Genomic DNA, 60,948 nt, shown 5'->3' with positions numbered 1-60,948 from the left:
TACTTAAATTCCTTTTTGTTTTTGTTTTTCGGTCGCCTTACCTACATGTGTAAGTAACAAAATTTCAAGTGGCACACACCTTTTAATCGATTAAAAAATGGGAGCTTTACTAGGCAGACCTATCTGTGGCAATTTTTTATGTTAACAAAACCCTTATTAGAGCGCCACTATTGGACCCCAGCTTTACTTTTTACACCTCAATCTATTAAGTGATTTATCACATCCCTATTAAAGATTAAAACACACCATTTGAAATTTAAGAGCTATTATTGACAGGTTAGGATCCCTTGACTCCTAAATCTAACAAAAGTTTGATTCATGTTGTTACCTCAACATTTCAAAGCATTATAACACATAAATAACACATTCAAACAACTTCAACAGTTGTTTACAAATAGGATTAGACTCATATAAGATTTTATAAAATCTTAAATCTAACAAATAGAAATGAGAGAGAGAGATTCTATTAGCACCCCAACTTTTACTTATTGTCAATCATTGATTTATTTGAGGGTGTATCTTTAGTTCGTGCTCTGAATATGATGAAATTTTGAGTTCGATATATTGTTCATTTTAATTTCCAAAATATGCATTCGACATTTTTATAACTTACGAACTCGTGAGTTTGTCACTTTTAATATCTACGAATTCGTAGATATACTAGTGAATTTGTGGATATACCAGTGATTTCATTGATTATAAAAGTGACAATTTCACTAGAAGTGCATGCTTTGAGAATTAAAATGAATGGTGTGCTGAAACTGGAATTTAGACATAGGTTGCGCATGTTTTGGAAAAAATCTCTTTATTTTATTTTAATTGGAGTGTGACAAGTAACATTTGAGGTGCTCATAACAACTCTCTTATTATAATACCATAGTTGTATAAAACAATGAGTAATCTTGCTTTACTCATTTTGTAAGATTTAAAATCCCACTAAAGGTCCTCGAGCTTACTCTATGGCATCCAAAAACACGATCTAATGTCATCCATTAAGGAAAAAAAAAATGTTATTTTTCTCTGTTAAATTATAATTTTAAATTTCGAAGTTCGGTGGGAGTTCAATTGGGAGAGAATAATACATTCTTTTTCGGGAGTGATTCGTCTTTCCCAAACGCAGCATACAACTCTCTATTGTATTGCGTTTTCCAAGTGTGCTTGTTCCCCCCTTCTTCCTTACCATGGCAAGTCTTTGTGCCATCCATTTTCAGAACATTGATTTAAATATAAAATTATCTTTAGATTTCACGATAAAATTCCAATTAAAAATACAAAATATATTTAATTAATATTTTAAATCACAAAAACACCATTATCAGATATTAAATGGTAAAATATGATATAAATTAAATTATTTATTTAAAATTTTAAAATATCTATAATTTTGTTTTTCTATTGTGTTATGTACAAATTACTTTAGTTAATATTTTAAATTACAGAAAGATCCTTAGAATATACTGAATCTTAAATATGCTAAAAATAAATTATTTATTTAAAATTTTAAAATATATACATCATGCATAAATCCTACTTTTTGAATGCATGTGCCTCTGTACATGTACACGTGCATTTGATACCCCCATCACATGTTCTTTTCACTTAGGATTTGAACATGACATTAGTGTCTTACTGCAACATGCATCCGACTTAGTTATAGTTGTGAGATAATGAACAACGTCTTCAATAAAAGGGTAAATTCCCATATAATTATCGAAGTTTTCAAAATTATCTAAAGTGTTACATGTGTTGACACAATTACCACGTAATATTGACAATTTGATAAATTCCTATATAATTATCGAAGTTTTCAAAATTATCTAAAGTGTTACATGTGTTGACACAATTATCACGTAATGTTGACAAAGTGTTACATGTGTTGACACAATTACCACATAATGTTGACAAAATATTATCAAATTGTCAACATTATGAGATAATTTTGTCAACATTAATAATATTTTAGAAATACCGAAAACTTTTGTAATTGTTTGAAAAATTACCCTAAATTAAAATCAATAGAAATTAATTAATTATATCAATAAAACACAATCACAACTGGGCACGTACCTTGCACGTGGTATCTAAACTAGTAAATAATATAAATATCCTTTTTATTTTTTCAATGTACGTGTGTTTGCATGTTGCACATGCCACCACCTACCGGCATTCATGAATAAAGAGGACTGTCATTGACACACCAATTGCACACAGTTGGTGTGGTGTTAGTAAAAAATGACGTGTCAATATCAACTCTTTAAATAGTTTAGACCGATTTAAAGTGAACGATTTGAATCGTCAACGTGTCGTACGAGAAAGTTTCCGTGTTTTAAAACCATAATCGATTCAACCAGGGTTAGGGTTAAAAGAGAGGCGTCAGTCTACACGAGAGAGCAAACTACAGAAGCGCCTCGTCTCGTGTATGTATCCATCGTTTCTCATTCAGTAACCCTAAACCTATCAATCTCTGCATATTAAACGGTAACTCCTTCTCTTCTCTACTCGTTGCATCTGTTACTGTTTCGTTGGCCTCTTTACCTAAATCGTCGTGAATTTCGGTTTTTTTTTAATTCTGAAATCAAACGAGATTATTTTGGATGAATTTTAATTCTATACGTTCCACTGTTTGATTTCTTAGGTTTCTGATTTTACCTGTTTTACGAACAATGGATGACAAGTCCAATTCCTCAGCTCTTAATGACGAAACAGTAAAAAAGTAAGTTTGAATTTTACTGAGACCATAATTTGCCGTTTATTTACTTTTCAACCTCGTATAATTGTTCTTTGATATTTAATTCGTGGAAGAACAAGCACAATTTGATAGAATCACCAGATTATGAATTTGTTTATAATCTATTTATTCAGAGAAACACCTCAATTAGTTGCATTATTGAAAGAAATGAAGGAAGGATTGGATGCAGTGAGGAGTAAAGTGCAAGCTTTAACTGTTAGGGTATGGATGACTTCATGAATCCCACTACTTTTTAAATAAAATAAAATTAATAGACGTGTCTTTGTCTTGGTTTCTTTAACAATCACTATATTTTTATTGGGTTTCATGAATTAGGTGAAAGAAAACCATTTTCCAACTGCGGACGGTATTACTTATCTCGAGGCTAAGCATCTGTTGCTTCTAAACTATTGCCAGTCCATTGTTTACTATTTGTTACGTAAGGCAAAAGGGTTATCCATTGAGGGGCACCCCGTTGTTCGAAGCCTTGTGGAGATAAGATTATTTCTAGAGAAAGTATGTATATATTTAATTCATGTCTCTATATTCTTGATTCAGTTATGTGTTTCCTATGCCATTTCTTACCCCCCATAATTCCAACAGGTTCGTCCGATCGATAAAAAACTTGAATACCAAATTCAGAAACTCACAAGAAACGATGGGATCGTAGAGGAGAAAATTGGTCACGACGAAAAAAGGCAATCAAGTACCTCTTTGAATGCGGAGGACGAATACAAGTGTAAGCCGAACAGAGATTTGATTAGTAGCAAAGCGAGTATGGATTCCCAGGTGGGTTGAGCTAGTATGAATTTTCACATGGTCAGTTTGTAGCAACAATTGAAGTTATTTAATAGTTTTTTGTTTGAGTTGTAGGACGGTGATGGTATCTACCGACCTCCCAAGTTTGCTCCTGTTAGTATGGAAGAGGATAAGATGTCAAAACAGGAAAGATTGGCCCTGAGAAGGGATAAGGAAACTATGCGGAGAGCTAAGCAAAGTACTTACGTTAGAGAGATGCTGGATGACTTTGAAGGGAGACCCGAAGAGGTCAGTTGTGAATTGGGTTTGTTGTGCAGCTTAAGGGGTAAATGCATTTGTGGGTTTTCTTGTTTATATATTGTTTTTTTTTTTTTTAATGGTCCAATGCAGGTGAGAGAGGTTGTTGGAACTGAAAGTAGAGAGCTTATTAGATATAGAGCAAAGATGGAAGAGCGTGCTCGACAAGAAGAGGAGCTTTTCACTCGTGCACCCCTTACAAAGATGGAGAAAAAGAAAGAAAAACACTTGAAGAAGTCAAGAAATGGGTATGGATGTGCATGAATTAATACTAGAAGTAGTAATAGAGTTATTGTCATAGAAAATAATGACATTTTAATGGATCTTGGTCTTGTGTGGTGCAATTTTTTTTTGTCTGATCTGACGTCCTATATTCTATATTCGTCTGTACCAGATTGCTTGGCTTAACAGATGATTTCTTCGATGAGGTTAAAACTTTGGCTTTTGAGGATGATGGTGGTGAGCATATAAGGGGATCCAATAATGCTAGTGCTGGAGGGAAAAAATTCAACAAGCGCAAGGTATACCAAAATTTAGGGTATAAATATTCCATATCTAATTTTATTTTTCAAATTTGTTGTGTTGAATAATCAAGCTATTCAAGACTACTTCTTTAATTTTTTTTTTCTTGCAATTTTTTACCATGGATTATACTTGGTCATATTTCATCACTTGTTTACAACTTCATTTTTTTTTTGGATAAATATAAATTTTAATAATAAAGAAAAGGAGAAGAGGAAGCTGATATAGCCCCCAAACCACATAACAAGAAAAAACAATAAGGAAAAAAAGAAATAAAGGAAAAAAAAATACATGCCCGGTGGGGGGTTACGAGTCATAAAAGATTTTCCAATTAAAAACAAAATCTTAGAAGCACACTCCCGCAAAGTCGTTACTCATCTTTAACCAAAAGTAAAGAAACCCCAAAATCTCTAAAATCACTGTGTGAGACGAGCTCTTATTGCTATGGAACACCTTATTGTTGCGTTCTCTCCAGAGACACCAAGCAATGGTGGAAGAAAGGATAACCCAAAGATACCTCTTTCTAGTAGAGAAGATATTGAAACTCCAGCCCTTTAAAAGCGTAAAGAAAGATAAAGGAAGAACCAAATTCAACTGGAAACGAGATAAGAAAAACATCCAAATAACACGGGAGAATGAACAATGAATTAGAATGTGGTTGACGGACTCCCCATCCCTTGAACAAAGATGACAAATTTGGGGTAATTTACCCCCGATAGATCAAATTATCCAAGGTGAGGATTTTACCCAAAGAGGCAAGCCATAAAAAGAAAGAAACCTTAAAGGAACAAGAGTGGACCAAATGAGAGATGGAGAGAAAGATACTTTACACGACGGAAGTAAGCAATAATAGAAAGACTTAACAGAGAACTTCTTATCCTTAGCCATGAACAATTCCCTTCTGTCATGTTCGTTCTCTCTAAATTGGATCGAATTAAAGATATTAAGAAGAGATGTAACCTTCGTCAATTTCCAATCATTGAAATTCCTCATGAATCCTAGATCCTAAGAATCCGTGTTGCCATCCTAAATCAGACACTATCTTACTGAGTTGCTTTTTTTTTTTTTTTTACAAAGATCAAGCATACGAGGATGTAAATTGAGTAGACAGATATGAAGTTCTGCACCAAAAATCCTCTCAAAATCTAACCTTGTCCCCCAACCCAACTTTGAATCTAATTTCCCTATTAAACTTATCAACATCCTTCAGTATACCTCTCCACACACTACACCTGTAAGTTCCTCTAGCCTCATCACTATACCAACCAAACCTCTTCTCTTCATATTTAGCCTGAACCACCCTGCTCCACAAGTTGTCTCTTTCTTCCCTGAATCTCCAGAGCTACTTGCATAGGAGAGTTTTATTTGTTAAGTTTAGCCCTATAATCCCTAGGTCTCCATTTTACTTTAGAGTGCAAACTATCTTCCAATTCACCAAATGATACTTTTTACCCCCATTATTATCATTCCACAAAATTTTTCATGAGTTTAAATCTTAACTTCCATCGATTTAGGCAACGAGAACAGGGATAGGAAGTAAATCAGAATACTCGTTAAAATATTTTTAATCAACATAACCTTATCTCCTTTGGAGAGATATTTTGCCTTCCAAGTACTCAATTTCTTTTCCATCTTCTCGATAACTCCCTCCCAGATGTTTTTACTACAACATGGAGCCCCTAAAGGTAAACCTAAATAGGAAGAAGGGAGCGTATCACTACTGCACCTCAAAGTAGTTAAAACTGGAAGGTTTGACACTTCACCAACCCCAAACAACTTGCTTTTCTGCAGATTGACATGTAAGCTTGAAATAGCTTCAAAGCAGCATAATTAAACCTGAAGAGTTTTCACTTGTTCTCTAGAACGATCTAAGAACACTACGGAGTCATCTGCGAATTGAAGTTGCGAAATCAAGGGGCCCTCAATGTTCACTCTAAAATCGGATAACCTCTCTATTTCAATGCCCCTCTTGAATAGTTTCCCCAAGTCCTCTGTCACTATAAGAAATAAAAATGGGGATAAACGATCACCCTGTCTTAATCCCCTAGAGTTCCTAAAATATCCTTCTGGACTACCATTGACTAAGATAGAAAAATAAATCGAAGCTACATACTTCATAACCCACCCAATCCACTTAGAACCAAACCCCATCCTACCCAACATATACTTCAAAAAATCCCAACTCACATGATCATAAGCCTTTTTCGCATATTGATTTTTCTATTAGCCCCACCTTCTTATCTTTAATCCTAGAATCTAGACATTCATTAGCCATTAAAACACCATCCAGAATTTGTCTTCCCCTAAGGAATGCACCTTGTTCAAGACCAATTAATTTCTTCAAAACTTCTTTCAATCTGTTTGCTAGCACTTTGGAGATTATCTTGTACACTGATCCCACTAAACTAATAGGCTTGAAATCACTCAAGTTACCGTCTCCACTCTTTTGGGAATCAAAGCTACAAAGGTACTATTAAGGGCATAATCGAAGCACTCTTTTTCTTTTAACTCCTAAACCATCTTCATGAAATCTTCGGCTACAATTTTCCAACAATGTTTGAAGAATTCTATTGTAAAATCATCTGGCCCTAGTGCTTTGTTCCTACCTATGTACGCAACAACTAATCTCACTTCATCCTTCCCGATCTGTCTTCCCAACCATACCCTTTCTTCATGAGTTAACGTGTTGAAGTCAAGATTGTCGGGGGAGAGGTCTCCTATCATTTCTTTCCCTATAAAGCTCTTTGTAGTAGCCCACTACACCTTCTTATACCTTCCCCTTCCATCATAATCCCATTGATCGTCAAATTGGCAATTTGGTCATTTTTTCTATGATAGTTAGCTAACTTATGGAAAAACTTAGTGTTATTATCACCCTCTTTAAACCATTTGATCCTAGATTTTTGTCGTCAACTTATCTCCTCCATCAAAGTCACTCTTTGGAATTTTAACTTGAACTCAGTTCTTTTCACTCTTTCATCTATCTCTAGCTCCCCCACTTCCTCCTTGGAATTTAGGACATCAATTTCCTTGAGGAGCTCCCCCTTTTTCAACTCTACCCTCCCCACTTCTTACTTGTTCCACCTTTTCAATTTCTCTTTCAGATATTTGAGCTTGTTCTTGAAAACAACACCTGGGTACCCCACCATTGGACACTCCCTCCACCAATCTTCGACAAGATCTGCAAAATTTCGGTGAATAAGCCGCATGGTCTTAAAATGGAAAGGAATCAAACTAGTCGAGATTGCCCTGCCTCAATAACAATAGGAGTGTGATCCAATACGAGACTTGGGGCTGTTGTGTGCACCACATTACGAAACTTCTCCCAATCCCCACTCACCAAAAAACTATCTAATCTAGACATCCTAGGGTTAGCTTGATTATTGGACCAAGTAAACCTTTTACCGAGCGAGGGTAAATCCATTAAGGCAAATCTATTTACAAAAGCATTGAAGTCCCTCATCCCTTTTGTGATTCTCTACCCCCCATTCTTTTTATTAGTGAATCTGATGACATTGAAGTCCTCACCCAGAACCCAAGGCTTATCCCAATAACCTGCGAGATCCTCCAATTCTTCCCAAAGTTGTTGTCTCTCCCCGCTAATTGTGGGGCCATAAACCCCTGAGAAAATCCATTGAAAATCCTTATTCACGCACTTACAGAGGATAGAAATGGAGAAAGCCCCAACGAAGCTGTCAATTACTTGAATCAAGTCCTTATTTCACATCAAAATAATGCCACTTGCACTCCCAAGAGTTGGAAGAGCAACCCAACCAATACCCCCCACCAAAGATCCTTTATCCCCTTATCCTCACAAACCGAAAGCTTCGACTTTTGAAGAGTGACCAAGATAGGCCTTTTTTATTTGATAAAAGCTTTCACTGCCGCCCTCTTCATTCTATCCCCCAAACCTCTTACATTCCAAGACAAAATCTTTGTCGATATAGAAAACTTAAACAAGAACCCTAACCTAAACCACAAACCACCTCTTCAATTATTCCACCTCATTGGCTAATTTTAGCCTAGAAATCCTCTTCACTGATTCCATAGGAGCCACCACAACAACCTCATTCGATTGATCTTCCCTGAAGGTTTGAATTTCCTAGCTATCTGAAGCAACAAGGCCAAATTCATCAACACCCACTTCACTTTCCTTGCTTAACTCCTGCAACTCTGCCTCAAGAAGGGTCTTATCCTTCAAATCTCCTATAACTACTCTTAAGATAAGAGAACAATCCTTATCATCTGTCTCGGGTATTATTCCAAATTCCTCCGCCATACTCAAGGCTTGGCTCACTAACCATTCGACTGTTTCCATCTCTGTTTGGACTAACAATTCCTCCACTTGAACCGAGTTTGGATCTTCTAAACCTCTGTCAGCCCAATGTCCATTGAAATACCCTTTTGTTTGATTCAAACCAGTCACCTGATCAGGAATCTGAGTCAAGGGAACTGCAGACAAAGAAAATTGAAGGACATCTTTACTAATCTCCATCAAATTATCCTCATCTTGAGCGAGCTCACTGTTCTGGGGAGTATCGATCAAGGCCAAAGGAGTTTGAGGCCTGTTAACAGAACACCAGGGGAACATAGAAAAACAACAGGAAGCCCAAGCATAACCCATACAAAAAACTTGCAATGAATTGTTCAAAGAAGGGAGGAGAACGAAAGCAAAAGGAAACGATGAAGAGTTTGAGATTCCTTCTTTGGAAAATTCTCCCCGGCTATGCTTCCATAAACTCAAAATGCTCGAGCTCCCTGGATCACGCGACAACCCATGATGATTCCAAAGATTGTTACGTAGTCTGTCCCAAATTTGAGAGACTGGGATAAGAGAGCCATCTGAATGTCTTTCCTTCTTAATCAGCTCCAAGTCATTGCCTCCTTCCTTAAGCATCTTCTCTGGACCACCTTTCGAATCTGATAGAGTACTCGAAATCTTCAAACACTCACCTGAACTATCTCCCTGTGACTGCCCTCTTTCTTCTATTGTCTTGCCAAAGGATAGAGATTTGGGCAGCAACTTGCTAATAGCTACGGAATCTTCAATCACAACCTCTCTTGGAACGATGGACTTTCGTGTCTTAGACCCACTTTCTAAGCACTCTCGACCCTTAAACCTATGTAGTAACGCAACAGACTTCTTCATTGGATAAGAGTTATCCAGACTTGTAGCCCATTTCTCCTTGTGCGAAGGTACCCGATAAGGATTAGATCATTTAGATGCTCTCGAGTAACCATTACTTTATCTGTTTGGGCCTCAATTTCCCCTTTATTGCTATTAGTGTCAATAGCCTAGCCTGTCAAACAAGCTTGCTCACCCAAAGAAAGCAAAGAGGCTTTACCTAGGTCCATCAAGGATCCCCCCCGCATATCATATTCATAATGGGTAGATTGATCCATGGGCTCTATATGACCATAGGGATTTAAATCCAAATCTGCTGAAGATGCTTCAACCCAAACCACTTTTCTGGGCTCCACTATTAAATCATTAAAATTCAGACAGCTATCTACCTCTGTATTCTCACCCTCTGTCCCAATTGCCATATTTCCTGCAATAGCATGCTTCTCGTTTAACGCATCTGACAGAACTTATAATCTCATGCAATCTGTCTGATCAAATTCAGCACCTCGAATAGACTTCCAAAAGCATTCTCCCACATTAGAGAGCTCAACCGTCCGGTCCACTGCAATTCCTAGGGATCCACACTTGTTCTCATCGTGCGGTAAAGTTGTTTGGCTCAAATTTATATTTTCAAAAATCTCTCCCGGGACTACTTTAACCAGGCCTAAAATGTTATCAACAGGTCTGTCTTCCCTAACATTATGAACTTCACGATTTACATTCAGTTCCACTGGAGCATCAATCAGGGGGCACCCCGACTGATCCTCTCCAACATCTTCTTCAATTGCAATCGGCGAAACCTCTTCACACTTTAACAATTTCTCTGAAGTTCTACTTCTGATGTCCTTCTCCCCATCTCCCAATAAGACCCCCATCTCTGTCTCTCGAGCATTTGCTACACTGACTTTTGTATCGTTTACCACTGTGCTAATCCCAATTGCATAATTGAAATCTGTTAAACAGACCTTTAGCCCTCTAGGGATTCTCCATTTTTGCCACCCCACCCTAATCCTCGCCGCATTCAGATTATTAAAAGTCTTAGTTTCCTTTGAAACTTTTAATAATTTGCTCATTTGATCTGTATCTTCTTAAACACTATTTTCTCCCACAGATAAAATGGAAGACCTGAGATTTCCACCCAACAACCCTTATTGGGCCACTCATTATCCAGTTTGTTTATTTTCGAAAACCATTGATTAATTCCAATAATACGTCCATCTACAACCACTGATCTAAGGACACAAAGCCTCTTACTTTCACTCTTAGATCCCAAACATAAAACTTTCTTGTTGTTATTCCAAGCAAGAAACGGGCTCCCCAAGGGTATTCTCAAAGCATCTTTCACTTTATTCCAATCCACTGAAATGTTATTTGTTTCACAAATGATTGCCCATCACCAATCGCCATAAGCCGAAGCATCAAACCCTTTTTTCCCTCCCCTAGTCGAAGATTCAGCTGCATACTTGACTTTCTCTGATCCAGACTTTAATCCTTCATCAATGGGTTTCTTCCTTAGATCATTGAACCATTGATTATTAACCTTATTAGCCAATATATTCTTACCTTTTTCCACAAGATGGGTACCATACTGATTCTGTTTTCCTCCATCCTTATGAGCATTGACCACTGGTACCATCTTCTCCTTTGGATCTAGGATATTCTTAACATGAAAGCGAAGGACTTGCCATCCTTTTCCTTCAACCCCTTCCGGAATCATCAAAGGTTTCACAAACCCTTTCGATGCAAACACCTGAAGACAAAGGAACCTTCCATAGGTGTTCTCAAACCCCGTTGCTAGCAACACTCTGTTATCTAATGAGCATTTAGCCCACAACGACTTCCTCCTTGTAGTGGCCTCTTCGAGAGCCTTACAGAACCATATGGTCTCACCACGAGATAATTTAATGGATGCAATACCTCTAGAACCTGATTCCTTAATCTCAAACCTCTATTACCTATGATCTGAATAACCTAAACTTCGAAGTTCTTCTCGATCTTGATCGCCACCATTGTACGCTCGCTTACACTTCATTTTTTTCCGCATAATTGTGCAAGTATTATTTTAGACAATTTTTTTATGATAAAATGATAAAATGATGATTTCAAGTATTATTGATAAAATGATAATTTTCTTGATTTGGTTATGTATTTGTCGCCTTGTTGATGTTGGCAGAGGCAAAGCATATTTTATTAATAAAAAGGTGGCCACTCACCTTGCAAACATATACAAATGCAAAAAAAAAAACCAAAATTAAGAACATCAACAATGAAAAACAACTAAAGGATCATGAGTCACATAATGTATCCCATTTATACATTGACATAATGTCCATGTATACTTTATGTAGGGCCCCACTTAAAACAATATTATGAAGGTGTTCGTCTTTCACATGCCATATGCTTTAGTTGCTTGAAAAAATAGGAGGTAGCCCCTACGATGCTTCTTGTTGCGGGAACCCACCATTTGTGTGATAACCTTTTTCCCCAATTTTATATTTAGTATTTAGTGAGGCAAACTATTCGTCCATGATCATATAGCAACGTGGGATTGTGTAGTTGTTTAATAGAAGTATAGAACAAAGATGGGGGCAGACTTAAGATGAAGACCATGTAGTTTAGTTTTGCATTAGAGAGTTGACGACATTATCGTCAAACTTTGAACTATAAAACATGGTAAGTTTCTTTCAATCCTGTCATCAAATTTTAATCAGATTTTGATGCTAAAAGCATAGAAAATTGGAAACTATGTAAAGCAGCCCTGGGTCCTATAGGGTCAAAGTGTACTTTGGCATCAACCTCATGTTTCAAATGAACTCCTTAGATGCAAAAGTTAACCTCTCGAAAGGTGGTGTAAGATAGTCCCAAATATGTGACTTCCTACACTGACTTTATGACGATTTAATCGTGATTTTTTAATGTCAACTTTTACAAACTTTGCGATGAAATCATGAACTTTGACTGCTGTGCTCTAGAGTGACTTATTTATTCTTATCTTTTAATGAATTTTAAGGGCCAAGATTCTTTGTTTTATTGATGGGCAATATTGTCATTGAACAACGGAGAAGTTATTGGAAATGCACTGTCCCTCAACCACACAACACCCCCTCCCCCGTCCTTTTTTGTCCCTTTCAATTTCCTTAACTATTTAATTGGTTCAGCTGTAAAACTAGCGATGGGGTTTGCTCCCTCTCGATGTGTGTTCGAATCTTGTTGTCCTCCTGAATTACTCTGTTGCATGTTGGGAAATTTCCATAGGGTTGGAGCACGCGGCCGTAGGCACTAGTCTCATCCCAAAGGGTGTTAGGGTACCCTGCAATTTTTAACAAAAGAGTTTAAAAAGTAGTGTGGTACTTAATAAAGGCTTTGGTGCCTAGAATATCTGATACAGGCAATTTGAACATAATGGTTAAGAGTTCTGTGGGTTATTATTTGCGAAGGTTGGGCTTTTGGATTGGCTACAATTTGAAGCTGCTCCCATGGCTACAAGAAATGGTATGCAGGAGTGGAACTGGTGCACAGGAATTAGTCAAGTATCCAGTATTTTGCATAATTGCATACCTCAGTTGAATTGATTAGAAGTGACTCTTATTGTTCCTCCTGACACGATAGCACACCCAATTTGCCCGAGACATTTTTTTATGTTTTTTTGATAGGAAGTTATAGCTGCAATTTCACCCCTTTCAATGGGAGATACTAGAGGTGAGTAATAGATACAGACCCTTTCAATAGGAGATACTAGAGGTGACCAGGAGGCTCCTGAAGTGTTCCAACAAAAACAAAACGCATTGCTCTGAGGAGTCCCAAAACAGTTTTTTTTAATACTTAATTCTTTTTTTCGAAAAAGGAAAAAGGGCAACATGACTTGCCACATTATAACATAGAATATGGGGACCAATATTTTGTAAATGGGTCACTCTGTAGTGTATATTGTATCTTGATGAAGTGTGTCTTGTATTTGGATACGAGGAGCTTGCACTTTGCAGTGTGGTCAAAAGTTCAAATATTTTGTTATTTTGCAATGAGGCCTGATTTTCTGTCTTACAACAGTATTTCATTTATGTTTTTTTGCTTTCTTTCACCTCCTTGAGGATTTTCAATGTAGTAGGGTAGTGTCAAGCCGGTATGACCTTGGTAATAGTCTAGTTGAAATTTTCCCATAGATATCAAATCATTTAGGTGACTGGTGTTAGATACCTTCTTTGTTCTGGTCATACATACATGTTCTGACACCCATGCAGCTGACCCCAAATTTTTTGGGACAAGTCTTTGATTATGATGAAGATGACACCTGTGGATACAAACGGTGAATCTTATCTTTAGGATTTTAAGATTGATATAGTATATAGTATCTGAACTGCAAGTTTATTATTCTCTACACCTCCCTCTTTTCTCACCAACTCTTGCAAATACTTTTTTTTTGCTAATTAGTTCATTTTTTTTTTTCTGTGTATTTCTGTTTATTTAGTTCACAAAATTTTCTAGAGTCCCACCAGTTAGATTTTACTAACTGTGGGTCTGATGCTTACTGCCCATTTGCAGAGGAAGCATTAAAGGATGATGGCGGCATCATATTAGTTTAGTGATTGATCAGTGTCTGGGTTTGGTCTTCTTGCAAGAGGAAGTGATATGTGAAGGAGGATTTTGTATCCTTTACCAGATTCAAACTAAAAGATGAGAGTTTTGCAACAGCACACCATGAGCATCAAATAGCCTGGTGTGGCCTTGGTCCTCGTTTTCTGAGGCAGAGAAGTATTAATGCAAATTCTTTATGGTTGGTTTGTGCTATTTTGATACCCTGGGATGGCCGTAGTGAATCGATCTTATTTCTAATGTAATATTTATTGTAGGCTCAATTTGTTGTGCCAGGGAAATTATATTCTGGATACAATTTTTTGTGATTCACAAGAAATGCATTTTCTTTCATGAAAAAAAAAAAAAAAAACTTTTAGTCTTAAATGTCGGACTATAAAATTTTAAAAAAGATGCATTTTTCTCGGGGGATTATAAAGTCTCTTTTCTCTTTAAATTTCCTAGTCTAGCTCTACTACATAGTGAGAGACTGATCGGATCCTGTTGTCAAGCTTGTTACTCCACTCAACCCACACAAAATGTTGGATCCTGTTCTACACAAAGGACCGTATTCCATCTAGTTGGTTTATTGTCTTTTCTTAAATATAAATCTTGATTCATTTGCTCAAAAGTAATAGTTATAATATAAACATTCATTATTTGCAATAAGAAGGCAAAATTGTTCTAATAGTGTGAAGATTTAAAATGTTATTTGTAGTTGCACTTTTTCACTCTACCTCGAGATCCTCGTGGATGGCCTGCAACAAGACCACTTTGATGATCAAGTTAAAATTTAGTGCCGAGCTAATAAAATGCTTTGTGGGAAGATTTTTTCTAATCTTTTGTGTGAGTTGTTGCTTGGTATTTGTAGAGTTCTTTGTTCATAGATTTCTTAGGATCCTTTTAATGATTTTCGTCAGAGTAGTTGCGTCTATTCCCTGATCTATTAACTGTAGGAGTTGCTCTACTTAATCTGTTAGGGCAAAAGCAGTTACAACCGATCTGTCAGGTTGAGGTTGTCACATCTAATCTATCAGTGTTGGTGTTGTCACATTTGATCTGTTAGTGCTGGTGTTGTCACATTTGATTTGTCAGGTTGCACAGCACTCGATCTACTCACATAGAGTGCGTACGAAGGTCGATTTTAATGTATCTCGGTGCATTCTCGACTCGACGAGTTGATTGTGATTCTCCTAGATTGTCACACGTCAATCGCTCTGAGAAATACCATCCACATTACTCTTGAAATAAAATTTCATAAAAATCTTTCCAAGTAGAAGAAAATTTTGATTGTTGAAAATGCATTAAATATTTAATATTAAAAAATAATAATTGTGGAGGGTTTTTAGGTCTTTCACTTCTCGAGATAAAAATTGTCTCCAAATTGTAGACTTGGTTTTGATCTACAGAGGAGAGTTCCTTTGTTGGTGTTGTCTTAGTTAATTTCTTTTGATGGTGGACTTGACCTTGATCTTTCGACTTCTTCCTCTTCAAGACAGTGGCCTAAATCTCCCCTCCTTTATGGCTTCTAGGATGGTATAAGGCAAGAAGGTGGGAAGGATGAGGCCTTGATGCAGTGCTTCCTAACTATTCTCCGAAGATTTAATTAGTACCCGGATACAAAATAATAAATGGAGAAGATGAATATGAATATTGTAGAGTGACTTTTCACTTATTGAATTCTAACCAGCCAACCCCTTTCTCAGTTTGGTAGGTTTGTTTTTATAGACAAAATTTAGAGGTAAGTGTCACCGATTGGTCTACGTGTTAAATGAACTATTGAAGTGCACTTGAGTGTTTTGAAAGATAAATCCATCACTTGTCCGGGAAATTTTAATATGATGTGTTAATGTTGCAGGTTATTAATATGAAGTAAAAAAGATCTTTGACACGTGGAGTCACATCAGTCTGATAAGATCTTTCTTATACTTATCCATGTGAGAGGTCATGCTCAGACTTAAATACTTGCTAGAGGTCATTTATGTGCTATGAATTTGATCAGATATGAGTTAAGGGCCTGCTTAGGAACCAATTAAGATAAATACGACCTCAAATTTATATTAGAAACGAGTTAAGGATGGAATATGGATTCAGACGTGGATTGCTTTAACATGTGTTAAATGAGTCCATAAACTTGGGCTCCGCACACTAATGAAGTTAGTTTTGCGCTTTTGGGGTGGATGCGATGCGTCGATGTTTGTCATACTTTCTTGTTTTGATAAGTTCTGCGTCTCTTATTATGAACGAGGGGAATTTGGAGCATGGTAGAGCTCTTATTCCTTCTAGGTTTGTCTTGGTTGGCTATGGATTCTAATTCCGAGCTGGGGTCCAAATGATTTGGTTGATTTCCATCAAACAGATTGTAGTTTGTCGTCCTACACTTGTCAACCTAATCCCACCATACTCTATTTTGGGTAATCTTGATTTGTAACGAACTTACACTATTTATGCAATTTAGTTTAATTCCTTCCTTCCTATGGGGACCTGGCCCCCCTGAGATGTTGAAATATGTACTTAGTTGAAACCGTGCTTCATTCTTTATAGCATGGCTACGAACTACTAACTTCCTTCCTTCTGTTTTTCTATGACAAGCGTCCCTATTGTGTAGCGTGATTGAAATGATCTCCACAACGATACTAAGAACTAATTGTTTGTAGATAAATAGGAGTGAGCAGCAACAACGGTGATGTTAGTTAACCAAATAACATGGGTAAGTGGAAACTTAACAAAGTAGTGGACATGGAATGTGTAAAAATATAATTGAAAAAGAAACACTTGTACAAAAGATAAAAATATATATATTTAATTGAGCCCTGAAGTCAACGAGCACATGATTATCTTTTAAAAGATATGATTTAGTTATTAATATTATTATTTTTTATAGAGATATTGTCTTTTGAGGAGTATAAAAAATTATCAACGCAAAGTTACCAAACCTTGTGTGAGGGGGAGGAATATATGAAAAGAATTAACAGACAAAACAGTATCGTGTATTAATATTACACGCTTCTGGCGTGGTGAAGAATGAAGATCAGATTAAATTAGACCACCCCCCCTCTTCTTTTTGTGTGACTCGGCTGAGGATGCCAAGTGAACAAACACAAAATACCACATGTTTATGTGTTTTCAGTACTTGATGACATGGTGGCGCAACCAGAGGTCATACATGACCATATGGAATGCGTCGAATCTGATTGGTGGTGTATTCCATTGGAAGTGCTTCTGGACCTGATAAACATATAAAAAAATGGCAATCAAACACTTGAATTTCTTATTCAAGAATCAATTTTGCAAATTGGACCAAATCTTACCACCTTTAAAAAAAATAAATAAATAATACACCTACAGTCGGATCACAAATTGTTCCGTATGGTGATGTTGCATAGACGAGGACATCATTGATTTTGTTTATGAAAAAAAAATAAAAATGGAACCACTTGCTTTATAAGATATCAAATCATCTTCATCTCAAAAACAAATCAATGATGCAATAATCATGCCGAATGGGGTATTGTTAGTAATTGATGATACCTTGACCAAGTTTTTATGCAGCACAACAAATTCCTCGTCAGGTATTTCCTTGAGAATGTACTTAAGCCGGTACACATCTGACTCCTTGAGTATGACAGAAAACTTTCGCCAATCAAGGATGTCATTGAAAGGCAAATCATAGTAATTTGACAAGATAACTGCAAGAGAAACAACTGAACTAGTTAGAAAATTCATCAGGAAACCAGGCTGATAGAAGATCAAGGTCTGCTAACCCCATGACCATAAACTAGAATGTCATTTTTGTAATTTTGTATCATTATTGATTTTATTCTGCACAAAAAAAGAACTAGTATTCCTGTGTTTTGTCATTTTGTAATATTGGCAATAAATTGGTTTGTGCATGTGCGGTCACATCTTTCTCTAGGAACTTTTCAGAGTCATGAATGACTTTTTTTCTCTTTTGGGGGTTCAGTTTCATCCCTTAAAAAACAGAGTCTGTCAAATATAAAGAAAGTACCAAAATGCAGAGAGGGTTCTAAAATTGCAATTACCATGTTTTGCTTAAAAAAATGCGGAACCAAAAATTCAATATTTATTCGGTCCCAGCTGAATTCAGTGGTTATTAACTATGGCTCCAAGCCATGAATTCAAGTTAAACTCATAATTTAAGTCATAATGCTAACTCAAGTCTTTAAAAGACATATAATTACACCCATGCAAAAATCCTATAATTATGTATCCACTTTAGGTTATAAAAGTGAGCTTTTCACCTTTAATTTACTACTAATACGATATCGATTTATAACATGCTCTTTCCTTTGCTCCCACCCATAACCCACCACCACCAATTTGTGTTTAATGAACACCAAGTCTGATGATGCTTTTGTAATGGATGCTACATACATGATGATCAACGACTATGGGAAATAATACCAATGAGTGGCAAGGATATCTGCCACATGTACACTTCCAGACTGTCTCATGTTAAACTATATTGGATGGATCACAAAAAAAAAAAAAAAAAACTCCCTCCTGGACATCACTTTGAATGACGAAGACCGACCAACAAGTGCGCCATGTGACAGGACCAAAGCAAGTGATAAAGAGGAAACAAAAAGGACAATAGAAAACATTTCATTGAACACCAGCCGGTTAAAGGGTGAACTTCTTACCAGGAACGCATCCATAATGAATTGAGTCTGCTATTCGAGCACTATTGACCTGGGAACCACCAGGGCAAATGCAGAATTTAGTCCTGTAAAATTTCTTCTGATAAACCAGATGTCCAGTGGCCCGACTTATTCGGTTGTTTTGTATATAAAGTTCTGTGTCATTCTCCCAAACACGTGCTAATATAACTCTTATTCTAGAATTGCGATGACCTGCCCAGAAACCAAGAGTAGTCCTGCAAAATATGCCTGTAGTCAATTTCGAATTTATTGAGATACCATTTTTGCACTCACATGAAAATCGGTTTCAGTTTATCACTCAGGGCACATATTAACAACCTACAACAAGGAACATTGAGCTAACAACTCTTTACTCATCTATCACCTGTTTGCCAAGTATAACAACTCCTTATCCCAAAGATTCAGGGTCATCAACTCTAAACAAATCCTGTTCTTCCATTGCACTCTATCGAGAGCCAAGTACAACAAATCCTAAATTTTTATAAGAATAATGATTTTCTGACACATGCCTTTTGACATGGCATATGCTAGAACCATAGATTGTTTTCCTCAGGATACACAACTGCACATATTTATGGGGATGTACAGTTGTGTATCCCGAGGGAAAATCTATGTTTCTAGCCCATGCCACATCAGGGAGCGGATGGGGGCATGTGTCAGAGAGGGCATATGAAAATCACGACTCTTTTTATAATGTCATGCTATTTTGTTCACAAACATTGAGCTAATAACATGGGGTATGATGGCCATAAAAGTTAAGCCAGTTTAAGCATCCAACTCAATGTAATAATTTGAATGGGCCAGCAATTGAAATTTGTCATTCTTATTTAGTTAACTATTGTAGATTATAGTTGTCTTCTAAGTACACTGATCGAGCAGTATAAGATATCTGGTGGTAAAAGAACTTTAACGAATTTGATTCAGATTAATGGACTAAAGGTGTATTCAAATATCCAGACAACCAATAAGTTTACTGGTGTCAAATAAATGATTTGGGAGTTCTCGGCAACTATGTTAAAAGAATTGTTCTGAAATGCTGAATCTACGAAGCCCAACAAGTCCGAAACTTATCTGTGATAGATTCCAACAGTAGCATCCATATTTTATTTTATCGTGAAAGAGTCTTGGCAGATATGTCAAAGAATATCAAAGAAGTACATACCCATGGGCTCGATAAAAAAGGTAAATAATTAATCAGTTAAAGACTTAATGCTACATATAGCAATTTAATAGATTTGAAACAAATATTGGATACATTTATCACCTGTTTTCTATATCATTTCCTCCAGCAGCGGGAAGAGCGAATGGTTGCAATACTTGAGGAAGAGCAACATCCTTATGTGGAATAAATCCAACATCAAAGCTCGGAGAACAAACAACTCGAATCGAATTCTTCACCAGAAGCGGAACACCTTCAGTTGCCCTAACACCAACATCATGACAAGTAACAAAGAAGTGATCTGCACCTAGGGTTCTATTCCAATAAGGGTACTTAGATATTAAGCTGTCTACATAATTCTGAACAATTATAGTCATGTTTTCATAGGATGTCCCCTGCAACCAAATATTTCAACCAATTTATCTTTTATGATGGAAAATTATGTTTTTTTTTTTTTTTTTTTATATTCCAAATTTAGAGAAATGTTAAATCGTACTTTTCCTCTCATTTTATGACAAGAGATTGGAATGAAGAACAGATGAGCGAGATCTGGGTCGTCTGTACGGAACCGACTCTCTCTGATATTCTGGAAGAAATAACCTTCGCTCGCGTACTTCCCTGTAATCTTCCTTGGTGTCTGATAGAATGTGTTCGGATCTCCATCTGAATAGATGAAAATCTTGAAAATTTTCTCCATCTCTGCGTAATTCAGCTGGAAAATCTTAGGAGAATGATAAGTTTCAGAGAAATCGTCCAAATCAGCCTCTGCAACCACCTTTATAGATCAAAACTTACATAATTGAGAAATCCAGAAAAACGAAAGACGAAATTGGGATCAAATCGAAGAGGAAAGAGAGCAGAGTACCTTAGGAGGAATTGCAGAGAGATTTGAGGAGTATTGGAGAGGAGAATTCAAGGATTTGAGAGAGAAGTAAGTGAAGTAAACTAGGGTTAGAGCTGCGAGAATCAGAACAGATCTCTGTAGAGAGCAAGGTTGAGAGAGAAGAGGAAGAAGACTTGGTTTTCCGGCCATCATGGACATAAATATTCACCCGGAAACCGCTACCGGCGCGTTTACGGCTGATTCCGGCGAGAGTGGGACGTGACTGAGAAGAATGAACGCCGCAGATTAATTGCACTTTTGGGGGGAATTTTTAGTCATTTTAAGAAGATTGTCTGTACATGATGGTTGCATTTTCAGTTTTCAGCTTAACTTGCTATGGTCCAGTTACTTTAGACTCACCATTTTTAACGAGAACTCGCCGAGTCAACTGGGTTTTTGTAAATAATTCAAATATTTATTATCTCCATAAAAATATGATTTCTTTTTAAACTTAAGGGATCTTCAAATTCAACTTATTTTGTAAGAATAATTATAATTATTTAAACTAAACGCACATGTAAGAGTTTATTTGTAATTTAAAATAGAGTCGTGATAATCTTACTACCCCATGTTGCACACTCAATTGACTCTCATGACATGACAAATTTGGGAATTATAGATTTTGTACGTCTCAAGATACATATTTTTATGGGGAAATGCAGTTTTGCATCTTGAGGCGTACAAATTTACAATTCCCAAACTTGTCCTGTTAGAAAAGTCAGTTAAGTGTGCCATGTGGGATAGTGAGACAATACCCAAACTTGTCATGTTAGGAAAGTCGACTAAGTGTACCATGTGGGATAGTGAGACCATCATGATTATTTAAAATATTAATTAAAAGGTGATTTTGAAGATTACATAGTAAAAAATGATATTTTTATAATTTTCAAATTAGCCAACCTGATTTTAGGAATATAGGCTTGCAATTTTCTTGATATATTTATTTATTTATTTTTTTTAATATTACCAAAATAATCTTGATTATATCAAGTCTAAAAGTTAAGTTGGAGGCATTTATGACCACTCAAATTTTGGTGTCAAGCCACTTCCCATTATAATAGTAAAGAGATGTGTAAATAAATCAATATAGAGATGTTTTAGCCAAGTTCACTTTGAGTACTAAATGCTTATAGTCTTAAAAGTTAAAAGAATGCTGATATTCTAACTAGAAAATCTTCACTCCGTCAATACTCAGCTGACATGTATTGGACATGGAACCTTAGATTTGTTTCTTTAAGAGATACGAATACACATTTTTATAGGCATTTATGCATTTGTATATCCTGAAGAAATAGATCTATGATTTCATCAGTCGCAGTCGAGTATTGACCGAGTGAAGTAAGAAAATCATTATTCAAATTAAAACCATGCTAACATTGAGACATATTTGAATGGGATCGAATTTATTTCTTCAACCCTAATTTGTATGTGATCATATAATTGGTCAGTCAAACACAAGAATTAGAGATGTAAACTTCCCCACATGAAATTCTTTTGGACAATAAAATTTTGGAGTTTATTTTTTCAGGAATGATTTTCTGACACCTCCCTCTGACATGTCTTATGTATCCTTTGATCTACGATTCTGTGCCGGGACGTTGGGGGGCGTGTGTCAGAGGGGACGTCATATTATCACAATTTTTTATTATTATTATCAGTCGCACCCAACTTTTAAAAAATAAAAAATTGAGTACTCACCATAAAACCAACTCCACACTGTGGCATACTACTTCAAGCACTAGACCAACTCAAAAAAATAACCTCAGTTGTGTGAGTCCATGGTTCAGCTACACCCACCCGTACCATGGCCGGACTATGTTGCTGCCAAATACCAAATATTCATTTGTGTATGTTATTACACTTAACAAACAACAAATATTTAATGTGGTTTTCACAACTAAATAGGCTCCAGAATTTTATTTAATAATTTCAAAAGAAAACAACTCCTTGATAAGTCTTTGATATTGATTTGTCAAGGAATAAACCTGAAAGAAAGTAGTCAACAAAGTAAAGGGAAAAAAGGTTCATCATTTGGATAACAAAATCAAAACAATTCGGAGAAGAATCAGCTCTAAAATGATCAATCAAATAGAAGTTTGGTAGATGCAACCCTTATGAGAGGTTATTGAATACTTGATATAATTCACATTTTTTTTTTTTATAGTGCTTTATAGAGTTAGCTGAATTAGAACATAGAATTAGCTGAATTAGAACCTTCCTTATTGCAGATTTGCAGTTCAAAATTGATGATCATCTCATGTTAATTACAAAACTTCTTTAAATAAATCTGCCCATAATACCACATAATCATCATCAGCTAATTACAAACTACTTTAAAACTATAGAACTAACTTATGACCCTTACCCATTAAAAAAAAACTTGGGCACCAACCAAAACAAAAGAAACCCAAATGCTGAAATGAATGCATTATACTACCTCAAAATTCAAGGTTGTTAGAGTGGACCACGCCGGATGACAACCAATTTGGCATTTTTTTTTTTCACTGCAAAAATGAACCAGATGACGGTTAGTTGGGCAGAGGCATGGCAGTCCAAATTTTAAGTAAATTGGCTGATAAGGATTTCATCTCTTACCCTGCCAACACGATATATATCTCAAACAAAATCTACCAGCAAGAATTTCTCAACAAAGGGCATATAAATTGGTAGAGACTTCTCGTAAAATGGGGGAGATCACCAAATCTTGTTATTATCTTTTGGGTATTGTTACCCAAGTCAGGTATATCCAACATATGAAATAAGAAACAAAATGGAATTATATGCAAATAAAAAAAAGGTAAAAATTTAACACAAGAAATATTAGCCATCTCTTTGTGCCAGCTCGATTTGGTGGAATACCCAGACACCTTGGGTGATTGAGGGAAGGAGCGCAACCAAATGAATAGGTTAACACGACCAGACACTTGGTCCTACAAGCTGCATTAACGTTTACAGATCAGATGTTGGAAAGGATCCCAGTATAGAATGTCGCTCACTTCCGTTGAAATCTGCATTTGCATGAAATGGTGAATTTAATTCTCCTGAGTTTGACGACTTTCGGGACTTCAGGTTCTTGGCAGAAGTTGTGTAGGATGTACTGAAATCATTGCTTGTTGAATAGAAAGATGATGAAGGAAGCCCATGGATCTTGGGCAACCCAGTTTGATCAGTACTCAAACTATATCCCTTTTCAGCAGTTTCAGCTTCAAGCGGCAATTCGTCCAATGTCTACAAAGAAAAAGGAACAAGAGTGGAGAACATGTTAAATATGCTAGAAGGGGTTGCATTAACATTCTGTGAGATTCTTTCAGGAAGCATGAAACACCCACCCGGAAAGCCTGTTGCAGCACTCGGAGCATTTCTCGAGTGCGCTTCCTTTTCATGGACACCTCATCAGGTTCTTGCAGCATCTCCTCAAAAAGATTCTCTCTGTTTTGAAACAATATACCAATATAAACCGGTTTCTACAGTAGGCCCACTACAGTTCCAGCTGAGAAGAGAAGCTCAACTGGTAACACAGGCAGATAGCAGAATCAAGTAAAGACTTAAGACAAGCAATCTGTCACCTGTAAAGTTTTTTAATGAAGACATTGTGCAACTCTCTTTTCGTATGGTTAACCTGGATATGAATTGACACAATATCAAAGCAGCCCATTAGTAATAACATATTGTTCCACGAACTAATCAACAATTCGATAGTAATTTACTGTTACTTATAAAAAAAATTATTATTATTATTATCGGTAAAACTGATTTTAGTAAGATCAGTAACTTGGTGATGGTGGGAATTGAACCCAGGCACATGGTGTCATGGCCCATAGACTTTATTAACTAAGCTAGTTGGCACCTTCAATTTGACTGTTAAGGTTAAAAGTTATAGTTCATAAATACTATCAACAATTAGGAAAAAGCAGTAATCATGGAACAAGGCAATGATAGTGTGATACCTAGGCAAGTAAATACCTCAACATCAGATATTTATTTACCTACTAGCATGACCCATAAACAAGTTAAAAGCACTAGACTAGACCTCAGTGGCAGAAAAAAAAATAAAAAAATTGGTGTTTTAATTTTTTTATTTTTTTTATATGATGTAGTAAAGCACACGCAAAATGGAAAGAAGAAGTAGCAAAAAAAAGAAGAAAACGATAAATATACCAATACATAATTAATACCAAGCAAGGTGGTGAGTCAATAATCAACTAATAAATAAATAAAGATATGTATCAAATAATATTCAAATAAACAAGTCACAATCTTTAATTCAAAACCACTAACCAACAATTAAAAGTGACGCTACCAATTTAACATCCATCAAAGAAACAATCTACAACAAACATGTAAACAGAGTAGAAATGTTTAGAGTTGAGTTTCATCAACATCAACTAAATTAACATAAAAGTCCTCAAATCTGAAGCCAATATTGTTCTTTAAAAGGTCTAAGCAAGAAAATCTCAGGAGTTCTATTCTAAAACCCCTGATAATTATTATTAAATGTGACGCAGAGGCCTTTTAAAAAATGCCTGCTTCAATGCTTAATACTGATAAGCAACAGCTTTATTTACCAAAGTGGACACTTCTTATTCTCCGCATAAAGTGGGTGCCACCAAGGCACTGCCTTTAACAACTAAGACTAGAAGCTTTAATGAGATTTAAATCGATCATTTACATTCACTATAGGTGATTTGAGCTTGAAAGCTTGCTTTTTGACCTCATATAAGGTGAATAAAGCAATCTATCTTTAAAGGATGATCTATTACATAAAAGAAACAGCAATTTGCTTTTGATAGAACTAGAACACTTACCAAAAAGTGCATAATTGCTTTAGGCACAGAGTCCTCAATATTTTTTCTGACAATGTCATAGTATGATCTCAACAGCAATTTTGTGACCGCTATTTCAATCACCTCATGCTCTGAATGGGTTTCTGAGGGCCTCAAGATGGTTGGGGGCTAAGAACAAATACCAAACACACACCAAATGAACAGAATGAAACAGATTTAAAGCTTGGTAGATTAATCAGTTCTAAAATGATTATTTTTTTTATGTGATTACTTCTTTCAAATGGATCGTAGAGAGTGCATGCTCCACACTGTGAGCAGGTCCACCATACAGACTGCTTGTTAGGTTGTCTCTTGCAGATGAACGGTTCTCAATCCCACTAAAAATTGAAGAAATCCCCCAACTAGTACCAGTTGCAGTTCCTGATTAATCATCAAACCATTATCAAACTAAATGATCATTTAACATTATGCTGCTTGTCATTACTTATATAGATGGTTGAGATTAGCAATTTGCAACCAAAAGCAACTAAATAATTCAAGGTACCACACGCACAAATGCCTTTTGGAATCACATATGATACTCTTTTATGGATACTGCATATAGAATCTAGAAAACAATCCTTCACTCAAGTAACAAATTACCAGATGCTCCCGGTCTCTCGGTCTCTGCAACAGGCCGAACTCCCTAGTTATCATCCGGTTGGAAACACAAGAATCAAGGGAAAATTAGAACAAATGAATAGAGCTCAAATGTAGCAAAAGAAAACTTGCTTTGCCAAACAGGTTGTAACATCCTACACATATAGATGCAATACTAACACAATAAATTGACGTGAAGTCGTCATACCTGATCAGAAACAGTTCCATTTGCTGGAGATTTAGCAAGAATAGCACGAGATTTCACACTTTTTTCAGATGCTGGTACTCTATCAGAATATACTCCATCCTACCATCCACAATGTACAAGCCAGTTAGAACAGGAAAAAAAAAGAGAGCATATTTCGTACTTCTTACTCTTATCTATCACAGATGCAAAACTTAAGATTGGTGCCTCCAGCCAGGAGCACATGAAAAGCACACCTTTGTTCTGTACACAGGTACAGATGCCCTAGAAGACTTGATCTGCTGTAATGCAACCTCTACGGCTTTACTCCCGCCAATAAAATTGTGGTGCGAAGTATTTATATAGTCCATCTACATAGAAAAGAATTATTTAAAGTGCACAGAGCTATTGATGAAAGATGCATATTGTTATCACAGAACAGATAAATCAGCTATGACAAACTCATTGATATTTAATTAATTAAAAGGAAAGGAATCAAGGAACAAGATTTGGAATTGAAAAAAGAAAAGAAAATGCCTGCATTGAGTTCAGAAATGACCAGAACTTGGAAGGAAGATAACTTCAAGTACAATTGTCCATTTCTCCACAGAAAGTACATAAAAGACCAACCAACCAACCAAAACAACATGAGGAAAATTAGCAGAATCTAATCTTATTTCTTGTTCCTTAATTGTTTCAAGTTCCAATAAATGCAAGAACCACTTACACTTTTGCCTGACATGTGTAAAGGGCAGAAACAAATCTACAGTTGTTGAATACAAAAATAATGGCAATGACATGCAATAGGCAGAAACTAACACATAATTATTTCGAACTCCAAATAGTTTAGGATCAAAGTCCACCCTAACCAGAATAGTTGTAAAAAAGCTTATCAGACTGGACATCGATATCAAAGTTTAACAATGATCAATAAATCAATGTTCATGCAGTAGCTAGACAAGAAAGGCAATTTGGATGAATAAGTAAAACCATCAATGGAAGGGTTCCTGAACAAATAAACGTTTGGTCTCAGTGCTGCCAGATGAGCTAGGAAATGAGTATATGCTATCAATGTAATTTTGTAACTAGCTGGTGCATCCAAATAAGCGAAAGAAGTTTACAAACAAAGGATTTTCAAAAGAAGGACCAAGACAGAATATGTGCAAGGCAATCAACTTTAGTATGGACACTTAAAATGATCAGATATTAGTCAAAATTGAAGGCAGAGAATATAAAAAAGCAACCATTTTGTTATTTTAATTATATGATCCATAAATATGGAGAAATTGGCGAGTATTTACCAACAAAAATTAGTCCAAGATGGCTAAAGTGGAGACATGGTTCCAAAACATTATGTGATAAATGCTCACTGATCGGACTAAAGTGAATTTTACAAAGTATATGCTTTATGAAGTTGAAGTTGAGCAAACAGATAATATATGAGGGTGTTGATGCGGATGAGTAGAGAAACTAGGAAGGACAAAACCAAAAAAGAACACATTCAAGGAATCTAGAGATCATCTCACCCCAATTGAAGACATCAATTCAAATGGGTTTGGGCATGTACAACGATGACCTAAAACAACTTCTTTGACAGAAGTTATAGCTCTAGATAAAGTTGAATGGTGAAATCGAATACTGCTGCCAACCTCAAATAGTCGGGACAAAATATGGAAGATGACAGTGATACACATACATATATACACGAATAAAATAAAAAATTAACAAAAATCTAGAGAAATCATCAGTGTTCCTTACTATAACTCAAGTAATAGGAAATCAGTTGTGCACAATCACAACGAGGTAGGCACATGTTGACAATTTGAAGTAACACAATTTCAAGCATTCAAAAGCAAGCATACCTCCATTTCAATTATGTGTCCGATCATTGTCTCTGAAGGTTCAAGGCCACCTCGCAAAAAATTACCAATAACTTCATCCATGCGCTTTCTAAGAACAGGAAATCGCTGCAGCTCATTGGCCAGACAACGGTGGCTCATCTGAAGTACATCACTTAATTCAGACTTTGAACTTGTCTGACTGGCAAACACTTAACTTGAAGACATTTTTTTACAAGAAAACAAATATGAAAGTATTTTAATAGGTCACCTTGCATATTGAAAATCGCCTACCTTTATTAATTCATCATATATAAACCTTGCACACTGAAGGCTCGGATCTAACAAACGAGCAATCTGCCTTCGGATAAGAACTTCAAATGGCACCTGAATATTCGTTGATTAAAAGAAAAGAAAAAAAAAAAAAAAGACCATCAAATAGAAAACAGAATCGTATAGTTGGTTGAAAGAAATAAGTCTTGATTCTCCAAATTGCATAAAATGTTGACCTCATAAAGTAAAGGGAACGCACTAACACCTACCTCCGGGACAAATAGAGCAGATCTAGGACCAGTTGCATTCTGAATAGCGGTGCGGATGTCATCATCAGTTAAGTCATCACAAGGATCCACCTCCTGCCAGGGGGGTGGGTTTAAATTCATCAGACTGAATGAAAGGGTAGGTCTCGACAATGAAGTCTGGATGGGTGGTTCTTAGAGTCTACTGTGACCATATGAGAGTGGAAGCAATAAAGAGACTCTATTAGTCAAAATGTAACTGAAATTGTTAAACAAGAAAAAAGCATTCAGATCTCTGTTGATGGCAATGAGATATACATAGAAAGACTTGAACAATATCTGCCATTTTACGCTTTAAATACTAAACAGGGAAAGGAGCATGGAAAGCAAGTAAAGATACGCACTTCCAAACTTTTCACAAAGATTGATTGGAAGATATAGTGAATCCGTGCCCCACCAGACAGCTCAGACGTTGACATTTCCTCATTTTTCCCCTCCACCATCGAAGAAAAAGCTATCACAAACAAGTAATCTATGAGTCACACGAGGAGCTAAACCATTACACAAACAAGTACCATGAAAAGAAAGAAATGGTGCAGAGTATTGTTCAAAGAAATCGCTTCCTGAAGTTGGGATCAGTTAATGAAGTTAACCTAGTAATTCTAGTTCCTAAAATGTTTAACGCCATTTAAAAGTAAGAGATGTGGCTTACGGATATTGAACGTCTTTTCAAAGACATCCCATAAGAAAGATAAATGGCTTTCGTTACATTTTGAGGACAACGGAAGATATTGAAACCATGGCCTAGTAAGAAAAAGGCTTAAGTAAATAGCCAAGGACATTTTTACCTTCAGAGAATTTTGTAAGAATATTCAAGAGAAGTGCTCCTTGACCGGCCTGTAGTTGATTAGGAACAAATAAGAAAGCTGTAAGTACTAAAATAATGGAAGAGTCACTTTAGCGGTTTGGTGAAAACTATCAAAACTTTTAGGACAAATAAATAAGAGAATATCTGTCTCTTTTTATAAGTCAAATAAGAGAATTATGAAGTAGAAATATTAGTTAAAATTTAGAACTGAATCTTATACTAGTACACAAAAGAATAGAACAACGAACTATATTAGTCCACCACACAGTACATTACAAGAATCATCTCAACCAATATCAATACATACTTTTGACTCTGTGATTTCCCCATAGCTGGCATGCTCCTTAGCCACAGAAACCAATGAAGAACTTATACGTGACTTCAACCCTGGAAGTAATGTCCTGATATGCTGAACTAAAATCTGAAAGTAAAAAAGTTAAAATCATTACAGGTAGAGTAAAAGAAGTTTGTTGTTTGGATCGTAATGGATTTTTCCATAATATATTGGGGAAATTTTTCTTCTTGTCTAATGAGCAGAGGAGCTTGGGACTCATGGTAACCCACCATGCAACCCACCATGAAGTCACTCAGCATTCCTACCTGGTTTAACTTCTTCGCTAATTGAGGGATTCCACACCGATCAGCAAGACCATTGTATACCTGTAACAGCAACAAAATCTATCAAAAAATTGTTTACATACTCTAGACCAGATAATTAAATAACCAGTAAAAGCAGTAGGCTTATACAGGTCGACTGCGGAAGAAGTTCTCCTCGTAGGCGAGTGCATCCTTAATACTCCGGTTGTACATGATATCCTACTCATAGAAACAACACAAGATGATCAGAAGTTTCAAAAGGTTATACATGAGTGTGTAACAGAATACAACTACCCATTGCCAACAGATAACTCGAAAAAGTTCAAATTTTGATATTATTCTCAATACTGTATATTTATATGTCATTCTAATCAAGGCAAAGGTATCGTTAATAATACAACTTCATAGTTTGCAGATCTAATATACATAACTGAAATCCAGAATCCATTGACTTAGTGCCCCGGGACACAAGAATGATGCAAACCAAATTCCAAAATCCACATTATCCATGCAACATGGTTCTTAGACATGTTATACCTAGGGCATAATAGGTAGATTAACTGAAATAAATTCTCAAGAACGTAATTAAATTCAGTATTGACAGATCAAGGATGCATCTGGAAGTTTAAAATACTATACAAAATAAAAGTAAAAAAAAGATATGGCATAGAAATTGTAAACCCATCCAATAGGGTCCAGTATAGTACTCTATATCAAATATTTTCTATTACTAAAAACTGATCAAACATAAAAATAAATAAATAAATAATCAAATTAAAAAGATAATTAGCACCCAATTAGAAAGATTTTATTAAATTCACCAAAAATCTTCTTTCTTTTCTTCCAAGAACTAAAGTGAGTATCAGCCTCAGCAATCCTGCAACAACCAGACATCTGATTCTTACAACATTTAGACAACTTAATTTTTCAGAAGTAGGATTACCTCTTGACTACGATTCACAACACCAACATAACCAAGTCGAAGAGGGATAACTTTTCCAAGCAAAAAATTGCGAGCATCGGTACCCCGGTCCATAATATCCAACTGAAGTCATAGAAAAATAGTCACCATTCTTTGTCAGGAAAAAAAAAAGGACAACTATCAAATGTTGCAAAAATTTTACCAAGATACAAAACTAAAGCAATTGTACCTTTGTAATTACACCAATTGTTCGATAACCTGCCAATGAAAAAATAGCTTATGAGAGCCTTAAAATCAATAGAAAGCAGCAACTCCCTACAACTGCTAATTTATCTATCTTAAAATCTTCATGAAATACCAACTCAAAAAAGGGTACTATAGGAATTTACCATCAGGATCAGCAGTTCCTGCTATCTGAAGTGCATCTGAATTTGCCAAATCTGAATTTGCAGGTGTGACAGCTAAAATCAAACAACTTGGATGTTTGATATATGATAGTATCATCGTTCTAATTCGGGCCTCAATATCAGACGGCTGGTCACCAACTGGAACCTTTGTAATCCCAGGCAAATCCACCAATGTAATATCAAGAACATTTGGCGAATAAATCTTCAGTCGTATCTGTTTGTCAGAGACACCCTTATTTGCTCCAACTTCTCTCTCTGTTTCAGCCTGCAATTGAGAATCAAGAAGGTTTTACTTTGTGGTATACTGTGTATCTGAAAGATATAGGAATATATAACTGTATATGAACCATATATCCGATGAATGTGAGGACTAGAAAAAAAAACAATGAATGGAAGAACTCTATAAACTTTTTCTTAGTTATCTTTTTTAAATGAGTTAATTGCAAAATTTATCTTTTTTAGTCTTTCAAATTGTGCATCTTCTAATGGAGAACAAGAAGTGAACCAAAGTCAGCTATTCGGATCCTGTATTAAAAAAAAATGGTTTATTAAGAAACAAACTCATCACAAAATATTTCCAATCACCTCAATAAGTAAATCGACTCGTTTACTATTAACTCAATAATGAAGAATTTTGGATTTCAGAACTACAAAAGAACTCTGGATTCCACCAATCAATATTTGATATAGAAATGTTACTCTTAGTTATCTGTTATGTAACCAGTCAAAGTAAGCTGCATCGGTAACCAGGATGTCAAAATCGTTTGTGATACCAAGATAGGGATTCAAGTACAGCAAAAAAAAATTAAAGAATTTAAGTGAGAATAGATTAACAAATAAAATTACCTGAATTTCCTTCCGGATTTCAGAGAAATCATAGATTTTTTTCTTCGGCAAGTGCAAGAACTCACCGTACTCCTCCTCAGTTCCATCCGGCTTTCGCTTCGTCTGCAACAGTTGTAAAACCAAAGGCCTTCGAGTACAGATATCCGAACCTCTCGGTAGAAAATCTCTTCCTACCAGAGCTTCAAGAACACTCGATTTACCGCTGCTTTGGCTCCCAACAACAGCGACTTGAGGTAACTCGATTGTCGAAGAGCTCCCGAGTTGAGCGAAGATGTCTTGGAGTTTGTTCACCATTGGAATAACAGAATGACCTAGAGGCACAGAACTTGATGAGCTCTGAGGAGTAGAAGCTGATTCGTCCTCCATGAATTCTTCGAAGAACAAACTTCAATTGCAGGAACAGAAAGGAAGAGATCGAAGAAACCCTAAGTATTATGAGATCCAATTTGAAGTTTATAAAAAGTGCGTGTTTTTCACAAATTTCAGATGAATCAGGAACCACAACCAAGAGTTTTTTTTTCAAATTTTTCCGAAGGTACGTCGGCCAGAGAGAGAAAATTATATCTTAGAGTTTGATTTGGTAACGTGGCTCGGATTTAGGTTCGGGAGATTCGTTTTTGTTCATGCTTCGTTGTGGTGGCAGTTAACGCGCAGACCGAATTACCCCTAAAATGACCAAGATACCCTTCATAATTTTTGCATCCTGGACTTTTCCAAGTCAGCGTCCAACACTGTTGGAATTGGAAAAAAAATATATATATAGGTTCCCAGGTAATAAGTAGCTCTGTATTGGGGTCACTGTTTCGTAACACAACGATGACTTTAAATGGTTCAGTAATAATTAACATATCACGGGTATTGTAGGAAAATATTATAGATTTATTTTTAAATAAAAATTATTCATATATACATTTTAAAAGTCTAGCCCAACAACCATTCTTGCACAAATCACTTTGAAGATGGTAAGTCTCAGACATTTAAAATATATATAGAAATAACTATTTTCAGTGTTTTGAAAACCATTCTGACAGATGACTGGCAATTCATTTGATTGGATTTTGCAAAAATTGGATTCAATTAAGTACGCAAAATGCCCAAAACACATCATGAAAACTTATAAGTTTCCAAATAATATAATCTATATCATAAAATACAATAGTGAATCCTACTCCAATTACACTTTTATTGGGCATAAATGTCTCATTCCACTTATTATCTATTTTATTGTCTTTCTTTTTCATTTCCTCAATTTTATAATAATAAAACACAATGATAAATCTTACTTCAACTGCAATTTTGTATAGGATATAAATATCAAATTCTAATTATAATAGAATAAGATCCACAGTAACCATTTTATTGTGTTTCTTTTTCATTCCTTCAACTTTATTGTTTTCCCCCTCTTTTTCAAAAATATCCTTTTAACTTTTGCCCCTTTTTAATAATACCCTTCTAACTTTTCTCTTTTACCCCTTTAACCCCAAAGAGAATGCCCGTGTCACATAGGCAAACTTTAGTATATTTATATAATAAAATATAACTGTAGATCCCATTCAAGTACAATTTTGTGGGGGTATAAACTTTAGATACAAGATTTCCTAATAGAATGTCCATTAAGCAGTCACAATAGGACTGGCATTTACAAACCATTTGTTTGGTTTATGATTAGAACTTTGATTTCCCTAGAAAGGATGTCTTTGTTCACTGTATATGGTAACTACAGGATAATGGAAGAATTGCAAACTTCAGGTATTTTAAGAGCTCATACAAGAATTTCAGAGCGTCCACAAAACTAAAATCACAAATGTTGAGCTAAATTTTCCAAACCTCAGTAAGAACAAAATATCAGAAGAAAAAGAAGAAGAAGAAGCCATACACATGTGCATGAGTTCACAGCTTCATAATCAGACCATGCTCAAGTGATCTACTAATTATATGTAATGTTGTGTATTGAAAGCATGAGATACCCTGGCCTAGAACCAACGATAACAGAATCGATCTGTGATTCAAAAAAGGGAAGAGTGGCCCTCTTTAAAAAAGGATCATTTATACTATCACAATTAGTATTTAAATTGTGTGTACGAATTCATCATAGAAACAACAATGAGCTCAAGTGTTGCCAATGCAACCAAAGTAACACTTTGAGAGCAATCATTTATTCAAAAATTTAACATTAAACACTCTTCTTTGCAGTCTGAGGTAAGTTGTAAACAACAAGACCCAATACTAGAATCACACTGCCAAAGAGGAAAAAAGGGCTCAAGCTTGAACCTTCAGGGAGATAAGGCAATGGAAGGGTAAGGACATAAATGGCAATTGGCACTGCAAAGTGGGGAAAAAAATCATTAGCCCAAAAGGATATATATATATATATATATAATGCACGTGTGTAATAGAGAGAGTACCTGCTAATGTTGCCGCAAGAGAAGAAATCACGGCTGAGGAAATTTTGACAAGACTAAGCAAAGAGATGTTGAAAGCCATATTCACGGTTATGAAAAGCAGAGGTAATAAAGGGGCTCCTTCGCAACCTGAGGAGAAACACACACCAAAGAAGAAGTCAATAACAATAATAATTATAAAAAAAAACAAGTTAAGAAAGAGAAATGTTCAAAAGCCCTAAAATGTGATTTGGCCAGATTTTGTGCCAATAGATCTGTATTACATTTCTGGACTATCAGATTTGATGAATGATGGATATGCCCGTGCATCTTACTTGGTTTTTGGTCAATCATCCTAGTTCCTCATTGAGAAAAAAAGAAGGAAATGGTGCACCAATTTTAACTTTACAAATTAAGAGACGCTCCAAAAGGGTAAGTCTTCCCAATGCTGCAGAACAACCACTGTGATTTTGACCCAAGATACAATTATCTACTCAAGTTCTAGCTCTTGATTGAATAATTAAGATTGCCAAAATCAGTAGAAGTTCTAGACAATGACCCATCTCCATTGAATCATCCAAAAGCAATGTAAGAACATGTAACTATGTCAAATTCAAGAGAATGTACAATTGCAGCCCTAAGCAAGGGTGCAAGAGAGAGACAGAGATATAGAGAGGATTTAAAGTTGTGTCAAGGGCGCGAAGAAGTGTATTGGGGGACAATCGCAAGACCAAGTGTCATATGTTTTTGAGAAGCCCAAATGCTGACACATCCATAAACATTTATTATAATATATATTTTAGCTATATATAACTCAGAAGTTTCTTTTTAAATTTTTTTTAAAAAAGGCACAAATATATGAAAGTAAAAGAAAATATTTAATTTAATAGAAGTATACTTCTAATATCAAACCATAGTTCTGTTTAACAACTTAATAGATTAATACATGGAAAACGGATTAGCTCTCCTTCATAAGTCATCTTACATTAAAAAAATATTAAATTAAAATAAAGGGTGCCCTCATCTTATGTGTCTAATGCGACCAGGTATGTCCATTTGTCGACACATGTGATGGCAGCAAACCTAAAAATGCTGTGTCATTGTTTGCGTATTCTAGATTGAAACTATGGTTTGTGTCGTAAACTTAATATTCACACAAGAAGTACAAAGTACACAAGCAGAATCGACCTTTCAATTTTCCTAAAGCAACCAAATAGGGTTCAACCGAAGGATCAAATGATCTGGTTCCTAGACGACTTCTTGACTTGCCATTGCAGGATTATGATAGATAGGGCATTTACGATCATCTGATCAGTAAGCTGTTGGCCAGGGATGTCAGGAAACAATGACTCAAAACTATATAACAAACCAACAAAATATTTTGGTAGCCACAGAAAGTCGCAGGATATCATGAAAATTGAAAGCATGGGCAACAAAGAAAACTGTGAAAATTAAACAATACTTAAACTCCTACATGTGATCTCCTATGAAAAAACTTGCCTGTCACATTGGCTCCGGTATTCAAAAAGCAAGCAGCGCCACTTTTCAGGTAGGAAGGGAGCTCGGCAAATGGTATACCTTTCAGGTTTGATAAGAAAGGGAGAAAGAGAAGTACAAAAAGAGCCTACATGTCCAAAAAAAATAAACCATCGTGAGAATGATATCTACAAATTTAAAATACTCCAAAGCAAACTTCAAATGGGTCAACATTATTCAAGAATAAAAAAAATCAATTTAAATGGAAGTTACATATGTGTAGTTCACATCCAAGACACAGAAACCAACCACATTAAGTCTACTTGTCCAGGTTCCATGATGTTCAACGATCTTTTTAGGTATTGTGCAGATCTAAACGGTGAAATTAGGATGTAGGGCACACTTTATCATTAGGTATAGAATAACTGTGGTTGTTTTGTTATATAATTGACTATACAGGTAAAATAGGCATCTTCCCATTTCTGTTTCCTATTTTACTCTCAATGATTCTTATCTTCTTCTCAGATGATATTGACTAATTGTAGACAACCCAAGCTTCCCGGTCCTTCCTCTGCCTCATATCATCATCATGGGTGCCTTTACCCAACTATTTGGGATTGAAAACACAAAACAAAACAGTGCTTCTTCGAGCCTTTTCTCACCACCTTAATCCATGCCATTTTACAGTCTAACCCTCACCCCTTGATCCTTTATAATCTTCCCCTCCTTTCAGATCCAATCACATTTATCTTTTTCTACTTGGAAAGTAACAAAATTTATATATTAACGAAATGGACAAAGCAGACAACAGAAGAAACAAAAAATACAGGAAATTAGAGAAGGGGGGCCCCAATAAACACAGTATTCCATGTTAAAACTACTTTTTTGCAAGAGAATCCACCACATTGTTTGTGGGCTATAGGACATATGATGATCCATCTAGCCAACCATGTTCATCATCATATGATACGTCCAAATCTACAATGGCTAAATGTCATAATTCCTCAGTTGATACTACTGACATCAGACTGAATTGATGAGGTTGATTTATGGAGAAAAAACTATTCTATCCCTACAATTAATATTACAATACGAAATCTAAAAGTAGTCTTTGAGATGAGCAAAAAAAAATGTAACATGCAACTAAAGTCACCTGGAAGCCAGATCCAAAAGAATTGACGACAAATATGTCAAGTGGTTTCCCCTGCCAATAGATTAAATAAGAATTATTGAGAATCCTGACCATGCAACAAGACAAAAGAACACTACCGGTCTAAAAGAAAAAAGACTCAGAAGGCAATATTATTTTCAAAAGGACATTCCGAAAATAACCATACGTATAATGGGATAAAACATACCTTAAGGCTCCTTGCCGCATCAATGAAGACAAACTCCTGCAAGTACACTAGGTTGGTTTAAGTTCAATTGTTCTGATTCTATAGAGTACCAATATAAAAAAAAGACTAAAGCGATTGTGGTAACCTTGAGAATTGATGCACCAGCTTGAAATGCAGATGAAGCGATCATTAGTGCTGGCCATATAAACTCCATGTTGGATAAAATTTGACCCTCATTTGAGCCGCTGCACTTATAATGAACACAAACAAGTATGACTTTTACCTGCTATGTTGCATAAGAAACTACACATGTAAGGATGTGTACTGTAAGTGTACACAAATATATTGAAGCTAAACCACTTCTGATCTTATTTTCCAATGAGAAAACAAACACTACAAAGTATATTTCACTTTTTTCCATCACAACCGAGCAGGAAATATACAGGACCATCTTGAGAAGAGAGCCAAAAAACAAAGATATACGCACCACCACATACACACACAAACACATGCATAACTAGCATTTCCACATTCCAAAATCTACATTTATATTAAATAATTATATTCTCATTAATTTGGTGAAGGTGCTACATTTAAATGTATATAACCATATGCACGTTTCCTTGATCTGTTATCTTTTACAATATAAAAGAGAAAACCATATCCATGACTAATTTATATCTTAAGTATAAAATTAAACAATCTAGACTGCCATTCTACTTCATATGTGGTGTACAAACCTCATAAGCACACCTTACTAAAATACTAAGTAATGAGGATTAGGAATATAGAATTAAACCAATAACCAGAATTACACATCGATCTATTTCATATGGGGAGATAAATGTTTTTGTTAATTTTTTTAATAGAGAGTAGCTACCTACGCACATATCTAAATGAGATGCACCTCTGGCATGAGGTGATAAAAAAAAACATATACATTTTCTAGAGCCCCTGTGAATCAGCATGCCCACAAGCTTATAAAACCTTTTATTTTTAAGTACTGAGTTAAAAGCTTCAAGGCATCACTCGCACACTCACATACACGTATGCACACGCATATACTACATACATATAAGTGATCTAGTCATTTTTGGATCAAGTGTTTAGTGATCGATTACTCAAAATGGTCAAATGACCTTCATTCAATTTTAGACATCATAAGGGTCATAAACACGGGTTTGAATGGGTATCCATGGATAACAATAAAGGATTTGAATATGGATTTTGAGTTTTTCAAACAGATTAATAGCAGGTTAGGTTCAGGTATCCTGGTACATACGTTTACCATTCACTACCCAACCCAATACCTGAAAGACCTAACAAAATCTGGTAGGGCTTGAGTTCAAATCTTATACCAAAATATGAATTGGGTACACTATGGACATATTGTCATCCAACTCAAACATGCCTTGAATGCTTGCATGCACCCATCCAGCCACCCACCCACACACACACACAAATGTGCTGCACCTAACAGAAGCTGCATGACGAATGCTTTCCTACGTTCCAAAAACTACCATTTTTTATAATTTCTAACCTCATTCCCCACAGCAACTCGTATACTACCCCCAGAAGGTCCTCATGAAAACTCCTTTCCTTTAATACAAATATTACTTCTAATGCATTGCTTGAAGTGAGTAAGATATGCTTGGCAATCATGTTTATCTCTAGTGTGCTTGTTTCATTGCTCAACACCAACATAACATGCACTTGCCTCACAAAGGAATATACCATTAAGGGCATTGGGATTACCATAGTCATAAAAGTATAAAACAATATGGTCTTGACCGTCGATATGACATTTGAGGCACACATGGAAGAGGATCCCAGCCATCCAATCAGTAGGCCTCATTAAGGTCTTCTAACCCCCAAATCAGATGTATCATCGAGAAAGATTATATAAACATCTAATTGAAAACTAACGTTCTAGTGATCACTAGCAAGCACACTAAGCAGATTCTTTCCACAATTAGTTGATGTTCAGTTTTGAACAAATATCTTCGATATTTACATACAGCCCATTAAAAATTCCAGAAAGTAAAGGAATCATTCAAAATCAGAGAAGCCTTCATGACATGGAATATGGAACAAAATATATACCTAGCTACTGCTGCAACTACACCAACAGCTACGAGCAAGCAGCCAACAATTTGATTAAATGAATATTTTCTTCCTAAAATCAATGTAGAAAACATCAGCTGCCACACCAAAAATGTCTGCAAAATAAGTGCATGAAAAGCACATGATGAGGATGTCAAATAAACAATCAGATAGATTGATAGTCCAGAGGAACATTGAATGACTTGCACATGTAATCGGGTAGTTAATATTGACTAATCAATGCATAAACAATCATATTCCATGTATCATTTCCACAAGCTTCTGTTCTTATTGTAATCTTATTCTTTAATGCGTATTTTGGTCCCCGAATAAAAGCTCAAGGGAAGAAGACATGTTTTGGCATATTTGAAATATTATAGGAAAAACTAAGACAACTAAATTTGGATCTAAGTATTAAATTAAGGTTACTGGTAGTGTAACAACCAAAAAATAACAGTTACGGAACAACATTATATAATGGTAGGCTCCACCACAAATAATTTTTTTTTAAAAGAAGTGTTATAAAATGAAATTGAATTCTTAATTTAAAAGCAGAAATCTGAACTAAAGTAAAGAAAAGAACGTTGAATGATAACCATTTCAAGTTTTAAAAGCAATTTTTTTAAGAAACGGAAAACTGAAATGATATCATCCAGTAACATCCATTATCCATGAAAACAATGGACATTACTAACAGAAAATCTGCCGAATAATGGAACGCCTTTACTTCCTAAAATATGGAATAGGCCTTGGTAGTTACCGTTATAAAGGTCATCATTTACCATTGCAGGATGTTATTTGAAGCCATGGTATAGACATTTTATAATTGATTAAAGCCTCATGATAGTTCACAAATCCTATAGTTTGCAAAAAAGAATGCATGGAAAATAAAATGTCAATTATAGTATGAACTATAATTTTTAAAATAAATTTAAAGTGGTTTTGATCCCAGATCTGTGGTATTACCACACAGAATTTGCAGAACCAATAAACTAAAGTGTTGTTTCAGCAGCATCATAGGTTTTTTTACTAAGTTAAATTACTTAAATAATAATTGTTACCTGATTTAATATGGGTATGGATGGTCCTGGAAGCATTGCTGTTAAAAAAATAAATGAGAAACAAAATCCAATTAGTAGTATAATGACAATATTTTGGAATAAAATACAATGAACAAAAATAGATACTGAAATGCAGTTTTCGTGTCATAAGCACCATATTTGAATAATCACTTGAGAAAATTATTGTTTAGTGCCTCTCGAGATTAAGTTGCCTAAGATACCTCCAGAATACATCCCAGCAGCAACTCCAAGGGCTTCTAGAATACCGATTACCACAAAACGAGATTTCGGAAGAGCTAGCATTTCATCGGTTATAATTCCAGCACAATATCGTACAAAAAGGATAGAAAAATAAATAGCCACATACCTGAATTTTATAAACAAATATTGTCAGAAGATTGCACCATTCAAATCACATCCATAATTAACCATTCGACCAGGAGGAAGAAAAAAAAAAAGGAACATCTAGTATGGGGAATTTTGCAAATAATTTGGTCTCAAAAGAAAAAAATAGGAAGAGGTAAGAACACACACTACCATTAACAACGGTCAAGGGTACGAAGAGGAGTAGCATGGCATCTGTTTTGAATTACGCGTTTATAAGGCTAGGCTCAAACCGAGCTAAGCAGATTGCTTTAATATGATTTATACTTCAGATAAAAAGATGGAAGAATGAAGAGAAAATCAGAGTTCCCTGTGTGTGTCTCTATTTGTGTGTGCGTGTTTGTGTGAGTAACTTGCAATGGTAGACTACAAAAAGCTTGAATTTTGAGGCAATATAATGGGTGTTTGCTAAAAACCATTCCCAGTTACTGTGCATTGATGTGTTGGATCTCATAGTATGTAGTCAGCACACAAAAGCATCACATTCATTGTTTGTATCTTACCCATATTTGGCCGTTAGCTTATTGATTCTAGTATGATTAAACCGCTGCTGCCCTGTTCAACGTATTGTAACTGTGCTCATATCCATATTGGTACATGGGCATCCTACCTTACAACTTTCCATCGCACCTTCTTTTCTGTGTTTTTTATTACGTCCCTTTTTTTTATGATGTAGGGTGTCCCCACCCCCTCTGGAAGTAGGATTAGTCCCTGCGGATACAACAAACCACCACAAACTGGCATATTGGGTATAATCATGGGGGAGAGAACTATATCTCGTGTCTCTGGGAAGAGAAACCAAGGACGTTGAACCACACCTCCACTACCCATGTGGTACTTACCAATTTACAAAAGATTAACAAAAACAATTTCCTAACTAACTTAGTAAGGTAAAAAAGGCCTTACTAAGGCTTATCTATAGTCGAAACAAATCTTTGTGTTTTGTTACAGATCTCAAGGTTTTGTTTTGATGGTGGATGAACCTTAGTAAGACCTTTTTTCCTTACTAAGTTGGTCAGGCTAGCTCTACTCAAAAAAAAAAAAAACAGACAATGAGCAATGTCACACCAAAAGAAAAGCCTTAAGTGCATGTATAGATAAAAACAATTGACTTTGTTCTTGATGACACCACCTACCGCCCCTCCACCACACTCCGACCAACAACCAAAAATAGCAAGCCATCGCTAATTTAAGAGTCCATCAACATTTGGCCACCAACCATTCGTGTTCCTGGTCGAATTCAAGGTTGTTCAAATCATCTATCCGATATCTGTCTTTGCTTGGCTATGTTTTTGGCCACTAGATTTGGTAATAGAGGGGTGAGGAAGACAAATGAAGAGGACATATTTAGGAATTTATTTTTTCACATTTTTCTCCTAGAATAGTTTTATTGATCCAATTAACACACAAATTTATATACTAAGCATATTAAAAATACATTTAACATATTGTTTGAGAGTAAGACATGTCTTGAGAGCTATGCTCGATAGATCAAGTCAACAAGAGGTCAAGAATTGGCAATCAAGGAAGAGAAATTAGCTAGCATTACTGCAATTCTTATCATACAAAGATTTACAAACAAAGCAAAACAACATAGAAATCGTTCCTATAAAGAAATTACCCAAATGTCGTGACCTGGGCGAGGAAGAACGGGTACTCCTTCATAGGAACAAGTGCAAGCTTGTAGAGGACACGATTCGCAACCGCTAAAACAACAGTAATTGCAGAACCAACTACAATTTGCCCCTTTATGTTTTCGGTAGGTAAATGTGATTCTTCTCTCGAAGCATGGATTCTGAATTCGGGTTTTCTAACAAAATTGTGGTCAAGGTAGCTCTTTCTGCAACCAACACTAAAAATTTCTCCATTTAAGGATGTTGGTGAAGGAATCCGAGAGCATAATCTAGGGATTTCAAGTGTTCGAATAGAGATTAAAGGTCGGAATTTGATTCCATAGTTGATTCTGTGAGGGCGAGATTGATGTTGAGATGGTGTGAAGATAGAAGATGGATAAGAAATCTCCATATAAAATGTTGGCGATTATCTCTTTTCGGAGAAGAAAGAATGTGCCTTCTCTTCCTTGCTCGTTCTTTCTGTGTTTGTTGAATCGTGAAGCAGAGGCAGAGAGCATAGCAGAGCACGGTTGAATATTGACTTCTCCAGGGGCATGTGAAACGACTACTTATAGGAAACAGGGCTTTTTATAATTTGTGCTAAAGTTCCCACCTACTCAGGTAATCAATGAACTAGTAGTCCTCGTCATTTGGGCGGGCGGGCGGGCGGGGGGTGCTATTTGGACACACCCATTTCACCTATTTTCTTGTAATACCTATCTTAACTTTAAAATAAATATCTACACACTTATTAAATACATTTTAACCTTAATTACTTATTTCTTTCACCTAAAGGCATCAAATCATTTTTATTTTTCAACTTCTTGCTCTCTCTCTCACACACTTCTTCTTCTTTTTCTCATATAAAAAATTTTCAATGAAGATTTTAAGCTTTAATCTTATTTATTTTTCTAATCCTAAATACTTTTAATCGAGTCGAAATCATTCACGTGAGTAAGTTATATTCGATAAGTACTTATTGAATCTATCTTATAAGATTTGATAGTTACCTATCAAGTTAGTTTTGTAATATTCGATTTGAAAATTTTGTTCGATAGGTATTTATCAAATTCGTTTAGTAATATTCGGTAGGTACCTATTGAATTTGCTAAAATAAGAACGGTTTGAACCTATCGAACAGAACTATCAAAAAATCTTCAAGTTATTCAATTCAAAATCGTTGTTTTAAGATTTTAGTAGTAGTTTTCATCTTCCTTGGTGACTAAATATAAAAAAAGAATAAATAAGATAACTTGAAGAAAAAAAAACTAAAACCTAATCTCCACTAATTCAATCTCTCACAAAATTCATAAGAAGATGAATATGAAAATGAAGATGAAGAAGATGAAGAGGACGAGGAATGAAGAAGAAGAAGAAAAGAAAATGGGTTTTGGATTTTTGTTCAGTAGGTGGTGGTGGGTGCAATAAGCCAAAACAAAATGGGTGAAATGGTAATTTGATTTTTTTTACAAAAGTCACTAAGTGGGTGCATTGAGTTATTTTGATGTTTGCAAATCCTCCCCGAAACACCCCCCCCCCTAGATGTCTAGTAGCGCACATTTACAAAAATGAAAATTCATATATATATATATATATATATATTGAATCCAAAGCATTGAAAATGGATGGCTATCAAACTCTTAAATTTAATATTAAAATTCAGTGGTGAAAAATATATTTCTTTTAAATAATTTTTTTCTTGAATTTTGTCCTCAACATCCTCGTAGCATCGGATCATGTTTTTAGATGTCACAATGTGAGCTCATGACCCTTAGTAAGAGTATCTGGCTCGTACAAAATTTGGGGTTTATGAATGTTGTATATATATATAAACATATTAAAGAATTATTTAGAACAATCCTAATAATCTAACTACCCCGCGTGGCACTCAATCGACTTTCCTAACTTGACAAGTCTAGGAACCATAGATATGTATATTTCAGGATACAAAACTACACTTCCCCATAAAAATGTGTATCCCAAGGTGTACAAATCTACAATTTCCCATACTAGTCACGTAAGGGGAATCGATTGAGTGTGTCACCTAGGATAGTCAGATTATCACAACTTTATTTAGAAACATCTATATAGTAACGAGTTTGACTAGCCTTACTAAGGATCCTTAGACATGACTTGTGACATCCAAAAACATGGTTTAATGCTTTAGGGTTGTAAAAGACAAAATTATATGAATTTTAAAAATAAATAAATAAGTTATTTGTAATATTTGAATTTGAATTTTAAATTTTGGAATTAGTTAAAACTTCGCTCTAGAGGGCTACTATGTTGGATTGCTAATCCATTTGACTAGGAAGGCTTAAAATCTTACAAAGTTAGGAAAATCTAGATGTAATGAAACACAATTGTAGAATCCACTTTGTTGCAATTTGGGAGGATAAATGTCCCATCATGGGATCCATACTCCGTGTTATCCACTTTGTTGTATTTTTTAATCACTCATTTAATTTTATAGTCTCCCCCCCCCCAACACGTAAAATCCCTCCAATTTTACCATTTTGACTTTTTTACGCATTTTTCAATAATGCCTTTTAAACTTTATTATATTTTCTTTTTTACCTCTTTAACCCACCTCATTATCTTTCACCATCTCTCTTTTTTTGATAATATCTCTCAAACTTAATTATTTTTCCTCTTTTATACCATTTTAACTTTCAAGATTTTTAATAATACCCTTCCAACTTTATTATTTTTATATTTTTATCCCATTAACTTCAAATAAGATGCATGTGTCATAGGCATAAGATAAACTATAGTCTATATAATAAAACACAATGGTAGATCCCATTTTACTACAATTTTGTGAGGGATAAATGCCTCTTTGAACTACAGTGGAGTAAGATTCATTTTATTGTCTTTTCTCTTCACTCCCTTCAACCTTATTGTATATCATCTCATTTCCCCTCATTTTTCAATATTATCTCTCCAATTTTTTTATATTTTCTCTTTTACCCTCTTTTTCAATAATATCCTTTACCCCTTTAACCCCATGGAGGATACACTTATCTCTTTACTCCCTTTCTTACTAATACCTCTTCAACTTTATTTTTTATCTTTTACCCCCTTTAACCACAGAGGGGACGTTTTCGGTGTAGGCACATGCAAATTGTTGTATATAATAAAATATAATTATGGACCCTACTATTCATTTTTCATTTCTTTTATCTTTGGAGTGATGATTCAACAACAAAGTCATCTAAAAAGTGTGTTTTGGTCAATTATTTGGATGATAAAATTGTCAATCTCGACAATTAATGTCCATAGATTCATGATTCATAGTCTTATATCGATGGAGCCAATTGTAAAGCTTGATAATCAAATCATTGAGATTGATTCCTTCAACGTTGAAATCAATGTTTCAATCGTCGATGTTGACTATTTGTAGTCATTGATACTTATTGTGAATCAAAGTATGTTAAGATTGATGATTTATAATACTTCATCTTGACACTTCAATAGTTGGTCTCAATGTTTTAAAAGCCGATATCAAGTTTTAAAAAGTGGTCTCGATAATTTAATTTATTTATTCTCATGTTCCAAACTAGGGGGCAAATCCCCGGAAGAGATAAGGAAACAATTGAGAGTCAATAAAGATGAATATGTGAAAGGGGAAAATGAGATAGTACAAAAGAAATTGAAAGACTGAACAAGAGAACGAGTAAGAAAGATAGTCGAATAATTGGGTTATGAGAAGAGAATATGAGTTTGGGACAATGGAATGAGTCACACATGGAAAGAGAGAGAGACTAGGCCTAATTTTTTTTTTTAATTACCAGTAAGATAAAATATTTCGACCTTAATTTAAGATGCATTTGCATTAGCAATTCTGCCTTTTTTAGGCCACCCCCAAGGATTTGTCCTATCTTTCCTAGTATGTGTTTTTTTGTGGGGTATTACATATACTCGGGGGATTTGAGTGAGATATGCTGTTCTAAGAATCCATTTGCCGCGCTCTTGCTAATTGGGTATTATAGATGCGGACACCCCTATCATAAAAGGGAAGAAAGAAAATAAAACAATTATTTTGTCTTATAGGGAATGGTCTATGAGTTATATATAATAAATTTGTACAAATTTTAGTTAAATAAAATAAATGATTTGTGTTATAAAAAACAGGTGAAGATAAATGTCACACCCCCGATTTAGGATCTAGATTTTCCCAAATCTCAATGTGAGGTAAAAGGAAAAAAAATCAATATCAATATCAAAATCAAAATCTTTAAAGTTTAAATATGATATGAATTTCTTCCAAATAATTTCTCATAAAAATTGTCACTTGTAGATATATATTTGTAGAATTAAAATTCATATTTTCAACTGCATTGCAACCACCATATCATAATGAATATATATCATTTCAACAAATCATAACTATAAGTACAACTCAAAAGTGTTACATACATTAACTTAACATCTCACATCAATCGATAGTTATCTACATCATAAACACTAACTTCATTATCTGGACATATACATACAAGAATACACAACACATATGATGCTAATATATGCAATGAAGTCCGAAAGTATACAAAAATTGTTTTACTAAACTTCAATCCCAGCTCACATATAACATAAATAGTATTCATCGTCTTGATTTTACAATCCCTTTAAATAATACTTTCTATTAGGAACAGACATCTCGGTAGTTGGGACATCTATGATATTTTATTGGTAAGGCGAGTAACAGGGAACTTACTCAATAGTAAACTTATATTTTAAATCAATAGTCGTAATATAAATGGATAAACAATCTAATATATTATAAATAATACAGATTTTTAAATAAATAAACAAAAATGAATAACACGAAACAAGCTAATATTTAATAAAATAGTAACGAAATATGTATATTTCATAATAAAATAAAATAAACATAAATATGTCATAAAAATATCAATCCTGACTATGTATTTAGTAAGAATGACGAGGTACACAATCGATACAAAAGTACCGATCTATATATCGATGCTCCAGTACTTAATCAGTGTGGAACTCACCATTAGTTCATAGTTTTATGGTCAGTTTACAAATTTACCATAATTGATTGACTGTATTTTTTGGCTCAGGTTGGTTGTTGATTTCTAATAGAGATCAATCGTTTCACTCCATAGACTGTAAATGATCATTTGACAAGTCAACTTCAGCGTACTTATGTGGTATGTGTGTTTTTCAATCAATCTAATAATCTACAAATCTTTTTTACAATGTAATTTATTATTTTCTAATAAAGATAAGAAAATAATTTTTCAAATAGTAGGTACAATGATATTCTCAAGTAGTATCTCATATTATCGAAGAAAATGTCAAATTCATATTATTGTAAATTAATTAGGTGCTTCTAGAACGAAATACTGATTAATCGCATATGCATTCATTCATTGTCCCTTTAATGGATAACAATAATAATAATGAAATACATATTTATTTATTTTTATTTGAAATAAATTAAAACAAATTTGTAAGTGAAATAACATTCACAAGTATTCTATAATTATAAATATGCAATAGTATATTGAAAGTAGTAAATCATAAAATAGTAAACATGCAGGTACATTGTCCCAAAGTTACTATCCTAATTGAATCTTATGCTTTATTACATAATGCTAAAAAACACTCTAAATCTGAAAATTCCTCAATACAAACACATATAACCAATAATTATATTTTCGATTCTATTTTAAAAATAAGGCGTCTTAACAAATTTTAAAATGAACACTCTACGAAAATTACTATGAAGATCAATTTAAAATAAATTGATTTTCTAATTACTCTCACTTAAATTCATTTATTTTTATTTTACAATATTAAAATATTAGAGAAAATATATAAAATAAATTATTCTACAATTCGATGAATGAATTTTAAATTTAAATCATAATAAATTTGAAAATAATTATCAAAATTAAAATAAAATATATTTCATTAAAAAATATATTACGAATTTGAAACTATAAGTTCCTTACCTTCGCAGCTAGGTTTTACACGCTCCTACGACATTAAAATGATTTTTTAAGTTAATTTCTTTGGTAATTTGACAAAATAATTCGGTGACTAAATAAATCTCGATGTTGTGGATATCTTGTTATTCAATTTTAGATTTTAATTCACGTCCAAAACATGTTTAAATCTCAATCGAATGTAACATACACGAATTCACTCGTCTCCATCTCTATTTCTCTCTCGTCGTATGAATGAACATCAGGTTATATTATAATATATAATATAAATATTATATTATAATATATAAAATGAACACACCTGAGTATGTAATATGTTAACACATTTATAACTTATAATATAATATTATATAATAATAATAATATTTATTTTCATATTAATTACACCTTACCCTTTAAACACTTCAATAATTTCAAATTGATTCATTTTATATAAATAATGACACTTAAACCTAATTTTATAAAATAATTTATTTTGATATTTTAATAATATAAAAATAATAATTAAATAATATTACTTTTTCATATTTTTTTATCTGTTATATTTGTTACATTGGACCATTTCAAACTATGTATCTCGAATTTTCAAAATTTCTCGCCAATTTTTCTCCATTGATCAAAATATCCCTTAACTCATAAATTTTATTTATAAAATTAATATTTTCATAACATATCATATTAAAATCGAATTTAAATATGCTAACAGTCTAAAATATATTTTTCGATGCTTTTGAATTCAATGGTAATGTCTGTTTGAAAAAAAAAAACTTCCTATAAAATTTGAGTTTTATCTATTTTGACTAAATATTCGAATTATTCAATAATAATCATGGTAATATTTCTCGAATTGTATATTTCATTTGTCAAAATTTCATTCTAGAAAATCCTTATTTTAGATTTACAATACCACAATTCATTTTTAATATGTTTTTTAAAACTAAGTAGGAATCATGTCAATATAATTGACTTAATTCCTCGATATACATAATAACATTTATGACGTTACTATAAACGTAACAAGCTAATGTGACAAATACAGGTGAAAATGCATCTATGGTTCCTATTCACTTTCACGTCAAGAAGTGTGATATGAGATTCTAGCCCGTGGTCACTTCAACATTATTCAATACAATAAGATCTATCTCACCATTCACACATTTGTAAACTAGCTTAATGACCAGTGCATAGGCGTGTTCCAATAAGCGTTAAATGCTGCAATATCATTTATCCAATGGAAAACTACTTTAGGGATTTTGACGGAGGGATTTCTTTCTTGATAATCCCTAAGTTTTGGGTGGTAGTTTGATAGTCCATTTAATAAAATTTTTATTTCTTAATGGTCTCTCAACCTTATCTCATGTTATAATGTTATTGAAATACCTAAACTATTTTTTTTTCTTATCTTATTCACATACTTAGGTTTTTCAAGCGTGATTGCAATCATTTCAAACATTTTTTGACCATGAATGACGAATGAAAATGATGTATTTCTACTTTTGAATATTTATATATACTTTTATTTATTTATTTCAACGTTTTTCTAACAAAAAACAAAGAATCAAGTTTAGATTCCAAATTTTTTTACAATGTCGAGCTCACCACTTTTATTATTGAGTTCAATTTTTTTTATTTATTGTCAAGTTCACCACTTTTTTATTGTCGAGTTAAACTTTTTTTTTTATATTGTTGAATTCAACAATATTTAAAAAATGTCAAACTTGATAATAAAATATTAAGCCCAACAATAAAAAGCAGCAAGCTCGACATTGGTAAAATTTACCTGTTTTCGTTTTTCCTACTAAAATATATGAAAATATCGAATAAAAACTTGAAATAACGACTAATGTAAATAATTTCAAACCAAACGAATCATCCTTGATCTATTTTTATTAGAAAACAAAATAAAAAATTGGAAAACTCTTGCTATTGTACATATGCATTCAAAATGGTTTCTTTTTCTTTCTCAAATCCTTTCCATTGAAATAGAATCTACGAAACTCATCTGGGATGTCAAAAATTCAAAATTTTTTTGATGAAAACGGTGAGTTTGTGGTTAGGACGGGTTCAACATTTAAATGTGAGAAATGTGTGGGGTTTAGGGACTGATTAGAAATATAAGTTTAATTAAATGAACTGTACATAAACCCTAAAACTTAGGGTCTAATTAGGAAGAAATTCGTCCGCCAGAGTCCTTTTAAGTAATTTTCCCTTTATCCAATGGAATATCCGGTGGAGTCTGATAAGGTACGTAGCGAATGGACCGTAACCCACAAGGTAATTTCCCAAACCACTTCATTAAGCCGAGACCCAATAGATCGACGTCCCTAAATGTGCCACGTGTTTGAGCAAATCGTTCATAAACTGTCCTTCCCACCAACGTCCAGGTCATAATAATCGCAATATATAACATCTGCTAGCACTCCCATTCTCTCGCAGCTCGCTTTTCTCTCCATCTAATTACTTCTCTAGAGTCTCGACGCGTATATCTCAAGCTATGGCTCGCCGAAGCTCTGGAGGTTTGTTTCTAATCTCTCTCACATTCTAATTAGTACATCTGTTAAGATCGATTACTTATTTTCGTTTCTCTTCGTTTTATACTCTGTTGTTCTAGGGTTTTAACAGATCTATTGCTTATTTTAGTTTCTCGTTTTATACTTTGTTGTTCTAGGGTTTTTGTTTCTGATTTTCCGCGGCCATGATTTTTATATATATTTTTAGGATCTACTGATCTAGAATAGATTTCAAAAGTTAAAATGTTTATGGATCTATATCGTGTTGTAGATTAGGGTTTTTAGTGGATTTCCCTTATTCTAGGGTTTCCATATAGCTCTGCGAGCAAGAATCGATTCGTTTATGATCTAAGTTAGATCTATCTATATTAATACTAGACTTGATCTAGGTTACGAGGCTACGTTGCTTAGATCACCTAAACGAGTGTTGGGGGTTGCGGAGCCCGAGTCACTTTGGTTTCCTCCCCACCGGTCCAATGAAAGGGAAACGGACCAGAGTTTTGGGCTTTATTCGTCCATATTAGCCCATCTTTTGGCGAATCGTCAAACTAAAAAATTAATATTATCAATAATTTATAACATTATGGGGTTGGAATCCAACAATGATATTGTTCATACAGCACATGTGGTGAATCCCTACGTATCCAATGGCAAGGAATCATCAGCAGGCTGATTTTTTTTTCTTTTGGTTTCATCAAAGCATGAACCAAACATTCATGGGTCATTGCGCCCGTTAGCATTCCCATGTATTAAGGCAAATGTGAGCTGGGGTTGGGTTGCAACCTGACTTTCTGGAGTGCAGGTTCTGTTGCCCAACACAAATACACACATATACTGACAAAAAAAACTATATCCCGTGCTTTCAATAAGAAGATGAAGCCTGAAATTCAATCGAGCTGTGCATCCCTAGTGAGAACTATAATTATATATCTACTAGAAGGTGGCATGTGCAAATGCACATGTATCATAAAGGCTTATTTGTAATTTAATATTTTAATTAAAGGGTTTTTAGCATTACATGGTAGAAATGATATTTTTGTAATTTTGAAAACTAATCAACGTGTTTCTTGTTTTTTGACCTTATATAGAAAGATGGGGGCATTTATGAGGTCCAAATTTTGGCATTGGATCACTTCTACTCCGCCTTCTCTCATTATAATAGTAAAGATATTTATGTTGCGAGTTTCTCATTATTTATGAGGGTCAGCATGATATGTTAACAGTAATTTTTATTTCATTTATATTCAAACAATTGCCCCTGTTATGTTTTTATTCATGCTCAATACATCCATGCCCACCCATACACTGTATTGAGCAGTAAGACCCCAGTAAATCTTTTATCCATCTCTTAATACACCGTCTTTAATTTTCCATTGCCAACTATTTCCATTTTAGGAGTGGTAAAACATGCTATACCCATTTTTTGTACTATAGTCACATCATACTCTCCTTAGATTTGTTTGTACTGATCCGATGTTGATTCTATGTATATTAATATTTTTTTTTCCTATCTTTGTTAATATTTTTAATAGAAACTTGTTTTTCTTTGCATCTTGGTATCAATTTGGCAGGAAGGTCTGCTCCCCGTGCAGCTCCCCGTTCTGCTCCCATGCGTAACCCCCCTCAGCCAGGTATTATTGTGAGCTTGTTTGATATATTATGCAGGGGAGTGTTGTTTATGGCTTTATTCTATATTTGTAATGTTTGAAACTACTACAAGTTTTTCACATAGATGTATTCGTTATAGTTCCGAGTTCTTGTAGCTCAGCCTTTTTGTATGTTTTATCTCTTGTTTTTGTAGCAAACCGTGCTCCTCCCCCAGCACCTGTTCAGGGTGGTAGTGGCGGATCCATGCTTGGAGGACTTGGTGCCACCATTGCTCAGGGTTAGTAAGCACTCTCTTTTATGAGCTCTCATTTCAAGCGATATATCCATGCATGAATCTATGCACAAGTTTGAGGTTTTTTTCTTTCTTGCAGGCATTGCTTTTGGTACTGGAAGTGCAGTTGCACACAGGGCTGTTGATGCTGTAATGGGTCCTCGCACCATTCAACACGAAACTGTGGCCAATGAGGCCCCAGCCCAGACCATGAATGCTGCTGGTGGATCGGGTGCATGTGATGTTCACTCTAAAGCCTTCCAAGATGTATGTAAAATGTTACTTGTCTATTTAAACATCAGAACACATGAAGTTGGGAGAGATGGTGTTGTTTGTTTGTGTTAAGAGTGAAAGGGTATAAAAAATTTAAGATGAAGAATTGCCAGCAGTATAAACATCAATATACTGCTGGCTTGGTGCAATATGAATGACAGTAGCATATGGGTCATCTGTACTTGACCATTTCAGCCTGTCGCACTGTTAGTTGGAACATGCATGACTGTGTATCTTGCATTCACAATATGAAAAATATTTCATATATGATACCTGGACACTTCAAAATTGAAACGCTTCCTATCAACCTATCTTCTTTCCTAGTTAGAGCTGTAAGGAGTCCAAAAGTCCCATGCCCAGACAAGATTTTATTCTTCATACAGACTGCTGCTCTTGGTAAAATTCTCACAATGGACAACATCATGGCTCAGGGTCTTCCTTCTGCAAACTTTCGTTCCATATGCAAATCACATGGTGAATCGGTTGATCACCTCTTTATTCATTGTTTCTTATGTAGAGAGGTTTGGGCTCATTTCATTGTTCCAATCTACTGGTGCTTTCTGAACTCCTTATTCGATTTATTTCGAAGCTGGAATTTCAGTCTGAAGTCCCTTAAAAGAGTAAATCTATGGGCTTTAGCCCCCTTTGCCATTTGTTGGGGAATCTGGTTGGAATGGAACAGTAGGGTTTTGTAAGGTAAGGTTCATCCTTTGCGTGAGATTGTTATTTCAGTCACAGGTCCAATCTTCTCGTGGAGCAGGATGTTTTAAGGAGCTTAGGGGAGTTTTTTTTTTGGACCAACTGTGTGCACATCACCTAGTACTGATTGCACTCCAACCTAAAAGAATACCATTTTTTTTCTTCTTCTTTTAATTTCCATCCTATCCCCACTTGTTACACCCCAAGAAAGACTTTTACACTGTTATTAAAGATAAAGAACCATCATTAGTAGGAGCTCCTTCAAATTTTACACCAAACCTATCATTAACAAGAGTGCCTATAGATTTTTTGCCTACTTGTAGATTGAGAAACTTTGAAAACTACATCTAGAGTTTTTGAAGTTTTAGTGTTGTGGTTCCTCTTTGATTTCGAGAACAGCAATGCAAGCCTTTTGATTTTGGAGTGCAATTATAAGAGTGGAGGCAAGTGTTTTTTAAGTGATGGAGTGCAACTGGTGCTAGGTGATGTGCAACTAGGCGAACCTTTATATATAAAGATCTTTTTTGATGTTGTTTGTATGGGGGACCTATTTGTTTCTCCTTTTCCTTTTTTTTTTTTTTTGTGGTCGTCTTTCCTCGCAGGTTGCTGCCTGGCCGCCCTTTCCTTTTTTTTATTTATTTATAAAATTTTATATCTATCTAGAAAAAGCTACTGATGTTATCGAATGCATTTATTTTCATTATAAAAAGTAGTTCAACATGTTACCCATAAAAAAAAGAAAAAAAAGAAAAAAGAAGAAAAGAAACGTAGTTCAATTTTGCCTGAAAGAAATTGCATAGTTCTGTTTTGTCCAGCTTCCCAAAATAAAGATAAAATTGTCTCACTACTACTGGGGAGCCACAAATTTCACATTTATCATATTATCCTTGTATTGGTGTCAGCATCATTTCCTGTTTGATGGTTATGAAACATGGTGTCCATGGATTGGATGAATTATTTACCAAGCAAAAAATAAAAATTAAGGATCTGGTTGATGGGACAAGCTTGTTACTTATTTCATTTTGAATAGTTTTACTCGAAAAGTGGTCTATTTTTTCATGTTGTATCCTAATTAAATGTCTCCATGGAGTTCTTTCCCCATCGTTTTAATTTCTTTGTTTTTGCAGTGCCTGAACAACTACGGGAGTGATATCAGCAAGTGCCAGTTCTACCTAGATATGTTGTCTGAGTGCCGCAGGAACACTGGTTCTGTTATGGGGGCTTGAGTCATACATGGGAAGTGCCCTGTCTTGGCTTGCTCTGTGACATCTAATCCCAACTTTTCTTTTTTTACTCTTGAATTTTATATTCTGAGATGGTTGGTGATGGAAGTCCTATTTATTTTATGGTATTAGGATTCAAATTAATAATCTTCATTGCCCAGCCATAAACAAGACATGTTGATGATTTTTACCTTATCATGGTATAACAATCTTGAGTGTTAATTGTTCTCTTACCACTCTTATCATCCACATTTTCTTTAATCTGTATTATTGATTAGATTTAATGGTGGTGATGGGTGTTGAAAATGTTGGCATTGCATCACACGTATATCTTTGGGTTAGTTGGCACGTCCATTTTGGATTATTCATACTGGAAGATTAGTCACCCTTTGGGATGACCTTTGAAAATTGTCTGTTTAGTTCTTTGGTTGGATGGAATATGTCAAAAACTTCGAGTTAAGACATGTGCAAGGACAATTAAGCTTGGATGGAGCACTTTTAAGTCAAGTCCCATCTTTTTCCTCTACATGCAGAGGTGAGGCTAGAAATTTTTGGTTCACCTTTCTGAAATGATTCTTAGATTATGTTATTTCATTGTCTTTGTTTTCAAGAAACTTGAGTTTCTTAGGTATCGTGTAATATTAAGTCCCTGTTTTCGCAAACTTTTTAGGAGAAGCTCTCTAGGCCCCAAGGTTTCTATTGATGGTATTGTGTCTACCATTGGCAAAATATACGGTAGAACTGGAGAACTCACCCATAACTTATGATTCGTGTCTATTACTAATACACCCCAAGAAAGTGGGTTTCCATTTTGTTTGTTTGTTTCTAAAACAGAAAGAAGTCATACAAAGCGAAGCCTGGTGCAAGACTTATGACTATGGGCCACTCTAACCAACACAAGGGGTGACACCCAATCGGATTCCTTCTATTTCTATTTCATTAGCTGGATTATTTGTTTCTCTAAGGGAGTGATTTGTTTGGAAGCCATCAGTACCTTTGCTTCCTAGATTAAATTTCTGATTCTCCATTGTGTTGATTATGCGGAGCAGGCGTTCTATCACAATTGTGGCTTCCCAGTGTACACGTCTATGAAGTTCTAAGAGATTGGGGTATTGTCCCACATAATGTACATGTCTTTGAAGCCCAAAGAGATGTTTAGTTGAATCTCTGCATTCACTGCTGGACAACTCGTAACTGTGATAGAAGTTCAGCCACCTTGACAACCCTTAATAAATCTTTTTGTTCATTCACTCATGCAAAGGAACCATGCATGGGGAATGCCATAGAAGTTACCCTACGTTCAGTCACTCAATGTGACTAATTGCTCATCTTTGACACGAAGTGATCATGCTGGTCTATGGTGGATAGAAGCAGTACACTCGTATAAAAGCATTTGAGCAAAGAACCAAGTTAATTGCGTATAGGTAAATAGCCAAACATGGTTTTGATACCAGCATAATGGAGATAAGAGAGGATGATAACAGAGATTAAAACAAAGCAACCCAGATGAGAAAAAGACTAAAAACATCGCACTAGAAGTAATTAAATTTTTGTATTTATACAAGAACAAACCGACAAATTAGATTGCAACTTTAGAGAGAGATTCTGGACACGTCCCAAGTTATCACCTTACAAACACAAAACACACCTATTTATAGACGAAATCCTTCTCCAGACCTAAAACCACTTCACAATTTCTACAGTACTTAAAAAGACATGTGACACCTAGCCCTAGGACAAATATCTTTAAGCATGATCACATGAAAAACAATTTCTTTCTTTTTACAAAAGAGAAGCTTTGATATAATCTGTGACTGAATCTAACCATTTGCAAGGGCTATCTATAGAGTTTGCTGATTCATCCTCGTCGATAGCAGATGCCACTTATGAAAGAGCGTCAAATGGTCCGTAGCAATTGATAAAATTTTCGAGTAAATGTTCAAAAAATAAATGTTTTGAAACAATGGAATGACCTGCTATGATGTCAGCAGGAATGCCATCAAGATGCATATCTTTATTACACTTATGTCAAAAGTTGAAGAAGCTCATTGAAGTGGATTTTGGAGGTTCAGGGGGTTCTTTAGGAGAGATGAGTTTTCTTTTGCATGCCCTATGGGTTTGGAAGAGCTTGCTTTGGTTGAAGTTCCAAATATTTATTCTTGAATGTCTTTAGAAAACATTTTGATGACATTCCTGTTGACCCAAGAGCAAACCATTTTGTTGACCAGCCAAACATCCATTGTTTGCACGCTTGATGGATCATCTTAAAATTTCATTGATTGCTATGGACCAATTGACGCCCTTATGTATATGATATCTAATGTAAACATGATGAATTGGTAGAGTCTATAGAAAGTGCTCTCAAATGGTCAAGTCTAGACACAAATTATACCAAAGTTTTTATTTTTTTATTTAAAAAAAAAAGGAATTTGCTTCCCATGTGTTTAAAGAAATTGGTCTCAGGTGTTACATGTCCTATGTATTGTAGTTATGCTTATATCTTATTAGGCTAAATGGTAAAATGGTTTAAAGTCTGGAGAATGATTGTGTTTGTGTTTGTAGACAGATAACTTGGGACGTGTCCGTAACCTCTTTTTAAGGTTATCATTTCATCTGTCGATGTGTTATTGTATAAAAATTCTAATTATTTCTAGTGTGATATTATCTACCTTATGTCTATGTTGTCTATTTAGGGTTTCTAAATTCTTATAGTGTGGTCCAAGGTCCCCTATAAAGTTGCTATTTTTGTGAACAAAGTCTCAACGAGGGGCATGTATCATTGCCTAATGTTGTGAGATGTTTAGTATTCTTATTGGGCTTGAACTTTAAGAGGCAAGGCAATATCAAAAGAGACTTTTCCCGATGCATAGTTGGCTTGGCTTGAAGCGAGAGGGAAAGGTCCTAGGTTAGGTTACTTGATTGGGTTCACATGGGGTTCAAGGGCAATACCCTCAAGATGATTTTTTTTTGGTATATATTATATTTTTGAATAGGGTTTCTTATTATTATTTTTTGCTCTATGAGGTTCCCTACGACTGTGGATAGAGAGTCTGTAATCTTTATAATTGATAGAAGATTTGTCTATCTATGCTCAATGAAGGTAGATAATTTGCTGAACCACATAACTCTTGTATATTTGTTTGGCCTTTTATCTCAACTCTTGTTACGCTTTCGCACAACAACCTAACTTAGCGTTATTGTTTGGTTAGTTGTGAGTTGGCCACCATAATCTTATTCACTATTCACTATTCATATTTAGCGAGGTGTGGGCCTATGTCATGTTCAGTTTCTCCTCTTGCAAGTCTTTGACGATTGACATCATTGGCTGATTGACCATTATTGTTGATCAATTGCTCCTTTTTGTAATGTCAGTTAGTGGTGAGTTGGCCAATTATCTACAAGCGACTAGATCCCCGTCTAAAGGGGAAAGCCTTAGACCAAAATACGATTTCTAAACAGTGCACGACTCGTTTAAGAATATTCTTCCTAGGATCAACTCTTTCCTTAACCATCCACAAGAATCCAGAGAATGGATATTTCCAAATCTCAGAGAGGTGCAAGTCGATCAATCGAAAAGTACCTCTACATCGACAATTCGATAAACATCAAGGTCAACAATTGGAGCAATGGTTGAGCTCAAATATCATTAAAAGGGGGTTGAGTGGACATCAAGAAAGAAAAAAATTACTAAATGGACTATCACTCCATCGGGCTTCAATTTTCCCTTAATGCCTCCTAATAGTGATCCCTCTTTTTTTGTTGGTGGTTGTTTAGGTGGGGCCTTCTGGGCATACTCACGTGTAGAATGCATTCCTTCTTGTACTACTTTCGAGCACGTCAACGTCTCTTCAAGACCCCCCTCATTTTATAAAGCAAATTATAAAGTAAGATAAAAAAAAAAAAAAAAAGTTACATAGTTTAATCACTCATGTAAAATCATGTTTGAATGTAAAAAAGGAAAGTGTTGTTGAGAGCGGGACACGTCACCGACAAACACACACCCCTACCCAACTATCCTATAGTTCACATGAGTTTGATATTGTATTACATTATTAGCTTATAATATTTATATATTATATTATTAGTTTATAATATTTAATGGGCCCTTGAGAAAGGCCTTGCATAATTTTTTCCATCCCTCCCTATCTGGCTCTTGTCCCTCTATGCTTGTCTTCGCCGCATCAGCAATATTATCCTGCTAATTTATTATATTTAAAAAAAAATAAAAAAGGTTAACATTGCTGGCATTTGGCTTATTAATTATTGTATTGGGGGGGTGGGCATTATCTTATTTACCTGAATGAGATTAGATTGGAGTAGACGTTCTACTAAGTGAAGAAGAATGTCTTTGGTGTACTCAGGATGACCTTGAATGCCCATGATGTGGTCTCCATATCTGAACATCTCAATTCCTGTCTTGTTTGATGTTCCCATCACCTCTGCTGTTGGAGGCAACTCTAGTACCTATTTTGATTCATTTTATTAGTAATAGTAATTAAAACTTAAAAAAAAATACTGTTATAAATAAGTTGCAAACCTCATCTCTATGACATTCGATTATGGAGAGTGTAGAAGGGATTTGAAGGGACGTTAATAACTTAGAGGGGAACAGATTCACTTGTGTTACTCCAACATCCCACCCATGGACTGCTCTTCCTGTCTTCCCTCCCAATGCACGGCTCAATATCTGTCTTGCCAATCATCCAAATTTAGTGTATATCTTTTGTCATGTATGTAGGAAATCTGTATAACCATCTTATGCTTTTTAAATTTTTATTACTAATCAGTCATTTCTATATGGATGATGGTTTTAAATCTAGTTTGACATCCACCAACGAGACAGATAGACAAGTCAAACATATCGGATGAGATTTAAAATCATACTTCATTTTTCTAATGGACAAAGACAAGACAAGACGAGATGTCAAAACGAATTTTAAAATCATAATATACATCTTCACTATTGTCATTTCTTTAAGAGTATTTTTATTTTTCTATACAAATTTGTCCTTACCTCGAGAAAATGTTTTTGTCAAAAGAAAATATGTGCAATAAATTAAAAGATTCAAGGGTACCTGTCAGTGTTTAATTCTGATCTAATAACACTGTCCACTATGTGAAAATTTAAACTATGTTCTTAAGGATTGACTACTCCAATTTTTATTTATAGGGATCTTGTTTTCCCTAATGTCATTGACTCAGCATCCAATAAGGTGTTGGTGTTTAAAACACCTCGGGCTCCAAATCAAACTGTTCATGCAGGCCAATGTATTTGTTTCTTGATCAAATAATGCCACATACACACCATTTCTATAATTGTTATTATGATTATTAGAGAGTTGTTATTGCCACACCAATTCCTATGTAATTAATTGCAAACATTTGGTGTGGTGTTAGTAAAAGTTAACGTGGCAACAGTAACTCTATATTATTATTACTCTATTACTAATTAGGAATATTGCCTCTTGGAGGAGACCAAGAATCAGAATAATAATGGGGCCATAAAACCTTTACTATGGGGTACCAACGGTTCACATTTACTTAGCATTATTCTTATCCAGAGAGATTCTTATCAACTTCTTACCTTACATATATGAGTAAAATATCCAGAGAGATTCTTCACGCATTAAAACGACTTTAATGCGAGAGAAAAATCCAAAGATTAATGATTTTCTAAATCTCTCCACGTGGCTCTGTATAGAAC

At 34.9% G+C, this 60,948-nt stretch overlaps 6 protein-coding genes across 8 annotated transcripts in view; 2 read left to right on the top strand and 4 right to left on the bottom strand.

Moving 5' to 3' along the window:
- The first annotated feature begins 2,328 nt into the window (after positions 1–2,328).
- Positions 2,329–14,314, top strand: LOC147407208 (Sas10/Utp3/C1D family). The gene is made up of 9 exons (XM_086435649.1): positions 2,329–2,478; positions 2,636–2,713; positions 2,863–2,950; positions 3,065–3,244; positions 3,332–3,517; positions 3,602–3,775; positions 3,878–4,032; positions 4,179–4,305; positions 13,971–14,314. The coding sequence occupies exons 2-9, from the start codon at positions 2,664–2,666 to the stop codon at positions 13,980–13,982; spliced, it is 972 nt and encodes a 323-aa protein (XP_086291775.1). The 5' UTR covers positions 2,329–2,478; positions 2,636–2,663; the 3' UTR covers positions 13,983–14,314.
- A 2,540-nt stretch (positions 14,315–16,854) lies between these two features.
- On the bottom strand, positions 16,855–23,301 carry LOC147407207 (putative glycosyltransferase At5g03795). Its single transcript, XM_086435648.1, has 8 exons — positions 23,162–23,301; positions 22,423–22,545; positions 20,707–20,947; positions 20,338–20,616; positions 19,947–20,236; positions 18,665–18,897; positions 17,532–17,689; positions 16,855–17,228 (listed from the first exon to the last, which is right to left on the bottom strand). Exons 3-8 carry the CDS (start codon positions 20,881–20,883, stop codon positions 17,127–17,129), a joined length of 1,239 nt encoding a protein of 412 aa, XP_086291774.1. The 5' UTR covers positions 20,884–20,947; positions 22,423–22,545; positions 23,162–23,301; the 3' UTR covers positions 16,855–17,126.
- Positions 23,302–23,319: 18 nt separating this feature from the next.
- LOC147407206 (dynamin-related protein 3B-like) lies at positions 23,320–32,963 on the bottom strand. Its single transcript, XM_086435644.1, has 20 exons — positions 32,328–32,963; positions 31,464–31,746; positions 31,304–31,332; positions 31,096–31,197; positions 30,303–30,371; positions 30,156–30,215; positions 29,863–29,976; positions 29,536–29,584; positions 29,092–29,201; positions 28,712–28,804; positions 28,464–28,556; positions 28,194–28,331; positions 26,589–26,702; positions 26,356–26,454; positions 26,151–26,193; positions 25,780–25,928; positions 25,530–25,676; positions 24,291–24,343; positions 24,054–24,153; positions 23,320–23,952 (listed from the first exon to the last, which is right to left on the bottom strand). Exons 1-20 carry the CDS (start codon positions 32,691–32,693, stop codon positions 23,674–23,676), a joined length of 2,490 nt encoding a protein of 829 aa, XP_086291770.1. The 5' UTR covers positions 32,694–32,963; the 3' UTR covers positions 23,320–23,673.
- A 1,394-nt stretch (positions 32,964–34,357) lies between these two features.
- CLT2 (CRT (chloroquine-resistance transporter)-like transporter 2) lies at positions 34,358–43,251 on the bottom strand. 2 transcript variants are annotated; one of them, XM_086435645.1, is made up of 10 exons: positions 42,691–43,251; positions 40,907–41,052; positions 40,686–40,723; positions 39,625–39,740; positions 37,667–37,766; positions 37,543–37,578; positions 37,338–37,388; positions 36,209–36,332; positions 34,733–34,858; positions 34,358–34,649 (listed from the first exon to the last, which is right to left on the bottom strand). In XM_086435645.1, exons 1-10 carry the CDS (start codon positions 43,092–43,094, stop codon positions 34,501–34,503), a joined length of 1,290 nt encoding a protein of 429 aa, XP_086291771.1. In that variant the 5' UTR covers positions 43,095–43,251; the 3' UTR covers positions 34,358–34,500. The 2 variants fall into 2 exon arrangements, with proteins under 2 accessions (XP_086291771.1, XP_086291773.1); XM_086435647.1 differs by having other exon boundaries at positions 42,705–42,844.
- Positions 43,252–51,023: 7,772 nt separating this feature from the next.
- On the top strand, positions 51,024–55,477 carry LOC147407204 (uncharacterized). Its single transcript, XM_086435643.1, has 5 exons — positions 51,024–51,176; positions 52,742–52,801; positions 52,972–53,055; positions 53,150–53,316; positions 55,149–55,477. Exons 1-5 carry the CDS (start codon positions 51,155–51,157, stop codon positions 55,245–55,247), a joined length of 432 nt encoding a protein of 143 aa, XP_086291769.1. The 5' UTR covers positions 51,024–51,154; the 3' UTR covers positions 55,248–55,477.
- A 3,662-nt stretch (positions 55,478–59,139) lies between these two features.
- Positions 59,140–60,948, bottom strand: part of LOC147407203 (gamma-glutamyl peptidase 5-like) — a 2,454-nt gene continuing 645 nt past the window's right edge. The window contains exons 2-4 of one of the 2 annotated variants that reach the window (XM_086435641.1): positions 59,782–59,931; positions 59,541–59,708; positions 59,140–59,442 (exon numbers count right to left, since the gene is read on the bottom strand). In XM_086435641.1, the coding sequence (XP_086291767.1) occupies positions 59,326–59,442; positions 59,541–59,708; positions 59,782–59,931 (435 nt within the window). In that variant the 3' untranslated portion in view covers positions 59,140–59,325. The remainder of the gene's footprint in view (positions 59,443–59,540; positions 59,709–59,781; positions 59,932–60,948) is intronic. The other variant, XM_086435642.1, reaches the window with a different exon arrangement.

This window comes from Akebia trifoliata, chromosome 3 (assembly GCF_017979445.1).
Source record: "Akebia trifoliata isolate Shusen 1 chromosome 3, ASM1797944v1, whole genome shotgun sequence".
Lineage (NCBI taxonomy): Eukaryota > Viridiplantae > Streptophyta > Magnoliopsida > Ranunculales > Lardizabalaceae > Akebia > Akebia trifoliata.
This window is presented reverse-complemented; position numbering and strand designations above follow the sequence as displayed.

What these genes read in the sequence shown, in the direction of transcription:
- LOC147407208 (XM_086435649.1), top strand. Translation starts at nt 2,664, where the DNA reads ATGGATGACAAGTCCAATTCCTCAGCTCTTAATGACGAAACAGTAAAA. An exon ending in AATGACGAAACAGTAAAAAA is followed by an intron (nt 2,714 to 2,862) that starts GTAAGTTTGAAT and finishes CTATTTATTCAG; the next exon opens with AGAAACACCTCAATTAGTTG. An exon ending in TTGAAGAAGTCAAGAAATGG is followed by an intron (nt 4,033 to 4,178) that starts GTATGGATGTGC and finishes CGTCTGTACCAG; the next exon opens with ATTGCTTGGCTTAACAGATG.
- LOC147407207 (XM_086435648.1), bottom strand. Translation starts at nt 20,883, where the DNA reads ATGTCCATGATGGCCGGAAAACCAAGTCTTCTTCCTCTTCTCTCTCAA. An exon ending in GGAAATGATATAGAAAACAG is followed by an intron (nt 18,898 to 19,946) that starts GTGATAAATGTA and finishes CATATTTTGCAG; the next exon opens with GACTACTCTTGGTTTCTGGG. An exon ending in TCATTATGGATGCGTTCCTG is followed by an intron (nt 17,690 to 18,664) that starts GTAAGAAGTTCA and finishes TTTCTCTTGCAG; the next exon opens with TTATCTTGTCAAATTACTAT.
- LOC147407206 (XM_086435644.1), bottom strand. Translation starts at nt 32,693, where the DNA reads ATGGAGGACGAATCAGCTTCTACTCCTCAGAGCTCATCAAGTTCTGTG. An exon ending in TTGTGAATCGTAGTCAAGAG is followed by an intron (nt 30,372 to 31,095) that starts GTAATCCTACTT and finishes TTCTATGAGTAG; the next exon opens with GATATCATGTACAACCGGAG. An exon ending in ATGGAACTGTTTCTGATCAG is followed by an intron (nt 26,194 to 26,355) that starts GTATGACGACTT and finishes GATGATAACTAG; the next exon opens with GGAGTTCGGCCTGTTGCAGA.
- CLT2 (XM_086435645.1), bottom strand. Translation starts at nt 43,094, where the DNA reads ATGGAGATTTCTTATCCATCTTCTATCTTCACACCATCTCAACATCAA. An exon ending in CTGGTGCATCAATTCTCAAG is followed by an intron (nt 37,579 to 37,666) that starts GTTACCACAATC and finishes GTGTACTTGCAG; the next exon opens with GAGTTTGTCTTCATTGATGC. An exon ending in ATGCGGCAAGGAGCCTTAAG is followed by an intron (nt 37,389 to 37,542) that starts GTATGTTTTATC and finishes ATCTATTGGCAG; the next exon opens with GGGAAACCACTTGACATATT.
- LOC147407204 (XM_086435643.1), top strand. Translation starts at nt 51,155, where the DNA reads ATGGCTCGCCGAAGCTCTGGAG. An exon ending in GCGTAACCCCCCTCAGCCAG is followed by an intron (nt 52,802 to 52,971) that starts GTATTATTGTGA and finishes TTGTTTTTGTAG; the next exon opens with CAAACCGTGCTCCTCCCCCA. An exon ending in ACTCTAAAGCCTTCCAAGAT is followed by an intron (nt 53,317 to 55,148) that starts GTATGTAAAATG and finishes TTGTTTTTGCAG; the next exon opens with TGCCTGAACAACTACGGGAG.